Source organism: Hoplias malabaricus, chromosome 12 (genome assembly GCF_029633855.1).
Source record: "Hoplias malabaricus isolate fHopMal1 chromosome 12, fHopMal1.hap1, whole genome shotgun sequence".
Taxonomy (NCBI): domain Eukaryota; kingdom Metazoa; phylum Chordata; class Actinopteri; order Characiformes; family Erythrinidae; genus Hoplias; species Hoplias malabaricus.
The window spans coordinates 40,339,923-40,411,418 of record NC_089811.1 but is presented as its reverse complement, the minus strand read 5'-3'; the positions used below and the strand labels follow the sequence as shown (position 1 = coordinate 40,411,418).

General features: G+C 42.6%; 3 protein-coding genes across 7 annotated transcripts; 2 read left to right on the top strand and 1 right to left on the bottom strand.

Annotated features, from left to right (window-relative positions):
* Positions 1 to 22,783: 22,783 nt before the first annotated feature.
* agr1 (anterior gradient 1) lies at positions 22,784 to 27,195 on the bottom strand. The gene is made up of 8 exons (XM_066686972.1): positions 27,126 to 27,195; positions 26,393 to 26,494; positions 25,341 to 25,404; positions 25,205 to 25,257; positions 24,759 to 24,835; positions 24,327 to 24,390; positions 24,100 to 24,183; positions 22,784 to 22,955 (listed from the first exon to the last, which is right to left on the bottom strand). The coding sequence occupies exons 2-8, from the start codon at positions 26,484 to 26,486 to the stop codon at positions 22,906 to 22,908; spliced, it is 486 nt and encodes a 161-aa protein (XP_066543069.1). The 5' UTR covers positions 26,487 to 26,494; positions 27,126 to 27,195; the 3' UTR covers positions 22,784 to 22,905.
* Positions 27,196 to 30,877: 3,682 nt separating this feature from the next.
* traf3ip1 (TNF receptor-associated factor 3 interacting protein 1) lies at positions 30,878 to 52,343 on the top strand. Of its 4 annotated transcripts, none has more exons than XM_066686221.1 (16): positions 30,878 to 31,151; positions 33,573 to 33,641; positions 36,026 to 36,187; positions 37,094 to 37,204; positions 37,801 to 38,247; positions 38,800 to 38,880; positions 41,146 to 41,169; positions 41,465 to 41,540; positions 41,770 to 41,790; positions 41,995 to 42,076; positions 42,514 to 42,600; positions 42,957 to 43,089; positions 43,193 to 43,229; positions 43,331 to 43,407; positions 49,336 to 49,559; positions 50,918 to 52,343. In XM_066686221.1, exons 1-16 carry the CDS (start codon positions 31,029 to 31,031, stop codon positions 51,081 to 51,083), a joined length of 1,920 nt encoding a protein of 639 aa, XP_066542318.1. In that variant the 5' UTR covers positions 30,878 to 31,028; the 3' UTR covers positions 51,084 to 52,343. The 4 variants fall into 4 exon arrangements, with proteins under 4 accessions (XP_066542318.1, XP_066542315.1, XP_066542317.1 ...); XM_066686218.1 differs by having other exon boundaries at positions 41,992 to 42,076; XM_066686220.1 differs by having other exon boundaries at positions 41,767 to 41,790.
* A 2,534-nt stretch (positions 52,344 to 54,877) lies between these two features.
* Positions 54,878 to 67,267, top strand: asb1 (ankyrin repeat and SOCS box containing 1). 2 transcript variants are annotated; one of them, XR_010804643.1, is made up of 8 exons: positions 54,878 to 55,121; positions 57,145 to 57,286; positions 57,968 to 58,270; positions 60,317 to 60,699; positions 61,744 to 61,885; positions 64,702 to 64,753; positions 65,872 to 65,999; positions 66,586 to 67,267. XR_010804643.1 is itself a non-coding variant. In XM_066686222.1 (7 exons), exons 1-6 carry the CDS (start codon positions 55,016 to 55,018, stop codon positions 64,736 to 64,738), a joined length of 1,113 nt encoding a protein of 370 aa, XP_066542319.1. In that variant the 5' UTR covers positions 54,878 to 55,015; the 3' UTR covers positions 64,739 to 64,753; positions 65,872 to 66,406. The 2 variants fall into 2 exon arrangements, 1 of the variants encoding a protein (XP_066542319.1); XM_066686222.1 differs by lacking the exon at positions 66,586 to 67,267 and having other exon boundaries at positions 65,872 to 66,406.
* Positions 67,268 to 71,496: the final 4,229 nt, after the last annotated feature.

Here is a 71,496-nt window from a genome sequence, read left to right as displayed (position 1 = left end):
TCTGAGCTGGGATTTCTTGCTGCAGAACTGTGAGAAGCCTGCCTCCCTTGCACTTGGAAGGACTGTTTGTATTGGGGATTCATAATTTAAAAAGCCTCACCGAGGGAGCGTAGGGTAGAAGACTGAGCTTCTAGCCACTCCAACTTATTCAGCACTAAAGAGGGAATTATTCACTTCATTCTCCAGCGCAGGCAGGGAGTCAGGCTCTGGCTGAGACAGGTTAAGGTGAAGTGTGGAAGAGATCCACTCTCCTCTCTTGCTCTGTCCTCATATCTCTCCCTCAACTCTGCGTTTGTGTTTAATGCCAGGAGTGCAGAGAATAATTACATTCACTTATCATCAGCCGGATATGATTTTAGTTGTTTTTCTGAGGGGTGAGTTCCCAGTTGCAGATTAAACCAAATCCTGGATTAAGTAGTTGTCAGGTGATTGAGTCTATTTTAGCTCGTTGTGTAATTGCTCACTGCTCTTTCAGAGGCGTGTTCAGTTCAGTGTGTGATCAGCCTGAGAGTTGGGATTTTTTTTTTTTTAGAAAAGATGTCCCGGAAAAAGAGGTTTGGAAATAAAGCAAAAAAAAAAAAAGAAAGAAAAGCGACGTGATTTGACCTGTGAAGCCCTCATGGAACTTAATGGTAACTCACATTTAGCAAGCTACACTTTGTTCATAAGTGGGCACTGTTCACAGGAAAATAGTTTGTGAATCTGATTATAAAGATGCCTGAAGATACACCAATGTGTCTTTGGAATCAGTAGCCAGTTCGTTAATGTTCAGTGTTTGATTTCACCACTTGGTTTGGTCAGTTTATGACTATATTCATTATTCATTTAGCTTCTGTTAGCGTCTGTGCAAAATAACTACTCAAAACGGTTCTGAAGGAAATGCTGCCTTTGTGGTAAAAGGAACATAAATGGGTACAAGCCATGGATGTGATTGGTTAATACACATTGGGTGGAGATGCTATGCTAACTATGTTAGCAGCTTACATAGTTTGAAAGAGGCAGTTGTGATGTGTTTCTCAAAAACGTCATTGGAACAATTAAGGTAACTATGTTGATAGCTTGCATAATCTGAATCATGGTTAATCGCCCAGGGTAGTTATATATACACAATTTGCAAATAAATACAACAATATAGTGTTTACCAAAGATATAATTTAAAAAAATGAGTGTAGTTTTAAACTTTTATATCACACGCAAAATAAAGAATATATTGTGAACCACATGTAGCTTTATATATAAATTCAATATTATTAATATTTACTTTTAATTTACATAATAATTTAATTATGACCGCTATGAAATACACTGTGAGCTTAGAGATCATCGTAAAACTCATAAAAACTAAACTATCATAAGTTTTAATAAAAGGAACAGGAGAGCAATATTTAAGGATGAGCAGCTCACACTGGTATTGTTTGGTATGGTATGGTTTTCCAGCCCTTACTCATCTTCTCCCACTAGAACCAATGATGACATTCTATGTTTAAGTAAATGTTGGAGATAGAATCATTTAAATCTAGTAGTTGAAGATGGATTTAAATTAGGGGTGGGACTTGATTAAAAAATGAATCAAATTAATTAGAAGCTTTGTAATTAATTAATCGAAATTAATCACATTTTAATCACTTTTCAATAATTAGCATGAGAAATATTGATGGAAGTTTAGTTGATGAATGAATCAAGCTTAAATTCAGAATCCTGTTTATTTTCCCACCGGTCTACTCCCAGTGAATCAGTCAGTTTGTCCGACGTGGACTTTGACATTTTGTTTCTGAATGTGAACCCCGACGTGTGGTGGAGTGTTGACTGGTGACACATAGGTACTGTTAACATCACTGACCTGCGCTAGCCCCAACATGCTTTGCGTTGAGGTGGTAACGAACGAACGGTGGAAGTGCTCCTGTGATAAACAAACTGCTTCCTGCATAAAGTGCAAATAACAATTTTTGTTTGTACTTCCATCTGGAAGTTTCTTGTTTTTAAATTTCCCATCCACCAGTCTCTTCCTTCATCTCCGTCATGTTCATCATCGTGCGTCGTTATAATCTGTACGCCTGGACCTCATGCACTGAGAAACGTTTCACGGTGCAAAGTGCGATTAAAATGCGTTACATTTTCTATTTAGTTATTAATTAATCGAAATTAACGCGTTAAAAGTCCCACCCCTAATTTGAATATTATTTTATCTTCAGTTCACTGAAGGAATGTCAACATGTCGTTTTTTAAACAGATACAGATTTATAAATTCTTTCATCACTTAATACACCACATATCACTTTTTCCGCAGAGCCCCGTTGGACATCTACTTCCTAGTCCCCACCTCTAGGATGAGCAGAGGGGGGGCACATTTTTTTGAAGTAGGGCATGGGTAGAAGGGATGGGATACAGAAAGGATGCAGGGTCTGTAAAAGTGACTCATTACTCATTACACAACCAGTTCATTAATACAAATAAAGAGCCATAGTAATTACTCTCTGATGAGTGGGGGACATTGGGGATCTGAGGAACAATACACTGCACTGGCAGCAGACGCTTCAGAGCCAGTGGGTCTGGGTGTGAGGGCCTCTGTGGTGAGGCAGCAGGATGGCAGATGAGTTCCCAGACCGAGGGGATTCTGGGGTCCAGCTCAGGGTTTTCAAGTGTAGCCCACTGCACCACAGAGGAACACTGCTGAAACTCCTCCGCTTTCATCTTTATACACTTTTCAAATGACACACTAAAATATTTCTGTTACAAAGTATTATTTGCCTATTATTACTATTATTTATTTACATTTATTTTTAATTAAAGTAAAGTGATTCTTTTTGCTGCTGATTCTATATGATTACAATATAAATCATTTCTGTCAATAATTTTCACTTTATTTTACAAAATATGTGAGTTTTTGCAAGTTTCCCGCTGTGAAAGTACGACAGAACACGTCTGGAACCATTGCAGTTCGGACTGCGGTGATTTAAAACCACATGCTTTAAACTGTGGTACTAACTCAGATGCTGGTTAGTTTAACGATGCATCGTACCACGTTAGTTCAGTGCTACGCTCCGTCATTGTATGGACAACGCACCCCTGACTGTCAGGAATGTCTTTGGGAGAAATACATGTGCAACATATTGGACACTTGTTTCTCCAGAACCGTTCTGAGTAGTGATTTTGCACACATTCCTTCTATAACCACTTCATCCTGATCAGGGTTGCAGTGCTTCCAGAGCCTGTCTGGAATAATTGGGCACAAGGCAGGAACAACCAATTACAAAAGACTGTATTCAACAAGTTTAAGACACTGTATAACAACTCATTCCATTTATCATTTTCAAATTGCTCTAATACTGAGGACAGTTTATAGTCCTATAATGTTTCAAGTTTAGTGGAGCCCTCGTTATGTGCAGTTACAGAGTAGTCTGGAGTGTTCTGTGGAGAGTCAGTGTATAGACTCATGAAAAAAGTGCCTGTTTTGCTGTTGATGATGCTAATGAAGCTGGCCAGTCATTAGTCTGCTCCCTGCTGTAGCCTCCAGAGCTGTGGCCCTGTGCCTCCCCTCAGCGAGCAGCTTAATGGAGCTGGAGCCCTGCATTCACACTCCTCACTTCTCAGCAGATGGTATGAAAGAGGAGGAACCCTCCATCAGCTTCAAAACCCACTCAGCTTTCTCTCCCTCCCTCATTGCTGCAGCCCTGCTACAAGGAGCTATCGCTGTTACAGTGTAATACCACTGTCAGAAAATTGGGTACTAAAATATACTAAATTTTACATCATAATTATGAAAAACTTATAAAACAGTAACCCACGCAGACACAGAGAGGACACACCACACTCCTCACAGACAGTCACCCGGAGGAAACCCACGCAGACACAGAGAGAACACGCCACACTCCTCACAGACAGTCACCCAGAGGAAACCCACGCAGACACAGAGAGAACACGCCACACTCCTCACAGACAGTCACCCGGAGGAAACCCACGCAGACACAGAGAGAACACACCACACGCCTCACAGACAGTCACCCGGAGGACACCCACGCAGACACAGAGAAAACACACCACACGCCTCACAGACAGTCACCCGGAGGAAACCCACGCAGACACAGAGAGAACATACCACACTCCTCACAGACAGTCACCCGGAGGAAACCCATGGAGACACAGGGAGAACACACCACACTCCTCACAGACAGTCACCCGGAGGAAACCCACTCAGACACAGAGAGAACACACCACACTCCTCACAGACATTCACCCGGAGGAAACCCACACAGAGACAGAGAGAACACACACACTCCTCACAGTCACCCAGAGGAAACCCACTCAGACACAGGGAGAACACACCACACTCCTCACAGACAGTCACCCAGAGGAAACCCACTCAGACAGAGAGAGAACACACCACACTCCTCACAGTCACCCAGAGGAAACCCACGCAGACACAGGGAGAACACACCACACTCCTCACAGACAGTCACCCGGAGGAAACCCACGCAGACACAGGGAGAACACGCCACACTCCTCACAGACAGTCACCCGGAGGAAACCCACGCAGACACAGGGAGAACACACCACACTCCTCACAGACAGTCACCCGGAGGAAACCCACGCAGACACAGAGAGAACACGCCACACTCCTCACAGACAGTCACCCGGAGGAAACCCACGCAGACACAGAAAGAACACACCACACTCCTCACAGACAGTCACCCGGAGGAAACCCACGCAGACACAGAGAGAACACACCACACTCCTCACAGACAGTCACCCGGAGGAAACCCACGCAGACACAGAAAGAACACACCACACTCCTCACAGACAGTCACCCGGAGGAAACCCACGCAGACACAGAGAGAACACGCCACACTCCTCACAGATAGTCACCCGGAGGAAACCCACGCAGACACAGAGAGAACACACCACACTCCTCACAGACAGTCACCCGGAGGAAACCCACGCAGACACAGAGAGAACACACCACACTCCTCACAGACAGTCACCCGGAGGAAACCCACGCAGACACAGAGAGAACACACCACACTCCTCACAGACAGTCACCCGGAGGAAACCCACGCAGACACAGGGAGAACACACCACACTCCTCACAGACAGTCACCCGGAGTGGGAATCAAACCCACAACCACCAAGACCCTGGAGCTGTGTGACTGCGCATCCATGTCCCCCATTTTCTGACACTTTCAGTATCGGACATACAAGAGGTCACTGTCGCACTGTTACAAATTATTATTAATGACATTTAAGGTTTTTTCATCCTTATTATTAACATGTAATAAACAGATTTTAGCATGTATTTTTAACCATTTATAAACCTTAAAAGTGTAGTCTTATTTAAACTGGTACCATATATTAGATACAAAAGGCTGAAACCTTACACTAAAACCTGCAGAGAATGACACATTTAAGTTTGTTGAACGTATCTCTTTAGTGTTGCCACACGTCCTGGTTTTTTACTGTCTCTCCCGGAAAATTAGTCATCCTTCTCGAGACACCTATTGTCACATTCCATTCACACATTCACCTTTAAATAAACATCTATTCTACTGTTGCCTCAGTGTCCTCGCACCTACATAGGCATGGCGTACTGGTGTCTGAGTTGCTGTAGGACGGATGCTTTTATTTGATTGGTTGTTATGTAGGCTGTGTTTGAAAACGTAGTGAAAACTCACTCCCTAGACAGCTAGGGTTATTCTCCATCCTCCCTCCTAACCTCCAAATTCCCTCACTAATACTGAGAATAAATCTGTAGAACACAAGCACTTTGAGAACTCCAGTGCATGATATAAAATTAATATGAGAGTGATCACAGATCTCTTCCAAAACTCCCTAGCTAAGGCTGTGATGCTTAACTGAGACCCTAAACTAGGCTATGCTTGTACTGGTGGCCCCAAGGGAGTTCAAATCCTAAAATATTGCTACTTCCCCCTCGTATGTTCTAATACCTCGCTCTCTGACTTCTGTCCTTTGCTGTGTATGAGTGTTCAGTATTGTGAATGTCTTTTGGCTGACCTTCCCTCAGGGTGGAGCAGTAGTACGGTGGTCTTGAGTCTCTGAGCTGGGCGCTCTGTGTCCCTCCCCTCGTCCATCATGTCCAGCTCTGCTCTGTGCTGATTCAGGAGTGTTAAACGCTGCTGTGGACTGGGGACCAGACCCTGCTCCTGCCCAGGGCCTGGACAAGGAGAGAGAAAGTTGGAGGCCAGGTAAACGCTGAGTGGAGGGTCCACTGATGAGCTCCTCACTCCTGTTCCTTTGCTTCTGTTTGTGTCAGCAGACAAGTTCAGCCTCATTAGGCCCTGAGGGTAAGAGCAAAGAGGATCACTCTGTTTCTTTTGATCTTTCATTCATTCCCTGCTCTGGATTAAAGCTGCCCTTGTGTGAGGTGCTATACGCACTACAGCACAGTACAGAGGTGAGTCTCAAAAGAAAAGCACTTCACAAAGTCCATCTAGAGATTATAGAACATGACTGTTTTTAACAAGGCAGTCTTTATCAGTTTCTCTGAGACAATTCAGAATGCTCAATTCAGGGTTGTGTTTTCACCTTTTGATGCCTCACATTTTAAGTTACAATTCAGTAGTAGTAGTAGAGTCAGAGTCTTCAAGAATAAAACGAGCTTAGTGCCAAACTAAGAGTCCAAAAGTAAACTCAAGGCAACTTTACAAAGGATTTAGATCTTTCATCTGTAGCATTTTAAAATAAGTCTATATTATTTTACAACAGACCTACTTAAGGCAATAATAAGTCTTACAAAATGGTTTGGGGGCGGCACGGTGGAGCAGCAGGTGTTGTCGCAGTCACACAGCTCCAGGGGCCAGGAGGTTGTGGGTTCGATTCCCGCTCAGGGTGACTGTCTGTGAGGAGTGTGGTGTGTTTTCCCTGTGTCTGTGTGGGTTTCCTCCGGTTGACTGTCTGTGAGGAGTGTGGTGTGTTCTCCCTGTGTCTGCGTGGGTTTCCTCCGGGTGACTGTCTGTGATGAGTGTGGTGTGTTCTCCCTGTGTCTGCGTGGGTTTCCTCCGGGTGACTGTCTGTGAGGAGTGTGCTGTGTTCTCCCTGTGTCTGCGTGGGTTTCCTCTGGGTGCTCCGGTTTCCTCCCACAGTCCAAAAAGACACGTTGGTAGGTGAATTGGCGAATCAAAGTGTCCGTAGGTGTGAATGTGTGAGTGAATGTGTGTGTGCGTGTGTGTCTGTGTTGCCCTGTGAAGGACTGGCGCCCCCTCCAGGGTGTATTCCCACCTTGCGCCTAGGCTCTGGACCCACCGCGACCCTGAACTGGATAAGGATTACAGACAATGAATGAATGAATGAAAATGGTTTGGTAATTTCACAATTAATCATTAAGTAATAAGAAGAAACAAACATGAACTTGCGTTTTTAAAGATTTTATAAAATCCAGAAATAAAGCTAGATAATGTTTGGTGATCATTACTTAAAAACCGAGACTTTACTCCATCATTTAGTAATTATTACTTATTACTGTATTATTACTTAATAATGTCTTTAACATGACTTAATATACTCCTTATTTTAAAGTGATACCCTTTAATCATCTAATGTACTGTGTACTGTGAAAAGATTCAGGAAGCCCATAGGAATCTCAGTCAGTGTAGAACAAGGCCAGAAACCACTGTTGAATTGTTGTGACCTTCGAGACCTCAGATGGAACTGCAAGAGAATTACAAACACTGTGATAAATATAGCTACAAGGGCTCAGGAGTACTTCGGAAAGCTGTTGGCATTCAACCCAGTCTGTGCTGCATCAGGAAATGCAACATAAATCTCTATAAATCCAGTCTATTCAGAAACGCTGCTGAGAAGGTTCCAAAAGAATTCAAAAGTATAAATGAAAGAAAAATGGTGTAACACAGTGGTAAACATCACTCAACTTCTGTTGGTTAGATAATGAGATAAAAGAATGAGCATATCACAAACTCTTTATATTTTGATAATAAATAATAAAATATGTTCCATCCTTGGAATCTGTGAATTGTGTTGTACGTTATTCTTACAGCACAGTGTTTCTTGTCAAAACTTTATCACATTTTACTGTTGTTGTTGCTGCTGTCATTAAACATCACTGTAGATGAAATGAAAGTCTAGTGTCTGTTTGAATATATAACATTACCCAGAAATGGCTTTAATTTTATTGAAAATGCCCTGAAAGAAAGGATGACAGCTGACACGGGAAATGTCGAGGGTCTGGCTGGAGCAGGGGGAAGAATATTAAAAAGAGATGCATACGATGGAGTTTTCTGTTTAGGAATTTACTGCCACAAGTCTCTCTCTCCCGCTCTCTCTCTCTCTCTCTCTCCCCCCCTCCCTCTCCCCCTTCCATCACATCCCCTGCTGGTTGCATGCTTTAAGTATTGCTAGTTCTTGCTCTTTCTTGAGACTGAGTGGCAGAGATGCCAGCTGGCTCCTCGGCTCTTCGTTCTCTCTCTTTTCTGTTCTACCACTCTGTTCATAGACACATTGGAGAGGTCTTGCCATTTTTCTTGGACTTCAGCAGCTGATCTGGGATGACAACTGCATGCAGTGTCATTTTTGACAGCATTTGTGGAACAGGCTTAAGCTTTAGAGAAAGCTGAGCTTTATTGCTTTCTCCCACCACCAAAAATAAGCAGCACTTCTACTTTTGGAATGTTATTCTCTGTCATTTCCAAGTTCAGCCAATTTACTTTTTGTTTTTGCACTACTTTTCTAATTAGGGGCCAGTTTATAAAGCCGGTGGTTGCTGCTATTCTACAGCAGGGTTACAACGCTGTTACATCATTGTATTACCATTTTAAAGACTTTCAATCTTAGTAATACCTTAGTAATAGTTGGTGCCAATGCATTTTGTCAGATTTCTGCACAAATGCCAACAATGTAGTTCACTATATTTAGTAAAAAGGAAATGGTCTAGAAGCTGTTCTGACTGATCTGGAATGATCTAATCTGGTGGAAATACTGTGTGGATAAATGTCTAACTGTGGCCATTTGATTTTTGTCTTTATTATATCTTCATCCATATATTTTTTCAATTAAATTAGGAAGCTCTATTGTTTGTCAGTTAAAATGAAAGCAGTCCTAAGTGGCTATACTTCAATTAATTAAGTAATGACTGGTGTCAGAGTCAAGAGTTCAAGGAGAGACAAGGAATGAGGAAGTAATTGCTGAGATGCAGGGATTTTTATTTTTCCCACACGACCACTTGGAAATAAATAGAACTAGACAAATAATACATAACGTAAAAGCAATGACAAGAAAGAGCAAAGTGATAAGATATGAAGTATAGAGAGACCAGAAAACTAAACACAAGAGCCTAAATATGTGAGAGTACTAAACAAACTAAGGACAAAATAACATGCTGAACAGGAACGAAAGGAAGGAAAGGGACAAACCAAGACCAAAAGATTAGAAAAGATTAGAAAATGTCAATGGAGACTAGTTCACACGAGGAGAAAGGGACTCTCTGACTTGGAGAAAAGACTTAAATGAATGAAGGACAGGAACTAGATAACAATCAGACAAACTTAAGACCAAATTGCAAGACATAATTTGAACTCTAAAAGGAAACACACACCAGAGGAGGACAGGCCTTGAACACACGCAAACAAAGATAAACATAACATCACAAGGAAACATACCCTGAAGTAAAACTAAGATTAACAACATGAAGAGAGAGAGACACAACAGGACAAACACAATGAATTACAAATAAGACTAAGTGAAAAACTGCAGACAATAAGGAACACCTGGAACTGGTCACATGACAGGGATGGCCATGGCCCCAGTCACATGAAGAGCAGAGACAAAGACAAATAAGAGTAAAACAAACAGACCGCACATGGAGGAAGAAAAATGCAAGGAAACCGCAGAGAGAAACGAGGCTGAGACTCAGAGGGCGCAGGGCACTGATGTTGACATTAACTGGTGAAATGAGTTTGGCAAAAGCAACACTTACTTTCCACATATTGTTGCTGTTCAAAGAAAAACATGTCTCTTCAGTTGTAACTTTAAAGGAGAAGGAAACATCTTTCTCAACTTTCAGTCGGTGTAAAATTATTTTATTCCCAAGTAATTTTGGAGCATTTCTATTGGTCCATTCATCACGGCACTTTCACACAATGTGAGGGACATGTGCTGCGTTCAGATGATGTAGTAAACTAAAAATAGACAAAAATGGAGATACATGTTTTTCTCTGGTTGTCATGTTCTGGCCCTGTCTCGTGTTTTCCTGCTGTCTGTCTTCCTTGTTGCACATGTATTCCTGCCCCCCCTCGTTATCAGTCTCAGGTGTCCTCGTGTGTATTTAAGCTCTCCCTTGTTCAGTGTTCCTTTGTTGGACGTTTCAAGTACTTGTACTTGATTGGTCTGTCTGTATCTCTCCAGTCTGTTAGTACCTTCTCTGGATGTCTGTCTGGTTTGTTTGTACCTCTTTGTACCTGTTTGGTTTGTTTGTACCTCTCTGTTCTTGGGTCTATTTGTTCTTCTGTTTATCCGTGTTTTCCAAGTTCCTAGTAGTCTTTTGATATATCCTGTTTGTTTAGTTCAGGTTCTGTGTTTAGATCCCTTGGTCTGTGTTTTGTTTCTTAGTCCTGTGTTTAGCCCCGTTCCCTGTATTACCTCTAGTTGTTTGTCTTAGTTATTTATCCAGTCTTCACTATTTTTTTGTCATGAGGTTTTCCTTGGTTCGTTTGTTTTCTTTTGTTTCAATAAATTCTGTTTTATTGCGTTTGCGTCCGCCTCCCTCAGTCCAGCCGTCATTACACTGGTTAGTGACAGTATTTGTGGTAGGGTTTGCTAATCTTTAATACAATACCAGTGAACACCAGCTCTGAGCTGAAAACAAAAGGTCATGATTCTCTGTCGGATACATATTAATATGTCACTCTATGAATTTGGTTTTTAATGTTGTTGTAAGTTATGAACATGGTGTATTCCGATGATCTACATCTACAAATTTGATGAGATTTCGGGGTTTCTGTAATTATCTGTAATCAACAGAGTACAGGCTGAAATTGGTTAGTTCACTTTGCATCACAAATGTAATTAAGATTAATAACATAATATTTATGTGATCAACATACAGGGGTTGGTCAATGAAAGAGAAACACCTGGTTTTAGACCACAGTAATTTATTAGTGTGGTGTAGGGCCTCCTTTTGCGGCCGATACAGCGTCAGTTGGTCTTGGGAATGACATACACAAGTCCTGCACAGTGGTCAGAGGGATTTGAAGCCATTCTTCTTGCAGGATAGTGGCCAGGTCTCTACGTGATGCTGGTGGAGGAAAACGTTTCCTGACTCGCTCCTCCAAAACACCCCAAAGTGGCTCAATAATATTTAGATCTGGTGACTGTGCAGACCATGGGAGATGTTCAACTTCACTTTCATGTTCATCAAACCAGTCTTTCACCAGTCTCGCTGTGTGTATTGGTGCATTGTCGTCCTGATACACGGCACCGCCTTCAGGACACAGTGTTTGAACCATTGTGTGCACATGGTCTTACTGGTGCAGTGTGGAGTTAATGAAGATTATCCACCAGGCTGCTCCAATTTAGTCCTCCCACACTACAATGACAGGTGTTTCACTTTCACTGTCTAACCCCTGTACTTCATACCCCATATATGAATGTGTGTTGATATATGTTCATAAAACATTACACTCAATAAAAAAGTGAAATATAACTTAGATATTTGGATGCTTTTGCTGCTTTTCTTTCTTTTGATGAAACTTAAGTCACCACTTCTCTGATTGACAGTTTAATGCAAGCGATCCTGGAGTTTGGTGTAATCACAGCTATAGATGCTGTTAATGGAGGTGAATAGCCACACTGTCACTTTGCTGTCAGCTGAAACAGCAGCTGCTGATACAGGATGCTGGAAAGGTTGTTGACAGATTTAAAGCAACAGAAGAAGAGAAATAAAAGGGTCATATTACTTATAAACATCTTGCATAGACTCCACAGTAATAGTACTAACCCGCTATGGAATAAATGCACGAGAGCTTAAAGTCACCATGCATTGGTTAGAGAGGTATAGATAGAGCACCATGCATTGAACTGTGGGGCAATAGAGGTGTGTTTTCTAAAGTTACAGAACACTATACCAATTCTTTAGGGATGAGATCAAGTGGTCTTTGTGATCCAAAACTAATTACTGTGCCAAGAATACTAACACAACTCTGGTCTTTGTAAAGTGTAATTTTCTTGTTTAACGTGGGACTCTAGAATAGATTTGACTTTTTTTTCCCAGTTCATCTCTTTTCCAGACGACTGACCGAAGTGTGTCAGTAAAGAATGAATGTGCATCCATTATTTTACTCATTATTGCTATTCGTGATCATTTGTTGGAATATAGTGCTCATCACTTTTCTAATCATACACACAGTTATTGGGTTTTCTCTGTGAAGAGCAATATCTTCTCCTTTATCAGTCCTCAGTGCCCAGCGACGGTCAGCCAGTCCGACTGAAGAGTCATCACATTCTATCTGGGGATCCGGAATCACACTCCCATTCAAAGTTTCACTTGAACTCACCTGTCCGGCACAGGCATAAAATGAAGTGGCGAGTGGGCACCAGCGGCCCTAAAAGAAATCATAAATCATGAAAGTCCATGTCCCGGGGACAATGGGATCCACGCTCATTCAAGGCTCCGATTTCCATTTCAATTTTCTGCTCAGTGGAGTTGATGTATGTGGTGAATGGTGCGGCAGCCCCTCTCTCTCCATGCTATTTATTAGTGTGGAATCCCGATGACCTTGCCTCTGCGTCCCGATGCCACACCTGCTGGAGCTCTCGCAAAGAGGATCAGCACAAATTCACACAGGCCACGGAGCCAGCCGTGTTACATCTGCCTGAAAACATCACCTTCAGCTCGTTCAGCACTCTGCAAAGATGTGTTAAGCAGCCAACCATTCATTAAACAACACCCTGACTATAGCAGACTGCATTCGCGCTACAAGAAACACGTTTAGAAAGTGGAAGTAAAGATGTTTATATGTACACACAAGTTTATCTGAGTGACTCTACCTATGGTTGATTGGTATGAGCAGAATATCATTGCTGTGGGGTGAACAACATGCATCTCCAGTGTAGTACAGTCCTTTACATGAGAAGCAAAACCCTTCTTCACTTTCAGTGGAAGTCAATGTTAAAATATTTTATTCCGAGAAATTCTGGTGCAGGGCAACTCCAGGTGACTGTCTGTGAGGAGTGTGGTGTGTTCTCCATGTGTCTCCGTGGGTTTCCTCCAGGTGCTCCAGTTTCCTCCCACAGTCCAAAAACACACGTTGGTAGGTGGATTGGCGACTCAAAAGTGTCCGAGTGTGTGTGAGTGAATGTGTGTGTGTCTGTGTTGCCCTGTGAAGGACTGGCGCCCCCTCCAGGGTGTATTCCCGCCTTGCGCCCAGTGATTCCAGGTAGGCTCTGGACCCACCGCGACCCTGAACTGGATAAGCGGTTACAGATAATGAATGAATGAATTCTGGTGCATTTCTCTTGGTCCATTCGTCATGAAATGTTCACATTGTGAAAAAAAAAACACTGTAAAAACAGGACCCAAAACTTCAAGTGACCAGGTGCTTTATTATAATACGAGTTTTGCCACGTGACTTGCTCTAGTCACACTTTCTCACGCACTCTCTCTATCTCATCTAACAGCTACTCCACATCCTAGGAGAAGGCAAACACATCCCCCCCCTCCTTTACACAGCTAACCAGCTCCTATCAGTGAAGCCCCGCCCCGCGGCTAAACCAATACCTCCAAACAGGGTTGACGTCCCATGATGATATTCACATTCAGTTACATAAACATACACATTTGCACATACACACTGTTAAATTACCATGGCATCACTCTGAGCATTACCGGTAAGTATTCTCATTTATGTTTCTCTTATTTTCAGGTTTTACCCCCCACCCCAAGGACACTGAGAACCGGCTCCCTCCCTGTAGGTGGATCCACTCCACAGGGATAAGCCGCCCCAGTTCCGTTTACCTCCATTTTGTCCCGTTTAGACCTTCACAGCAGGACTCAAAGGTAAGTTTATAAAACCTGTGCCATACTCTTACTTAACTGTAACTGTTTAACATATTCATACTGGTGATGGACTTTGCCCAATCACACAGACAAATGATGTAGTAATTTAAAAATCAACAAGGTAGACATTAGGGTGACCAGACGTCCTCTTTTACCCGGACATGTCCTCTTTTTTAGATTTAAAAAAAAATGTCCAGGCGGAACTTCACAAATGTCCCGGATTTTGTTTTTCTAGAGCTTACATAGAACTTCGAGAAGTTTCGTTCACAAACTAGTCCCACACAAACTAGTGTGGTGTGTTCTCTCTGTGTCTGCGTGGGTTTCCTCCAGGTGAATGTCTGTGAGGAGTGTGGTGTGTTCTCCCTGTGTCTGCGTGGGTTTCCTCCAGGTGACTGTCTGTGAGGAGTGTGGTGTGTTCTCCCTGTGTCTGCGTGGGTTTCCTCCGGGTGACTGTCTGTGAGGAGTGTGGTGTGTTCTCCCTGTGTCTGCGTGGGTTTCCTCCGGGTGACTGTCTGTGAGGAGTGTGGTGTGTTCTCCCTGTGTCTGCGTGGGTTTCCTCCGGGTGACTGTCTGTTAGGAATGTGGTGTGTTCTGGTGGACTGGTGACACAAAAGTGTCCATAGATGTGAGTAAATGTGTGATTGTGTGTTGCCCTGTGAAGAACTGTCATCCCCTCCAGGGTGTGTTCCTGCCTTGGACCCACCGCGACCCTGAATTGGATAAGAGTTACAGACAGTGAATGAATGAATGTTGGAGTTTTAGTGCCATGTCATGTCTCATGATCCTCAACATAATTCCTTAAATTCAGAACTTTTCAAGATCAGTGACTTTCTTCAGGAACCGGACCTGTCCAGCACCAGTGCTGAGCACGCTGCTCTGCTGTAAAGAGTCCACAGGAAAGAAGGGAAGGTGACAGGTGGAAAGAGAGACATCGTCACACAAATGAATAACATTTATCTTGGAGCTCAGGCTTTCCTGGGTGCCAAATAGTGTTGACAGGGATTTCTTTGAAGATGACAGAATAATTAAAAAGCAAAGACCCGGTCTCTATTCACTAGACAGGGACAGAGGAGGAGGTGTGAGGGATGAAGGAGAGTAAATTTGCATTTTGACCTTCAATGTTTCAATGGCACATCTGCCCTTCTTCTTTCAGGCCACAGAGTGGAGTCAGAGGAAAAGACAACAGTGCAGGCTGGTGACGGTGTGCTAAGAAAAGACTGGAGAGAGAGAGAGAGAGAGAGAGAGATTAATAACATATTACCAATTCAGCTCTTCATTGCAAACAGTTTCCGCCAAGCGGGGGGATATTTGAATATCTAAATTGTCTGCGCGGGTGCTGGAATGGCAGCTAATGGGCCTGTGTCCTTGTCAAAGATCTCTCAGAGCAAAAGAGAAACTCTGACTCTTAAATGAGCGGCTGACACCAGCGCCTTGGGCATTTTATTCCCCTCCTCCTCCTTTCTATCTACAGGTGAGAAATGCCACATTTGGTGCACTCAGATACATTAGCTTGCCATTTTGACATTCTAGCTGCCTTTATAAACAGGAGCTGCTTTCAGATGCTGGTGATGGCAGGGTCTGGCAGTTGACTCCGAGTTGAACATAATCACAGGGAATTTGTCAGTCAAGGGAGCAGCGTTTTCAGAAAAAGAAGAAAAGTGCAAAGCTCGTCCCTGTACAGACGCTATAGTGTTCAAACTTTTCCCAAATGTTACTGACATTTCACACCATGATTAATGACTGTTTTGACTAAATCCAGTCTTTTAAATAAATTAACAAAAACGTTTTAAACGTATCTGTTGCTCACATTTCAGTTTTGGATTGTAGTGTGTATAGGGTCAGGGTGGGTCCAGAGCCTACACTGGGCTTAAGGCAGAAACACACACTGGACAGGGCTCCAGTTCATCACAGGTCACTTCACACTAATGCGTTGTTGAATTACCAACGTGTGTTTTTGGACCGTGGAAGAAACACCGAACACCAGGAGGAAACCTGTTCAGACACAGGGAGAGCGCACCACACTCCTCACAGACAGTCACCCGAGGCTATATTCATCATAACTGGGTGAAAAGATTTAGATTTAAATCACCTCACACGGCTGTGTTTTAGTGTGTGTTTAAGTGTGCAGTGCAGTTCATGTAAAATGTGTGAAGAAGAGGTAGATGTGTATTTCATAATAATAATAATAATAATAATAATATAAACAGAACCCCAGATCTCTTTCTTCCACCTCCTACACCCAGGCTCAGACGTGAACTATAAAAGCCTTGGTGAAATCCAGAGTGTGCAGTGGTGCTGTGATCTACTCGTGTCCTCCAGCCTCGCTCTCTTGCTGGTCAGGGTCAGCGCGTAATGGAGCAGAGCGGCTCGGTCAATCCTCCGCTGCCCTGCAGAATTAATGCTACATGCCTGGTTACGGCTCTGACTGACACCCGCCCCCAAGAACAGTCCCATTAGTCTTTCATAAGAGTCTCCTCTCTCCTCATAGTGCAGCTGCCTGGGGTCATATACTACATTTCTTTATATTTTTACCCCTTTCTAGTAGAGAAGCCATACTTTGAGTTGCAGCTTCCCGTAACTATATTCACATGGTTTAACTACAATGTGTTAAGGTAAATATTCTGTATTTATATTTCATTTATCACAGTAATGTGTGTGTGTGTGTGTGTGTGTGTGTGTGTGTGTGTGTGAGAGAGAGAGAGAGAGAGAGAGAGAGAGAGAGAGAGAGAGAGAGAGACTATGTGTGTAGTCTTGGACACAGGGAGTTATAGTAAACTGAGCTGGTGTCGTCCACTGCTTCACGCGATCACTCAGGTTTGTCAACGATGGAGCGGAGGGAGTGTTTCAGGAAGCTCTCACGTCTGTGTGTCCTTCTGGTTCCTCTCCTTTTAGTTAAAGCTGTCACAGTCAGATCTGCTGGAGTCATTAGCCACACTCTGGAAATGTTCACATCTTCTGCTTTATATTCACCCAAACAGATCACAACTAACTCCATCCCTCTACCTTTTTCTGAGCAAACGACTGCCCACCTATCCGTCTGGACACTGATGGATGACTGTCGAGATCTTCATCCACACTTCAGACCAGCTGTCCACGCTCCAGCCACTACTAACTGCCTTGGAGCTGCCCCTACACTGAAGTTTCCACAGACTCCTAACTGTTACCAGTAGATTGACCAGAGGAGGGTAGGTCTCCCGCGGTGTGAGCCTGGGTTCCTCCCAAGGTTTCTTCCTCAGCTCAGACAGAGTCTCCATCCCACTGTTGCCCCTGGCCTCGCTCACGAGGGGGATGTTTACAGTCTTCAGATTTTTATATTTCATGTCAAAACTTTGTCTTTACTGGAATTCTGTGAAGCTGCTGTGTGACGTTAGTTTTACAGCACTGTACAAATATATTTGATTTGATTTGATTTGATTTAGTCTTTTAAAGGCACAACAGGAAGGAGTGTGTAACTCTGCCTTAAGCTTGTTTCTGAATAAACTGGGATCTGCTCAGGTTACAAAGACTGTTACAAATGAACATTTTAATAATAATGATTGTTTTGTTATATTTTCCTATTATTCAGCCACGGTTTACACTGAAGAACCTACTCTTTTTTGGTTCCATCTGGGAACTAATTTTTCTGGTTCCCGAACCAGTTTATGGCTGAACCTACAGTTCTTACTCGCGCATGCACCTTTAAACATCAGGAGTCAGTCAGTAAGAGACAATGTCTCTTCTAGGTCAGCCCCACAGGCGGTCCAGAAAAAAAAAGAGTGCTGGCTAACCTTTTTTTGTTGTTGTTGTATAGTTCCATCCATCCATTATCTGTAAGCGCTTATCCAGTTCAGGGTCGCAGTGGGTCCGGAGCCTACACGGAATCACTGGGCGCAGGGCAGGAATACACCCTGGAGGGGGCATCAGTCCATCACAGGGCAACACACACACACAATCACTCACACACAAAGACAACTTTGAGTCACCAATCCACCTACCAACATGTGTTTTTGGAATGTGGGAGGAAACCGGAGCACCCAGAGGAAACCCACGCAGACACAGAGAGAACACACCACACTCCTCACAGACAGTCACCTGGAGGAAACCCACACAGACACAGGGAGAACACACCACACTCCTGGACAGTCACCCGGAGGAAACCCACGCAGACACAGAGAGAACACACCACACTCCTCACAGACAGTCACCCGGAGGAAACCCACGCAGACACAGGGAGAACACACCACACTCCTCACAGACAGTCACCCAGAGGAAACCCACGCAGACACAGAGAGAACACACCACACTCCTCACAGACAGTCACCCGGAGGAAACCCACGCAGACACAGGGAGAACACACCACACTCCTCACAGACAGTCACCCGGAGGAAACCCACGCAGACACAGAGAGAACACACCACACTCCTCACAGACAGTCACCCGGAGGAAACCCACGCAGACACAGGGAGAACACACCACACTCCTCACAGACAGTCACCTGGAGGAAACCCACGCAGACACAGAGAGAACACACCACACTCCTCACAGACAGTCACCCGGAGGAAACCCACGCAGACACAGAGAGAACACACCACACTCCTCACAGACAGTCACCCGGAGGAAACCCACGCAGACACAGAGAGAACACACCACACTCCTCACAGACAGTCACCCGGAGGAAACCCACGCAGACACAGGGAGAACACACCACACTCCTCACAGAAAGTCACCCGGAGGAAACCCACGCAGACACAGAGAGAACACACCACACTCCTCACAGACAGTCACCCGGAGGAAACCCAGGCAGACACAGGGAGAACACACCACACTCCTCACAGACAGTCACCTGGAGGAAACCCACGCAGACACAGAGAGAACACACCACAATCCTCACAGACAGTCACCCGGAGGAAACCCACGCAGACACAGAGAGAACACACCACACTCCTCACAGACAGTCACCCGGAGGAAACCCACGCAGACACAGAGAGAACACACCACACTCCTCACAGACAGTCACACGGAGGAAACCCACGCAGACACAGAAAGAACACAGCACACTCCTCACAGACAGTCACCCGGAGGAAACCCACACAGACACAGAGAGAACACACCACACTCCTCACAGACAGTCACCCGGAGGAAACCCACGCAGACACAGAGAGAATACACCACACTCCTCACAGACAGTCACCCGGAGGAAACCCACGCAGACACAGAGAACACAGCACACTCCTCACAGACAGTCACCCGGAGGAAACCCACGCAGACACAGAGAACACAGCACACTCCTCACAGACAGTCACCCGGAGGAAACCCACGCAGACACAGAGAGAATACAGCACACTCCTCACAGACAGTCACCCGGAGGAATGCAAATAATGCATTGAAATGGCATTAAATAAGTTCAAATATTTCCATGAAATTGTGCATGAACAGAAAGTACAATGAATGTAAGTGGGCGTGAGGGTAGAGACAGGACTGGTCTTTTCTCTCTGGAGCGAACAGTGTGCGCTGAAAACACAAATCATGTTGATCAGGAAATGGTCCCAGTGGAATGTGTTTTGCAGTATTCATTTCAAATTCAATTTGAACAGGAAGGCAAGAACATTAAATTGTCAGAGAAAATCTGTGAAGAAAAGATGTCCAGTCTGAGTTTTTCCTTAATGTACCTTTTCAGAGCAACATGATCAGCATGTGATGGAGTGAAGCCCTGCTTTCCACCCTACTCCTGCTTTTCAACCGAGCACTTCAGGGTTTCTTGAGGCATGGTGTTACCTGTACGCTTTTATACAGACAAAACACTTTCACACGGAGGACAGCAGAGAGAGAGAGAGAGAGAGAGAGAGAGAGAGACATAGAGAGAAGGAAGAGGCCTCCAGCTAACTTGCACTTGTCAAAAACATTCTCGGCTCGAAGGAGAACCAAGGCAAGACCCATGTTTTCATATTCACCAGAACCTCAATCCATTTTACAGACAGACACACAGTCACTGACGCACAAGCAGTGTGTTCAATCCCAGCCAAAAGCCAGGGACATTTTCATGTGCCAGTGACATGAGCATTCTTTCTCCTGAAGGGCACATCACACTGTGTTTAGAGTGCATTAAACACTAGTCATTTTTCTGGTTTTACCGAGCAATTTTGTGTCCCTCCAATCAATCTTTCTTTCTTTTCTTTTTTTTTGTTCTCTGTCATGGCATCAGTTCTGAAGGACAGCGTGAGGGTTACAGGGTGTTTCATATAATTGGGTAAAATACTTTCAGAGCTCTACTGTTACACAAGGCTGGTTTTATGCAAAGCACTGCATATTAATCATGACATAAAATAGCAGTGACATACCAGGAAGAATGTGGACTATATGGTCTACAGTGTATATAGTTAGTTTCCTTGACTGACAAATACTACGGTAACTATGGTAACTATGGACAAGTACTATGTAAAAGCAAAGCATTATCATAAATGAAGAATTCTTAGATTTGTTCAGAACGATGAAATGTAAAAATTAGTGTAAATTAGTGCCTTGTGGCTGTAAAGTGATCAAATCTCAAGCAGATATCTGTCAGTAAACGACGGTCAGTAGTTAATTACGGTGTTAAAGCTGTGAATGCACTTGTTGCAGTGTTTCCCCAAACGGTTGCTAAAGTTTGACTTGGGGGTGGCTATGTATCCCAGGTGGTTGCTAAGATATTGCTAAATTCTTGGATATTTAGAATAATGTTTTACAGCTGGAGGATGTCATTTCACTGAATTGTTAAATATTTGTGAATTCACTGCTATTGCATTTTTTAAAAATATTTTTTGCACATATTTAACTGCATATTTATTTAACTTTGTATACCATCTTTATAGAGCATCATTTACATTGCTTTGTGAAGTTTCAAACAATGTACCAGTGTGGTGTAGCTATCTTATGCTATGTTATACTCATAGAATATGTTTTATACTGCTACCCCTTTTAGAAAAGCATGAGTTTTAGCATTTAAGAAAATAAGTAAATAAGATTCTGAGAATAAAGTCAGAATTCTGAGAATAATGTCAGAGTAATTCTAAGAATAATGTCTGAATAATTCTGAGAATAAAAGGCAGTGTAAATCAGAGAATAAAGTCAGAATAATTAGAGAAACAGTGTTGTGGGTTATTATTTATTATAATATGTAGACAGACAGACTCAGTCTGTGTGCAATAGAGTGAATCGTGAAAGAAGCAGTCAGTGAAGTGAACAGAATTATTTATTAAATGCATCCACGCGCCATGACGACTAACCCCCATCAGAGCAGCCCCTGACTTTGACGCATAAAGCTTTGTATTTATATTTATTTATTTTTTAGGTGTTATATATATATGATATACTTAATATGTACATGTGATCTTCTGAATACAGTGCAGAGTATGATTAAAATGGGTTTTTTTTATATAAAAAAACAGGATTTTAAATTGACGTAAATAAGATGCGATAATTACCTAAACTTAACTTAGTAAACAATTGTGAGGACGTCACAGGATAAAGACGTCTCCAAAACTTCCAAAATCAACCATATTTCAACCGTCAGTTGACGTCAGGGAAAGACGTCGTCTCAACGTCTTTTCTACTGACCTCTGCAAACTCATCTTATACACTGCTGCCCTCTAGAGGCGGAGCTGCGCTCTCTCATGTACTTGTCCTTATACTCCTAAAGGGTTTATATATTCTGAAATGTATATTAAAACCACTACATGTTATATGTAGTTTTACTGTTTTAATTTGTCACCTTTGGCTGGAATGACGTCATCATCAATAATTGATTATCAATAATGAATGTAAATATAAACATTTTACTTAAATGGGAAAATATCCTGCTCTAGAATGTGTTATTGATTTGTTTCAAGTTTCTGTTCGTTTTTCTTCCAGAATAAACATATTTAAATGTGCTCGCTGTTTTAAAAGTCCACCCACTTACAGCGCTCTGGTTGCTGTTGTGGAGTTTGCAGCGCCATCTACCGTTGAGACGTGATTATTACACTGCGGCTCTGAACCTGCGGAGGACAGATAATTACAGCGTAGTTCTGAGTAAACAGTACTTTTCAGAGGTGGGTAGGATTTTATTAAAATTATTTAAATACATTCATCTGAGTAAAATCTGGAAGAATGTGTATCTTCTTGAGTATATTTCAATTCTAAAACATGTGTCGGTTTAATGATGAAAGATATTTACTATTTATTAAATTACATTTTAGTCATTTCTATTGATTTAATTAGTTTAGATTTTTTATTAAAAATGTGTAATGCCTGCCATTAATTAAATTAATGTTTAATTAATTGAGACTTGTTTATTGTAGAACAAATGGTGTCAATAAAAGGAGAATAGAGCCTTTATTTTTTAGTTTATTGTTTGTTTGGGGTTTTTTTACTTGTGTGTGGATGTGGGCTATTCACAGTTTTTACAGTGAAATTAGTTTTACAGTGATTCTAAATCAGTGTGTGTGTGTGAGTGTGTGTGTGAGTGTGTGTGTGAGTGTGTGTGTGAGTGTGTGTGTGAGTGTGTGTGTGTGAGTGTGTGTGAGTGTGAGTGTGTGTGTGTGTGTGAGTGTGTGTGTGAGTGTGTGTGTGAGTGTGTGTGTGTGAGTGTGTGTGAGTGTGAGTGTGTGTGAGTGTGAGTGTGTGTGTGTGTGTGAGTGTGTGTGTGTGTGTGTGTGTGTGTTTATATGCCATAGATGGGTTAAATGCTGTGGTCAAATTTCATTGTTATTAAAAAACATGTTACTGTCACAAAAATTCACAAATGTTTCAAACTTATTTTTATTTGATTTATTTTATTTCTTTAAACAATCTGTTCTCCAGTTGTTTCAGCCATTGTTCGTTTCGTTCAGGACCTGGAACCCTTCTGGAGTGTGATGGGCCCGTGTGTGACTGCGAGGTTGGTTCTGATGTCGTTACAGCTCCGAGTGAAGGAGGACCAAGGCTTTCATCATGTTCTCCGCCACTGCAAAAACAAACACAGAGGTCAGGGCATGAATATTCATCAGATATAAACAGCCATGAATTTGCACTTTATACAGATACAGCCCCATTCAGGAGTGAAAACTGACCTGGTGAGCAGCTGGAAATGGACTAATTCAAACGGTGCATCAGCGGAAGGTTAATATTAATTTGATCTGAAACCTGTGTATAAAGCATTTTAGAACCTAACTAGGATTGATCCTTTTATATAAACACAGTTATATACATGAGTTATATTTTTTAGATATATTTTATGCTTTATAATATACGTTGATCTGTAGAGGGAGCTTTATTTCTGTTTGGTAATTTACGTTTATTGGGTTAAAAATTAAAAAGTTCCCCCTGAGAGCAAGGAGACCACTGGTGACCCACTGAGGGGAGAGTTGGAGGTCCACTAGTGTTTTACACAGTGTTTTCTGGGCGGACCGCTGCTGATTAAACAGAACTTTAGACAAAATGCCTAACATTTTAACACTTTTCCATTCACAGTCCAATTTACAGTTTTCTCCTTCATTAGGTTCTTTTTGTTATTCTTTATAAATAAGATCAGTAAATCATTTAAATCAGCACAGTGTCAACATTTTTATCATTTAAACATTTTATATCAATCTTATACTCATTATTATATCTCTCAGAGTTGCTTGTAATATCTGTATTAGTGTGTTTTCCAGAATAAAAGTCTCTGTGAATGTAAACTCTGTTTGAGGAGATTCTAAATGAGTTCTATCCGGTACAGGACAGTAATCTGAGCGGTCCGATGGTGGGATGGTGGGACCGTATATCACAACATATAACAAATACTAGAACCTCTACACAGGTGAAATTTTAGGTTTATTTTTCTCCACATTAAATCCAACAAATAAACCATGAGTGGGCATTAAAATGTGCAGAGTGTTCTCTGCAGACGACGTCTAAACCTTGGCATCGCCTCAGCAGATGAACTGAGGCTTCATTGTTATAACTGTGGCTAAGAGACACATTAGGAAAATCTGTGTTTGCATATTATTAGCTGAGTTAAGCTACACCAGCTGCCCATGGGAGCTCTAAGAGAGATTGTGTAAGTGGAGCTCTTAAGGTGCTAGGCAGCAACTTAAGTGGTGTCTCAAAAGGCCTCATTAGATACTCACAGAAGTCCACATCATCGGGCTCATAGGTGTACTTGCGGTTGTAGTACTTGCCAATGATGTCAGTACGCACAGTCATGGAAGGATCTAGGAAGAGGGAAAAGACAAAGAGACGTGTTAAAGGGATAAAGTTTGATTTCCGAATAAATACAATTACATATAATCTACAAGTTATATATAATCTAAGTATTAGCCGTTTGCTATTTTAATGATTTGGAAGTAATACTCACCGACAAACATAATTCTAGGGACATAATAACCGTCAGGAGCCAGATTAGGATCTGTGGTGTCATGCTGCAAATAATATTTAGTTAGAAAATCCATCAAATGACCAGTTTGTATTAATTAATAACCAGTGATTGATCATTAATCGTACAGTCCAATAATGAACAATAATTATATCACCACACACTGTAAAAAATGTATTGTAAATTTTACAGTAAAATACTGTCAGCAGAGTTCCCAGCCATTTACCGTATTTTTACAGGAACACTACTGTATTTCAGATTTACAGCATATTACTGTAATTAAATAATACAGTAATTTACTGTAAATACTGTGATTTACACTAAAATACTGTAGCAGACTCGCTGTAAATTTACAGCAATTTTTTACAGTGTACACACACACACTGTTAGTTGTAAAATCAGGTAAAATGTTACCATTAAATTGAGCATGATGAAATCAGACTGGGCCATCTTTTGAATTTCTTTGTTCTCAGCAAAAACCTTTTTGAGCGCTTGGTGTGAAAGTGAGAATTGTGTGTTAGAAAAGCAACAAACTGTTAACATGTAAAATTATGAAACAAAAAGCACACAAAACACAGTTATATCGCTGTCACTGTTGTGCTGAGAATGTCTGGTCAGTAGTCGGCCTGTGGTCAGAAGCTGACCAGTAAAGTAACTGTCAAATTGTTTATTACAGACACATCATTTACACCACACTGCTAACGGATTGTGAATAAAGTGACTATAGGAGACTGTTGAACTGTAGACTGTAGGTAACTATATGATCAGACGGTGTCTGAAGTCAGCCTGTTAGCACCTGATGTGATCGTATCTGACAAAATTATGCAGCGACATGGACAAAGTATATAAGAGTTACAAACCTTGACAGTGTGGGCACTCTTCTAAGTGATGAATGACCATCAGTGGCTTATTACTGCAATAAAAAATAACAATAAGCCTACACCTTCATTACTGCTGTTTGATTTCAAAGTGAGGTTTCCACGCTCTGTGTGATACCTTGTCTTCATTTTGGATAAACCCTCTTCATATGTCTGAACCCAGGTGATGTCATCTCCCCAGCCTGAAAAATATATTTATTATATTTAATATTCCTTTTACTTTCATCCATTTTAAACCACAGTATTTTAGAAATTTATATTCCTCTCCCGCGCTAGATTACCTTCTGTATTTCATACCAGGAGGGTGGGATCTAATCTGGATAGTTCAGTACACTTGGAGTAAATTGCAGTCTCTCACTATGGGGCCTAACATTTTTATCATAAATTGTCTGTTGGGTTCAGTCACATGTTTAACCCTTTTAGGTTTCACATCAAATAACACTGCATTAGATCAACAAATATAAACTAAAAAGCTTAAATAATTATTTATTGTGTGTTTTCTAAATAAACAAGTATTATTTCATCATATTTTTAAAATATAATAATAATAATAATTGTAAATATTATCAGCATCTGAGAAAACTGCCAAAGTACCAAAATATTTTTTATTTGTTGGGATATTGTCCATATTTGCCCTGAACTAAATTCCTGAAAGTCTGGGGCTGCTGTGACTGTCAGAACTTTATCAGTCATACATCCCAGAGCTTAGAATATCAAGAAAAATATGTCCGTCTGATGCTACAAATTTATTTTATCACAGTAATATGACATGTAATAAATTAGCATCAAAAATGCTTATGTTTTCAACTAAAATACACCTCACACTAACAATCTGTGTTAAGATATCCACTGTGGGAATATTATTTCAAGGCTGTACATTGAGAAATATGAAAAAAAAAAAAGCAGACGCTAGGTAAAATTTTTGGTCAAAACATGACAAATTCGTAGAAAAATTGATTTATCGGTCAGCATGAAAACCTCAAGTGATTACATATTTGAGTAGCTAAGGTTCTTTAGAAAATAAAACAACATAGCCATATTCAATATGTCACATAATTACTGTTTAAATGACCGACATTAGACATCACGTCTGTTTACATCAGTCTAAATTTAAGCGAAATAACAACTCAACCCCATGTGGTCTTTTTTTATGTTGTGAAATGATCTTGCCTCGAGAGAGAGTCTGGACAGTTTTCTTTTTTCTTTGCAGGGAGACATCACAGGAGAGCAAGATGACTAAGACACACAGACACCAGTGGGCCATGATGAGTACTGTGGGAATCAGACACACGGTGAGTTACATGTTCATTTCTCTGTAGCAAATACGATCAACAAAACTGGGTTTGAGGATTAGGACCATGGTCTCTTCACATACGAGCCTGAGGTCAATAAATTACATGCTCCAAGTATTTCTTAAAAATTGCGAAGGCGTCTGGGTGTGGAGCCTGTGCGACAGGACGAACCTGTTCCTCCAAAACCAGCCGCACTCTGCAAAGCAGTAGCTTCTTAGATCAATGACTGTTTTAAATCAGTTTTTGTTTGAATACAGTATCGAGAACTCTATACTAACAGACATTCATAACAGGTAATACACTGTTAATCTTCTCAGATTAGAGTTCCTTTACTGAGTTCCCCTGTGTATGGAACAGTGACAGTAATTGCTTTATATTGTTTTATTTGTACATCGTTTGATAAAGTGTATTATCACTCTGAGCACTGAAGAAGAGTTCAAATTAACATTGTCTATAAAACAACAAGTTACAAATGGTCCTTTCTTAAACTTATCTAATCATTAGGCAGCTGGAGTGTACGCCTCCACACAATGATATCATTTACACTGATACCTGCAGTTAGTCAACTGAATAAACAGAGAAAATGGCTTTTTGAAGCCGAAATGTCTTACCAGTGTTGAAACAGCTGAACCAGGTTCCTCGTCCTACTCTCAAATCTGACAGGATTCACTGCCATGCAGTTGTACTTATAGCTGAGGAACCTACCAAACAGGTCTGATGATTTTAAAACCTCATGGCTGCACAGCTTCCCTGCCCCCTATTCATTTACCTGTAGTCTCTTATTAATATGATATTGTTACTAACATTATTAATATTTCCTCAATTTGTTTTCTCCCACAATCTACAAACACACATTGGTAGTGTGAAGGACTGGCGCCCCCTCCAGGGTGTGTTCCCGCCTTGCGCCCAATGATTCCAGGTAGGCTCTGGACCCACCGCGACCCTGAACTGGATAAGGGTCACAGATAATGAATGAATGAATGTCTACTTGTGTGACTTTGAGAGTGTGTGATGCTGGTACCTTCTCCAGGAGGTGCTCCTGTTAGCATCCATGGATTCCACGTAGGCTCCAAACCTATTACAGCCCTGATCAGGATTAAATAATTAAAGAATGCAAATGAATGAATGAATTAATTCATATCCATATTTCATCACCCTTTCCAGTCAATGTGACGTTTATAAAATTAATTAAATATATTCCCACAGGCTCAGTTACTAAATAACAAACCGTTCATTATTTAGTGATTACACTTTAGAGCCTTTAGAGCGTCTTGTTCTTTCTCTTTGAGAGATGCCATCTGTACGATTGTCAGAGAAATGTGCAGGGACATTTTCCTACACCTCTAAAAGTTCTGTCTTAGATGTCAGCTGCATTTCTTATTCTCATGATCCAGTGCTGACATGTGGACATTCTATTGTTCTGAGGATATCAGGCACTTTTTGAGTGGCAGTTTGCGTGGTCTACAGTCTTGTTTTTAAACTCCAGGAATTATTTGTAATGGACAGTGCAAATTGAATAAGCGTAAGGTGGTCTTTTGCTCAGAACACTATGTACACATTGTCTGACAGAAATGTAAATATGGTACCATTTGTTTGTTGTAGAATTTTTGGCAAATATTTCTCTGCATGTTTGCAATGAACAGAATTAGTCTGAAACAGGTTTGAGAAGCTTGTCGGACTGAATGGGATTTAAAAAGTTGTTAATGGGACAGGCAGAATGTCTGAGGTGTGTCTGTGAGTGAACAAACCTGATTTCAGCAGTGGGAGTGATGACATGGCATTACTTGTAATGAATTCTTAATATGACCACGTACACAGTGTTGTCAGGAACTGAGCCTGATTGGCCTGTAAGGTACTGTGTGTTAGCTGTAATGAATTAAGCTTCATTTTGAAGAAAGTCATTTTATTCTTCTTGAGCAAATGAAGCTAATTTGGCTTTAGACAAACGGAGAGGAACTAAAGGAGCAGAGCGGCTTGTTTATATATTTCGGGTTTTTTTTTTTTTTTTGCCTTTGTTTGTTTTAGTTAGTAAAAAGTGTACAGCAACTTAGTTTTCATGGCACTGTTTCTCTTATTTACGCATGCACAATGATTTTAATTAATTGATTTGTGTGTTCTCCCTGTGTCTGCATGGGTTTCCTCCGGGTGACTGTCTGTGAGGAGTGTGGTGTGTTCTCCCTGTGTCTGCGTGGGTTTCCTCAGGGTGACTGTCTGTGAGGAGTGTGGTGTGTTCTCCCTGTGTCTGAGTGGGTTTCCTCCGGGTGACTGTCTGTGAGGAGTGTGGTGTGTTCTCCCTGTGTCTGCGTGGGTTTCCTCCGGGTGACTGTCTGTGAGGAGTGTGATGTGTTCTCCCTGTGTCTGCGTGGGTTTCCTCCGGGTGACTGTCTGTGAGGAGTGTGGTGTGTTCTCTCTGTGTCTGCGTGGGTTTCCTCCGGGTGACTGTCTGTGAGGAGTGTGGTGTGTTCTCCCTGTGTCTGCGTGGGTTTCCTCCGGGTGACTGTCTGTGAGGAGTGTGATGTGTTCTCCCTGTGTCTGCGTGGGTTTCCTCTGGGTGACTGTCTGTGAGGAGTGTGGTGTGTTCTCCCTGTGTCTGCGTGGGTTTCCTCTGGGTGACTGTCTGTGAGGAGTGTGGTGTGTTCTCTCTGTGTCTGCGTGGGTTTCCTCCGGGTTACTGTCTGTGAGATGTGTCGTGTGTTCTCCCTGTGTCTGTGTGGGTTTCCTCCGGGTGACTGTCTGTGAGAAGTGTGGTGTGTTCTCCTTGTGTCTGCGTGGGTTTCCTCCCACACTGCAAAATACACGTGGTAGGTGGATTGGTGACTCAAAAGTGTCCTTGGGTGGAGAGCCAGCTGTAGCTGGGATGTAACTGTGCTGTCCCCTTTTGTCCCGTCACACTAATGCCGGAAGTATGTCACAGTGGCTACTGTGTCAGTGTTACACCGAATTCTGTGACCGTCGTGTTTTGTGACCCTAGAGGGCGCTACTTCATGTCCAGCATAAGGGTCACAATTTGTGACAGCTGCTGTCAGAATATGTGACCCCACTGAATATTAACTTAATATTAAGTTACTTAAGTAAACTTAAACATGAATGTTTATAAATTTTATGTGGAAATTCAGTGTGGGTCACATATTCTGACAGCAGCTGTTAGAAATTGTGACCCCATATACCAAGGATATGAAGTAGCTCCCTCTAGGGTCACAGAACTCGACGGTCACAGAATCTGGTGTAAGACCAGCTAGAGGTGGTCGATACGGGGAATTTTGGTATCGATCTGATACCAAGTAAATACAGGGCCAGTATCACTAATATCAATACAGATATCGCTATTCTTCAGGGGTGTGAATCTGCGTGCGCAGCAGCTGGAGAGAAAAAAAGCTTGAGTATCGATCTTTTTACACAAGTATTGTTAAATACCAATACCAGCATTGGTATCGATATTATTGATATTTGGATCAATCCGCCCACCTCTAACACTGTCACAGTAGCCACTGTGACATTCTTCCGGTATTAGTGTGACAGGACAAAAGGAGAAAGGTGTCGCCCTGTGAAGGACTGGTGCACCCTCTAGGGCAGGGGTGTCAAACAAAATCCACGGAGGGCCGTGTGGGTGCAGGTTTTCTTTTCAACCACGCAAAAGCCCCACACTACTGAAAGTCAAGATCTATTGATTAGATCCAATGATTAAAAACAGGTGGAATGAGGTGTGGCTTCTGCGTGGTTGGAAAGAAAACCTGCACCCACACGGCCCTCCGTGGATCTAGTTTGACACCCCTGCTCTAGGGTGTGTTCCCACCTTGAGCCCAGTGATTCCGGGTCGGCTCCCTGAAATGGATAAACGGTTTCAGAAAATGAATGAATGAATTAATGAAAGCCTTCTGCAACATTGGCCAGTAGGATGGCCATTGAGTGGGTAGAGTTTAAAAACTCCAGTAGCACTGCTTTATCTGATCCACTTGTACTAATACAACACAAACTAACCACACTATCGCCATGTCAGTGTAACTGCAGCGCTGAGAATGATTCACCAAGGTAATCACTGTGGTGAATTTTTTGGGATGATTCCCATTAAAGAAGAGGATTAAAGGGAGCTAAAAGATAAGGACTGCAGCCTGTAGCTGATAAAATAAACAGTGTGTGGAAACAAGGAGGTAATTACTACAAAGTATCACACATGTATAGTATAACAGCCATACAGTCTCTGGTGTGTGTGTGTGTGTGTGTGTGTGTGTGTGTACTAAAACCTGCTCCTAACACTGAACTGAAATAAAAACCATGGACAGTTGTTAGCCGTTGCCATGGATATTTACTGCCCTTGACAACCACGCACCTTCTGCGCAGGCGCACAACAATGAAGCAAAGCATTGTGGGATTGAACGCTATTGACACAGCAACAAGAAGCGCAGCTGAGAGGGAACCCGCCGCTTCCGGAGCGTTCCCTCTGTAAACCGCTCTTATTTCTCCAAGAAGTGGGGAAGAGGGTTCGGGTCGAAGAGCGGACACAAAGCTTTGTCGCCATGAATAGCTCGGTGGCCAAAAAGACGCAGGAGAGCCTGGGGAAAGTGATAAAGAAGCCTCCGTTGACTGAGAAGCTGTTGAGCAAGCCGCCGTTCCGGTACCTGCACGATATCCTCAGCGAGGTGAGGAGATATTCGCCCCCAAAAGCGTCTGTGGGCAGGTTTAAAAGTCAGCGGAGAGGCGAAGCTGTTCTTATTCGCCAGCTTCTCGTTCGAATTTTCCGTTCCACCTTAAATGGTGCAGCTGTTCTGTCCTGAATTTAAGGTGGAATGCAAAATTCGAATAAGAGACTGGCGAGTTACAGCCGCTGTGCCTTAGCCAAGGTAGTTAGCATTTAACTGGTGAGTATACCACATTCTCCAGGTAATATAAACCTTAAATAAGTCCGGTCCAGTGAGAAAAGGGCAGAGGGACCTTCCTGTTGGACGACCCTCAACTTTGGACTTAAGTTGTCTGGTAAACTCCTGTTTTGTGCGATACCCCGGTGGTAAAACTGACGGGTAGCAAACCTACTTATCTTTCCTGAGCTCTCACTGGCAGATTTGGATTAACGGTAGTCGACTGAGGCAAGGTGAGGTAACGTAGCTAACTAAATAAGCGCTGGCTGCTGTAACGAGTGTTTGAAGGATGTTTTGAAAGTGTACGTTAGTTAGCTATCTAACATGTCTTGTGAGCTGTTGTAAGCTGGAGTAGACGTTGAGGTCTGTTAATGCCTCTCTGTTGCCAGGCACCTCGCTGAGTTTTGCTTTGGCAAACAAACCAACAGACCCTGTGTGCGCTTAAATCATATGAGCCGCCTTTCCTCTCACCCAGGGGGTGTTCCACGACCTAAATTAGCAAGATAACTTAAGCCCAATGTCGGTATTATCCATTAGGAAAATAGCTTAGAGCCATTTCTCGTTAACAGTCCCTAACGCTTGGTTTAAATTGTCTAGCTAACTCTTAAATCCTGCTTTGTGGGACAGCCTCTTAGTAGAGTAGCAGAGGACCAAGCTGTGTTTATCCACTGTAAATGGAATAATAAACTCTATGTAAAGGTCTGCAAAGGTTTACTGTGGTGGGTGTACAGTCCAAATAGGTTTGGAAGTGTACATACACACACACATATATCCAAAAGTATGTAGACACCACCTCACCTACCATTTCTTCTGAAATCCAGGGTACATTTGCTGCAGAGATATTTTGCACAATTGTGGCAACCTAGTTGTTGGAGCATTGCTATGAGACTTTCAGCTAAAAGAGCAATAGTGAGGGAGGTGATAATGTTGTATTATTAGTTAATGTATATCAGGTTGTTTCATCTTTCAGCGATCACAGTTCCACTACTTCATACTACAGTGCTGGCCACTTTATACCCTTCTAGCCAACACGTAGGCATGGCGAGCTTATGCCAGTCGTCTCGTAAGTAAGCAGCTGATTTGTAGCTGTGATTTGGTGGCAGCAAGCAACATAGTGACAGTGCAACAAGTGAGCAATTAAATTATCCAAGTACAAATCTACCAGTCAAAAACTCACACCTTCTGTGGTCCCCAGCCTTGACTCCTTGAAATTTTAGCTCCTGCCTGTGCTTCGTTTGTGTTTTCAAGACTATGGCACGTGTATAATATAATAAAAGAAAGTCCCATAACAGCTGTTTCATTTTTTTTTCATGTTCTGTATAATGTCTTTTTCAAATGTACAAAGCCTGTTCAAAAATAAAGAAGCGTGGAAGCTGCGCATTGACTGTACCTCCTCACAATCATCAGCTCACGTAGTCATGATCACGCCCACAAGAAGCAAACATGGGGCGTCATGAGTGATTTGTCACCGCGAGTGTGAACTAAGCCGCTAGGGTCAGTCTGGCTGCTCCAGTGTGTCCCATTCTATTAATAAAGCTTTTCTGTGCATATTATACAAGCTACTTCTGTGTGCAGCTTAAAGCCTGTGTCACGAAAGGGTGCAACCTAATTTTAAATATTTCAACACATGTCAATACACATTTGGACGTGTAGCTTATGTTTACGTCTTAAGAATGCATCAATCAGAAGGAAAGAAAAGTAACACAAAGTTGGAAGACTTTGAAAGCGTAGTTAAAATGTTTGGTGGCTCTTTCCACTTGAATCCATGCGAGAAGCTCAGCCAAGGTTAATCATGTTGACACAAAGTGTGTGGGATGAAGGAAAAGCAAAAACTGCATCACTTACTTTAGTTAAGACATTCTTAGCAAGGGATATCTTTCCCCCAAGGCTCTGCAACGTGAGCATCATATTTACATGAGAAAGTTTGGCAATTTCACTCTGCACCGGGACATTAGATACCTCTATGGTTATTGTGTGCTGGAGTTATTTTTTTGAGCTGTTTGCTTTCTGTCACTCTGCTTAAGCTCAGCTTTCAGTCCAGGTTATATGCATTATTGATGCAGGCCTTCACTGTCATGCTAAACTCCACTGGGCTGACGGTTATGTGTATGTGATGTCAGGTTCAGTTTGATTAGTTCAAAGGACTAAACTCATTGAAAGACATCGGGTCACAAACCCCAGTCATTTTGTTTATGTTCTGTTCAGGTGATCCGCACCACGGGGTTCATGAAAGGCCTTTATGGAGAAGCAGAGATGAAGTCAGACAATGTAAAGGTAAGTTGCATAACGTAAACATTTCACAAATATTCGTGCCTAATTTAGCTTAATATCTACATATTCTTTGAAACATAAGCTGTGCTGTGGTTTCTATTGATTTATTGACATGTGACTTCAAATATAAACATGTCTGTAGTTAAAATTATATGAAACACTTAGTTGACCAAGCCATCGGTTGAAGAATGCTAACCAGGATTAGCCTCAGTGTGAATTTAGCCTTGGTGTGACACAGATCTCGGTGTGATATTAGATCAGATATTTGATTTTTTTTTTTTTTTTTCCTTGAAGCATTCAAAATTCGTCTTATTTATTTTAGGATGTGCGTGTGTGGGTAACGCTAGTTTGCAGATACCACATCCCAAAAATCTGTATGCAACAGATTAACATTATAATAATATGACCTCGTTGTTTATGTTAGCTCCACTTACCATATAAAGTTTGTAGTTCAGTGGTAGACCACGGCCCTTCTGTTGCGTGGCATAAATTGTTTGCCCACAGTCACCTTGTTCTTCAATTGTCAGGATGCCAAAGGGCAGATTTTACTGACATTGTGGAGTTTACCTGTGTTGTGCTGGTAAAACTGGGTCAGACACAGCAATGCCACTGGAGTTTTTAAACACCTCACTGTCAGAGCTGGAATAACAATAGTCCACCAGCCAAAGATATCCAGCCAACAGCATTTTGTGACCACTTACAAAGATCTACAGGATGACACACACAAACGGTATCTCACTTTATGTCTCCACGTTGGACCAGCAAGGTAGGTGGGTCCAATAAGATCGCAAGTAAGTGGGCATTGTTTTTAAGCATCGTTGCTGTAATCCAATTATATATGTGCAGAACACATTAAGAAAACACCACCAAGTCAGTGTCACTGCAGTGCTGAGAATTCCTGCTCTGTGGTGACCCCGTGGGAGTCTCAACCATTGAAGAAAACGGTGAAATCAAGCTAATGACACATGAAGAGCAACAGCTGGACTGCAATCTTTAATTGTGTAGCAACATTGCGTGACTATGTGGTAAATGTAGCTGAGAAAATATGTAATTAGTATACATTATTAGTATACAAGTTCATTTTAATGTTATGGCAAATTACTTTATATATTCTATCTATCTATTGATACACTTATATAGCGCCTTTCTAGACACCCAAGGACGCTTTACAATCCACACTACTCAGAACACTCAATCCAAAAATCACACACACACACACACACACACACACACTCGTGAGAAGTGGCAGCCAAACGTGCACAGCATACTCTTGACCAGAAACGACCGTCCACCTGGAGGACTGCATCGGGCACTAGGGTTTCACCCAGGACAGAGTGCCAATCCATATCTGGGCACACACTCATTCACTCACACAGCAGGACAGTTATTAGACAGAAGCCAATTCATCTACCCTCCATGTGTTTGAACTGTGGGAAACTCACGCAGACACAGGGAGAACATGGAAACTCCACCCAGATGGGACTTGAACCCAAGATCCCAGCGCTGAGAGGCGAACTTGCTCACCACTAAGCCACCGTGCTGCCCACATTATCACTCATAATATGACATTTAACTGTATTGTTTTGCTTTACACAAAAAGCAAGGGAGTTTGGGGGTATACTTGACAGAATCTTTGACAGTCCAGATGCATGTTTCCCTCTTATTTTTACTGAGAGTGAATTCAGACTGGCGCTTCTGTGTGAAGTCACTGTCCATATTCGCAAGCCGAAATCCACTGACAAGCTGAACACAGATCACTATCACTATGACCCTGTAAGATAAACACACAGGTAGCTCTATGTAGCTCTCTATGAGAGGGTAACTGGAAAATGGAGAGCTAACGAGAGATAAAGCCCTGGTGACACAGGCTAAAGCGTTCACACCTGATCCTTTTTCAGACAACGGTGGAGTGTTGAAATAGCAGAGTCCTTTGATGCTACCACATACATAATAGATGCTCTCACTCTCTCACTCCCACGTGAGACTGAAGAGCTTTTCCCTGCGTGGAAAACTGGCCAGGTCTCAGTTCAAGGGTGTCTTGATGGAGATTTGCAGATTTTAATAGATATAGAATTCCACTTCACTTTAGTTACTAATCTATGACTGAAAGTCAAACCAGACCAAGCAACAGTGAACTATGGGTCCTGCTTGTGTGTAAAAAGTAATAAATGATTAATAATGTCTACACCTGGCTGAAAACCAAATATATCATAAAGGGAGCAAGAACAATGAAACTGCATCATATTTTCCCAGCTTTTGTAGGAATAATACATATGCTGTTATAACTTATATACTGGTAATGGCAATCTTTCAACATTAAGTCTTCTTCAATCTTTAAACTCAGTGGTAAGTCATGTGTCGTATGTTTTGTTTTCCTTGTGCTACAGGATAAAGACTCAAAGATAGCGTTCCTCCAGAAGGCTATCGATGTAGTGATGCTGGTGAGCGGAGAGCCCCTAGCTGCTAAGCCTGCACGAATAGTGGCAGGCCACGAACCAGAGAAGACCAACGAGCTGCTCCAGGCCATTGCCAAATGCTGCCTCAACAAGGTCAGTCACTGGAAGTAAAGTGAGTAAGACCAAGCAGTAACACTAGAACTGTAACCATGACATCTTTGCTGGGTTGTCTCGCTATAATTGGCCTCTTGAGAATCTGTGAGGACAAGGAAAATGGGCTGAGGGCTTTATCAAGGGAGCCTAGTGATGCCGTTCTCATTCAAGACCGAAATATTTTGTGTTAGTCTTACAGGCCCAGAAATGAGCGTGGACACGTAGATTTATTGAAGTGAGAAACAAAACGTAAAAATACAAGACCAAGCCAGCGTCTCAAATGAGGAGTGATTGTTAATGTTGTCAAGATTGTCAACATAAAATTATTAATTATTGTGGGTTCTCCCTGTGTCTATGTGGGTTTCCTCCGGGTTCAAAAACACGTTGGTAGGTGGATTGTTGACCCAAAAAAAGGGTCCATAGGTGTGAATGTTTGTGTGAGTGTGTGTCGCCCTGTGAAGGACTGGCGCCCCCTCCAGGGTGCGACAAGTGATTAGGTTTAGGCTCCTGACCCAATGAATATTCATTATTGTCACGTCTATACTTTGAGTATATGTTTCATTAACAATTATATAAATACAGATTAAGAAATAAATATGCTTTAAATACAGATGCATGTTGATGATGCTGAACATATGGCTGTTGATTGGCTGAGCCCTATTTTATAAAAACACTATTTAAATATAATAGAGATTTAGGAAATCTAATATACGTATAGATATATAATTGGAAATTGACACGTGAAATTGTACCATGTCAGTGTGCACCTCTGTGTCTACACGGGGGGGGGGCACAAAATATACTGGAAATACTGTGTATTATTTTTTTAAACCCTAATGTGATACAAAATGAGCATGATCTAATGTTAAAGAGTAATATGTGTTGGTAAATCTGTCCCTGATGCAGCTGTCCAGTGATGAGGCTGTGAGACGTGTCTTGGCGGGAGACAAACTGGATCTGAAAGGGAAGGCCGGCACCTCCAGATCGCAGGGAAAGGAGAACAGAGAGGGCAGAGAGGTCAGACATGCTTCCAGACAAACTAATGAGTGCATATAGGGGAAATGTTACAGAATCACTGCATTTGGTTGTATCCTTATTTCTTTGTAGTAGAGAAACATACAGCAAACAGAGATATTTATAACAATAAATTGAACATAAAATGGTTCATTCTTCAGGTGTGCCTGAATGCTTTAGTTTAATTAGTTTATTGGAGGAAGCCCAGGAGAAATCCATGTAAGATAAAGCAGTTATAACGTTGTTGAGATGAATGTCAGCATGTTATCACCGTCCAGTTAAAAGCACGTATCCCCCAAAATGTAACCTTACAGGAGAAGAATAAACCTTCTTAAATTTCAATGGAAGTCAGTGTAAAATGAATGTATTCCAAGTCATTTCTATTGCTTCATTCATCATGAAATAACTGGAGAGCAACGATGTGTTAATCTGAGGCCTGAGGCGAGACTATTCATTCGTAGCCTTAAATTCGAACAACTATGGAATTTGCCTGTTTTAACGTTTGTAACCGAGACACATTTATTGATTGTATTACGTAAGAAATGTAGCATTTATTTATTTGTCAATGCATTGTTTTTTCACGTGTTATTATTCTGCAGGAGAAGAGAGAGATTAAAGAGAGCAGCTCGAGCAGAGAGCGGAAAGATCCAGACCGTTCCAAGGACCCAGAAGGCATTAGAAGTGAGAAAGACCGGCACAGAGATGGAGAGAGATTGGAGAAGGGCCATGAGAGAGACAGGACAAAGGACAGAGACCGGGATAAAGACAAGAGCCGTGATCGGGATAGAGACAAGACCAGAGATAGGGACAGAGACAAAGAAAAGGACCGGGACAGGGAGCGGGATCGAGACAAAGGCAGGGACAGATACAAGGAGAGAGAACGAGATAAAGAGAGAGAGAAAAATAAAGAGAGGGAGAAAAACAAAGAACGAGATGTGCACAAAGAGAGAGAGCAGGACAAGAGGAGGGACCATGATAAAGATCGAGAAAGGGAGAGGGAGCAAGAAAGACAAAAGGAGAAGCCAAAGGACAGACCAGAGAAAAAGGTTGGTGGTCTCTAGAACCTCACACTATTCATTTTAAAGCACCGTTTAGGTTATTGATTAAACCCCTAAAACCCAGCTCTGTTAATCAGAAATATGTCCATGACTCTGTGCCTTCATTTTCATTCACTACATGTGGCAATATTAATATGCACATAGTCCCTGCCACAATCTCTATTAGATATTTTTACCCAACTTACCAACTGTCCCGCAGCTTTAATGTCAAGAACCAGCTACAGACAGAAACGGCTCATGCTCAAATAAATAAACAAACATTAAGGCTGTTCATTAAAAAGGTCCAGTCAGGACCAACAATGAGTCAATCATTGCACATTTCTTTTATTTGCATAAATTTAAAATCAATCCATAATATAAAAGCAGCCATTTTTACATTCATATGATGCTCAAATCTAAAAACTGCGCAAATGTTTAAACAATTGTTATCTTCAATATTTTCAATCAAGTGATTATGTAATTACTTTGACATGGATATTATATTTACACTGTCCTGTTTACTCTCTGAATGTCAATTTGACTTTTGTTGTGTTTCTACAGGCCAGAGCAGCAGAAGAGCTTAGCAGACGAAGACCTCAAGAAGAAGAGCCCAGTAAAAATCAAAAGACTGAGCCAGTGGAGGTGAGGATTTTTTGTTTTTTTCGCTTTCATGATGCGGTCAGATGAAATACCCAAATTAAAATTTCAATAAAACATGCTGTAAGTACACCCCTGCTATAGCCTATCTATCCTTGTGATTTTATGAAAGTGAAACACCTGGTTTTAGACCACAGTAATGTATTAGTGTGGTGTAGGGCCTCCTTTTGCGGCCGATACAGCGTCAGTTGGTCTTGGGAATGACATACACAAGTCCTGCACAGTGGTCAGAGGGATTTGAAGCCATTCTTCTTGCAGGATAGTGGCCAGGTCTCTACGTGATGCTGGTGGAGGAAAACGTTTCCTGACTCGCTCCTCCAAAACACCCCAAAGTGTCTCAATAATATTTAGATCTGGTGACTGTGCAGGCCATGGGAGATGTTCACCTTCACTTTCATGTTCATCAAACCAGTCTTTCACCAGTCTCGCTGTGTGTATTGGTGCATTGTCGTCCTGATACACGGCACCGCCTTCAGGACACAATGTTTGAACCATTGGATGCACATGGTCTTACTGGTGCAATGTGCAGTTAATGAAGATTGTCCACCAGGCTGCTCCAATTTAGCCCTGAAACCTCCCACACTACAATGACAGGTGTTTCACTTTCACTGTCTAACCCCCGTAGATAAGCCCAAGATTATTTAAATAAATGCCAGGCTTTGACTTTTGAAATGACAAATACAGTACAATTTTGTGCAAAAATAGTTTACTTTTCCTTTGCATGTTTTTTCATTTTGAGAAAATGCTTTTATCCCATTCCAAATAGACCTGGTGATTTCTGAAATGCTCTAGAGCCTTCTGATCTATTGTAAATAGCAGATAGAATAGTAGAAAAGTCAGCTACAAGGAAATTGCGAGTCATGGCTAAAATCAGGGGGCTTAGTGGGGACATCTAGTTGCACATTGTGACTGCGCAAAAATGGGGAAAGGCTATAAAGCCTTATTCTAGGGGTTTTCAAATGCCTGTGGCCACAGTGCAAAGCATGATCAAAAAGTACAAGGAGTTCCATGCAGAAAAATCTCAATGGTCATGATGGGAAGCCAGAAATGGCCCTTTTCTCTGGCAAGTGTCGTAGTGCGAGAGCCCAAGAAGAATCCAGGGATCATGGTCAAGTCCGTCTTGATGTGTCTGAGGAGTTTTGGGACCAATATTTTAGACAGAACAGATTTTCAGCGTCAGCTCTGCGGTCAGAAGAGATCAAAATAAATGTATCAGGACACAGGAATGTGGATTATGTTTGGCAAAAGAAAGGAGAATAATTTAACCCCAGGAACACCATCTCCGTGTCATGCTTGAGGGATGTTTTTCAGCCAGTGGGCAACCTTGTCAAGTAAACAGAGTCATGAGTAAAACGGACTACACTGAGGTTCTGGTAAGCGTCTTAGAATTTAAGGAGGCAGCTGATGACCACAGTATTGACAAAGAAGCCTTGCAGCCTCTAAGTCCATGTCTGTTATGTTATGTCTGAGAAAAGGTATGAATAATATTGTACTTGGCATTTTTTAAGTTATTGATTGATTGAATGAAATGTAACAAGACACACCTCTCTCTCTCTCTCATCTCTCTGTATTTGAGTCACTAAAGAACTGCTTCTATTATCGAGGTTTGATGTTGTTATAGTGGTCTGACTGAACTGGAATGTCTGATTCGTCTACAGTCATGTTTTTGTCTCTTTAATTCTCGAGACTGAACGTGACGAGCTAGAAGAGGTACATTAGTATTCGCTCATATCTTTCATTAATTAAACAATCATTCGTTTGTTGTAGTGGGTAGGTTTCAGGAGTGAGTGGAAAGGTTTGGTGGTGTATGACAATGTGGAGGGCTATAGTTTTTTTTCTTTACCTCTGAACCGAATGCTTAAAAAGAAGAGTAAATAATTATACTTTATTAAACTATTCTTTTATACACGCTGTTTACTGAGTAAATACTATTTTGTATAAAATGAGTGGAGATTCCGGGGTTGAAGAAAAGGGGCAAGTAGGAAATTTGTTTAACTCTGCGTGCCGTTATATTACTTGACACATTCGCTAAGGTACTTCCATTGCTTTGTGCGTTACAGGCTTGTAGCAGAGTTACAGAATTGTTCTCTGTACGTAGTGAACTGCTTAGTCACTGTGTTTACGAACTGTGGTGTAGTTATTTTTAGAAATTAAAGAATAGATGACTGTTTTTCATAAATACATGATTCCTGTTTATAGTAGACATTTAGTAACATGAACTCCTCTGACCTTTTTTTTTTTTTTCCCCAGATGACAGAGGCTTCACAAAACCAGGTAGTTATTGCAGGTTCTCTGCATTTGTTTGGCAAAATGTAATACATATGAATGTCTGCAAAAAAACAGGTCAACAATCTACAAAAGCCATGTAAAGACAAATCACTGCACTCTTTGATTCAGTCACGGAGTCATACTGTGTGGTTTGAAGCATGATGAGTAGGACTTCATAGATCATTGAGTATGAAGTGGTTTTGACTTGATTGTGTGTGTGTGTGTGTGTGTGTGTGTGTGTGTGTGTGTGTGTGTGTGTGTGTGTGTGTGTGTGTGTGTGTGTGTGTGTGTGTTCTCTCAGCCTGAGAGTTCTACCAGGATACCCAGGCCTTCATCTGCCAAGGGGCAGCGACGCTGGCCCAAAGCAGGAGCCCCAGGTAACCTTACACAACCTAGACCATACCACAGTCTGTTTAGTGTGATTACATAACATGATAATGAGGGAGATGTTCATAATAATGGAATTAATATTAGAATGATTGTTGGATATTTTTTTAATAGTTGTGATTGATAGTTTATCAAGGATGCAGTCACATTGTTAACCAGTATTTCCATATTTTTTCCTCTTTTTCTCTCTCTCTCTCTCTCTCTCTCTCTCTCTAGCAGATGAATCAGACAGTGATGGAGGTACGTAGGCATTATTCCCAAAACAAAGAGACTCTCCTTATTTGATTTTCATTTCAATCTTCGTCCTAAAGTTGAACCTCTAGATGTTATATTTTATTTTATTATATATTTTTTTAAATAAGTTAAGACCTTCTTTACTAAACTGGGGCAACCTCCACCCCCTTTTGAGACTTCCATTTAAAGCTTCTGTTTACGTTGCAGTAGGTGACAGTCCCTCAGTGGATAAGCAAAGCCATCTTGAAAATGGAGATGAATCCCACATTGTGTCGTCCCAAACATCCAACAGGTTAACTTTGTCCTTTTTAATTCTTTGTTTTCTTTCTTTCATTCTTGACCTGATCATGAACTTGTGTGTGTTTTTCAAATTCAAATGATTGGTTTAAGAGAGAGAGAGAGAGATGTTTTTGCCATTTTCAGATTACTTACTTAGTCTACTTAGACTGCATGGCCATGTAACTCATTGATGCAAATCCTTTTGCTTTCATGGCAAAGTGCTGCCAGACTGCACTTCAAAGCGGCATGTTGGCCTACCTTTCCTTTCACAGCCGATAGACTTCTCTCTGCACACACGAAAATTACCATTGGGCTCCTGACACTTATTTATCTCCGTTTGTATGTGAGCAGCTTTACCACAACAGACTTAGACATAGATATAAAACCGTATTATGGGTTGGAGTCTTGAAAGAATGTGTAATAATGGTATGCTTTCTGAAACAACAATAGGAGAATACCACGGCCTAGCAGCGCAAGGCCAGCTCCTCCTCGAGTGAAAATGCAGGAGAGCTACACTGATGGAGCCACAGTGGAGAGGTGAATACTCTTTATTTAAGAACTTTCATGTGCCATATTCTCGTACTAACTAATATTCTGTAGTCAGAAATACCAAACGAGGCTTGGAAAGTTTGAATCCAAGAACCAGCATCACAGTGCACAGAGAACATTGATGCAATACATGTTAAAGTTATTTAGTGTGGCAAAATACATATTTAATATTAGAGCCATGTTGTTGGTGATGAAATAAAAACAAGCTTTGTACTTCTCTGAAGAGAGTAGATTTACCATTCTAATTAGCCACCGTCAGCTTAGTATTAATCTATCTTCACCTTCTGGTTAAACTTGTTTCTTGATGCTTATAAAGAGTGTGAAACTAACTGGTTGGTCCTCAGGTTGGGCAGTGCCAAGCCCCCGTCTGCGGTGATTATGGAAGGTAAAAGACTCTCAGAGGATGAGGAGGATGAAGATGGGCAGTTCGTAGTGGAAGAAGCAGTTGGACCTCTGCCAGACATGCCCGAGCTGGAGGTGATGGGTGCTTTCCTCCCTTCAGAAGAATACAGAGAATATGATTGAGTTATACTCGTCCTAAAACAGTAGCTGATGTGTGTGTGTGTGTCTCTCTGTATAGGAACGCTCAGTTGAACTACAGGGTGATGAGAAGCATGGTGAGTTGACAGAATCACGGTCAAGCTATTGACACCGATTTGAATGAGTAGATATTTTTATCCTAGATTAAATAATTTGGGTTAATTTTCTCTCATTAAAGGTGGGCTGGTGAAAAAAATCCTAGAAACCAAGAAGGACTTTGAATCCTCACCTTCGTCTCTGCAATCAAAAGAGCAGGTACTGCGTCTTTAACTTAGAGTTAAGGCTTATGTCTCTACTACCATCCACTAGAGGGCAGTGCTGTTTCAGTTCTAATACCTCAACCATTTTTTTATCATAATAGCATTCCACTAATGTGAGTAAGTGCATTTCGAAATCTACTCATTGAGACAATCAGTGTTGGTTTCACTAAATACGATACCTTAGGGACATGATTTTTGCTGTTTTTCATTTGAAAGCCTTAGCCAGCTAGTCACCCATTTATTAAAGAAAGCAGCTTTGCAAATGGACTGGAGCAGGGTAATTGTGGTTTCAGACCCACTGAAGTATTTTTCAGTGGAACTTAAGCAACGACCAAAACAGTGTGACTCCACAGATGACAGCTTTGAGATATTTAACTCCTTTGTTTGAGACGATTGTGAGCTGTTTATTAAGATAAACCACTTTATCTGAGGATCTCAGTGTGGAATGTGTGGAGAAAAGCACGTCTTGAAAAGTAGTTGGCGAAATTGTTTGGTATTAGGGCGGATTTATTGCCTGTTTTCCCCAGCTTTTAAATCTGCTACATCCTCTTTCTCTTGTGGCCCTGTGACATTGTGAATATCTCTCAGTAGAAAGTAGATTAAGTTTATTAATGAGAAAAGATTGTGGTTTTCAAATCAATACAAAAATATTCCACAAAGATCAACTCTTTCAAGGCCCAGGGTTCTAGTCTTCCACTGAAGCGCAGACAGGCAGTAAATGTAGTAATTTTTTTCCCACCCTTCCATTGTAGCAACAATAACTTGCTCTTTCCATATTTTATAGCAGATATATTGTTCAGAACCACTGGAGGATGATGTCCATTCAGATGTGGTGCCTTGTCGAGTGCTCTCCAGTCACTGTACTGGCTCTCTGTGAGCCAGGGAGTGCTCCCATAGTCAATATTTAGACAGTGATTCAGTTTTGAGGTGCTCTTGTCTGTACCCTGCTCACAGTGGCCTGTGCTGTACTGGGTGGTCTACCTTCCTGGATCATACTCTGCTCCCATCTGTTGGAGTCTGGCTGCTGTTCTGATGGATGCAGTATTTGGTGGTGCAGCTCATGCAGAAAGCCCCTGACATCCAGCCCCAGCCTGACCTTAGCCACGTGCTCTGAAACACAGGAACACTTGCTGTGGTTCTAGTCTGCTGCTCTGTGTTTAATGTCCAGTTCTTTCTACCGGGCTGAAAACCAGTGCCTCACACCATATCATTTGATTAAATGTAAGATATTAACTACTAATCCGTTTTGCTTGTGTAAATATTTGCTGCAGTATAAGTGAATGCCAAACTGAGCATATGTTATACCCTTATTGTAATGTTATTAACCACATTTGAGTGTACAAATGTGTGTTGGAGAATAACACAGCTGGTCAGATTTGGTATTCGTACCAAGATGGGCATTTTAGTAAACACATCAAGGTCAGTTTTGTCATTTAATTGCAAAGCAACATCAATAAAATCCATCTATCCATCCATTATCTGTAACCCTTATCCAGTTCAGGGTCGCGGTGGGTCCAGAGCCTACCTGAAATCATTGGGCGCAAGGCAGGAATACACCCTGGAGGGGGCGCTAGACCTTCACAGGGCTACACACACACTCACACATTCACTCACACATACAGACACTTTTGAGTCACCAGTCCACCTACCAACGTGTGTTTTTGGAGCGTGGGAGGAAACCGGAGCACCCGGAGGAAACCCACACAGACACAGGGAGAACACACCACACTCCTCACAGACAGTCACCCGGAGGAAACCCACGCAGACACAGAGAGAACACACCACACTCCTCACAGACAGTCACCCGGAGGAAACCCACGCAGACACAGAGAGAACACACCACACTCCTCACAGACAGTCACCCGTAGGAAACCCACGCAGACACAGAGAGAACACACCACACTCCTCACAGACAGTCACCCGGAGGAAACCCACGCAGAGACAGAGAGAACACACCACACTCCTCACAGACAGTCACCCGGAGGAAACCCACGCAGACACAGGGAGAACACACCACACTCCTCACAGACAGTCACCCGGAGGAAACCCACGCAGACACAGGGAGAACACACCACACTCCTCACAGACAGTCACCCGGAGGAAACCCACGCAGACACAGGGAGAACACACCACACTCCTCACAGACAGTCACCCGGAGGAAACCCACGCAGACACAGGGAGAACACACCACACTCCTCACAGACAGTCACCCGGAGGAAACCCACGCAGACACAGGGAGAACACACCACACTCCTCACAGACAGTCACCCGGAGGAAACCCACGCAGACACAGGGAGAACACACCACACTCCTCACAGACAGTCACCCGGAGGAAACCCACGCAGACACAGAGAGAACACACCACACTCCACACAGACAGTCACCCTGAGCGGGACTTCAATAAAATCCTCTTTTATTTAATTTTTTTTTTGCACAAATTCACGCAGCGAGGTTTGTGCAATTGTTGCTAAGAGGACTCGCACACTACAGACCCGCAGCTCATTTCCCTGCACCCCCTTCCTTTCTCTGTGTTCGTTTCAGAATAATCACTCTGGATTTCCCTCCATTCCCAAATAATCAAATTAGATTTCCCCCCATCAGATGTGGACCGGCTCTGGAGTGGAATCCGAGCAGCACGCAGAGCACTCAACTAATTCACTTAATGCTGCCTCATCAGTTCTCTGACTTCCCCGCCATTAACGTTGGCCATGAGCTGGGTGCGGGCTTTCAGGCCACTGAGCACTCTAAACAGGGCTGCAGGTTAACTAGTGCACCGCGCTTCCAATGCCTAGTCAGCTGGATGGAAAAACAAGCTGCAATGACTTCCTTCCTGACTTGAAAGGGGTGAGGGTTCAGCCTAATAAAGCCAGCGGTCTCCTGTAATCTTAGTGTAACGTCGAGGTTTAAAAATGTAAATATTGAGCTTCCTTATTCCCCCTGACAGGTCTAGGGTTACGCTGCTAATAATTCATTCTATAAGTATGTCCTTTTTTCTCGTTGGCCAATCTCAGCCGGATTACATATCACTTCATAACATTCAGAGAGTGGCGGTTAGACCATTTCCCTATCACTTTTTAAATTTCAAAAGCTTCCTCATTTATTAAAAAAACTAAAAACAAGGTGTATATACAAATCAGAAGAGGTGTGTACACACTACAGAGATACAACCAAGACGGTAAAGTACATTTAAAAGTGACTTTCATGGTCTCTCACGAGTGTAAAGTAGTCAGTAATATCTGATCTCAGTTCAGGTATGCTGTCTCTTCGCACAGGCAGTGTGAGTGAAGAATGTACTGTGTATTTTAGGACTGACCTCTTCTGTGACCCCCCGGAACGCATGTATATTATTATAAAATACTTTACGTAGGCCGTCTTTTTATTTAGACAGAATTGGCCCCTCACAGCAGCTGCGTTTTCATAAGCATTTTTTCTCCCTTTTTTACACCATCAAATTAGCCCTGATGAAGGTTCCTAACGTATAAATAAACCCTGTGGCACACAAATGGATGGCTGTTGAGTGAGCGCTGCACGGCAGAAGGGCCAGCGTATTCTCTGTAGGACAGGCAGGAAAATAAATAGTCATCTCTTCAGGCCTGTGTCTTCATAAACACCTACCATTTTTGTGCAGTTGTATAGGAAATGACTCTCTCGCGTTCCTGGAAGTGTGCTGCCCTTCTAGAGAGAGACTGCCTCTGCGTTTGAACAACCTATTACCTGATAAAACGAGTGTTAACTGGTGATTCTGGAGCTTGATTTTCTCTGTGGCTGGTTTCTAAGGATTTTATGGCGCACACTAGCTTTGTGTGCTATCCCCCTGTGGCAGTCCCTCTGGACCTTAGCTGGGTCAGGGCAACGACCCCCATGAGGACACACTGACCCCACTGCATCCTGTGCTCAGGACTCCCCGTCCTGTCCTCTTCTCACTCCACTGCAATGCTGCTATTTTTATGATGTATCTGGATGGGGCCTGTGTTTCCCTTGTGGAGGAAACCTCTGGGCAGTGCTCAATTAATCTTTTTTCCTTCAGAAGCCCCCAGACCCACCATGGAGCCTTACACCAGCTAGAGAAACATAAACAACAGAAGCATAGCCCAGTTCAATGGACTCGACTAGTTGCGCCGCCTCTATGAAGGGTCCCGTGCGGTTCAGTACAGGACGGGTGGCTGTGACCGTGTCAGTATGTTCTGGTACTGTGCTGCTTGTGTGAAAGGAAAGGTAAATTTATAGCAGGTATTTTGTCTCTGATCAACAAGTCAGGACAAATTATACATGACTTTGTAATCTGTTCGTGTTCGGTTATCCAGGCTCATTCATCACCGTATAACTCGCCTACATTTTAGATGATGTAATGCTTTTGGACTCGATGTGATATTTTATCCACAAAGATGGATGCTTCCTCCGTTTATTACCCCGGAGAACTTTGTAAGCCTTTGAGAGTTTTCATGCAATGGAGGTATTTTTCCTCTCAGAGTGCTCTTTGAAGAGTCCTGTACCCCATTCTTTCCTTCATTCCTCATCAGCGCTTCATAAATCATGCATTTTATGTGCATTTCCTCATTAAGCAAATTAGCTCTCAAGCTTTATCCAGCTCCGTGGCCTGGCATTCAGCACCGCCGGCCTCCAGCAGCCACCTGATGTAGGCCCACTACGCCAGCACCGTCGACCTTCTTCTGTCACTGTCTAAGCTAAAAAACCTGCCTTACACGGCCCTGCACGAAAATATTTGTCTTGGCTTAGCAGGAGGAATGGGGAGAAAGAGCACACCGGTCCTGTCGAGCCACACAGGACCCCCATAAACAACCGATTTGTGCCCAGAGAGACAGAAAGTAGATGTTCGACTTATGCAGCTTTTTTTTTTTAAATGCGAAAAGGGTGAGGCACAAGAGGATGACAAACAGACCGAATCCTGCTGGCCTCCGTGCTCCACCAGCAGTGGGCTGAACGTGCTAGCCAGTGTTTATCTAGCACTGGTGTTTAGGGGCTAACAGAGCCACCCACCTTGCTGACAGCCAGCAGACATTTTAGTAAAACGTATTAAGAACTTCCTTAAGCATCTGTGTATAATTAACACATTTTTTAAAAGCGATAACCATAAACCTTATTTCATAACCACCTGATAAGTCTGTCAATGGTAGCTCTTCAAGGAGGAATTCGCAAACACGCTTTTATTTGAGAGGGAGATGCTGGTTAGTTTGTGTTGTTTTTAGCGTGAAACAACATGAAAATAGCTGTAAACGTCTGTGGCCACAGTGACAGATATTAGCTCAGGGGTTCACCTTAAAAGAGCCAAAATGAAGCAGTTGTGACCAAATACTGTTGTAAAATAACTTCCCTGCCATACACAGTTACTTAAATAAACCAAGACTAAAGACATGCCTTATAGAACATTGTGTGTGAGTGTGTGGGGGCAGGCTGTGAGAGTGAGGTTTGTTTGGCTTAGTGCCACACACAGGCTGTGACTCCAGCTGAGTAAACATATATATGTGGCTGGTGTGTGTGCCAGGCAGAGAGGTGACTGGGGCAGAGCAAGACCCCCCAACCACACACCGTACAGCGGAGGCCCTCACTAACCGCTCATATTATGGATCCCATGGCCTTTCGGGTTTGATCTTTATATACATTGCTGGGTTTGTATAATTCCTGCCTTGAAATTCTAAACATTCGTAGCCTTGAAATCCTAAACCACTAAATGCAGACTTCTGCCTTGTTCTCTTTGTTGCCGGTGGATATCGAATATTTCTAACCTCATTTGTGTAATTCCCTTCAAGTGCTCACTTCAGTGAGGTGTGTGTGTCGGAAAATAATGTGTGAAGCTCTGTTGCCAGTCGGTCAGTATAGATCTACTTTAACCGGCCCTGTGCTGACCTCGTGTGTATTTATACTTCTTCTTCTTCTTCTTCACCCTTGTGATGATGCGTTGCAGGATCGGACGCCTGTGTTGGAGGCAACTCGTAAGAAGGAGCGGGAGCTGGTGGCAAGGGAGATCGAGCGACTGCGCTCCTCCATTCAAACCGTGTGCCGCAGTGCCCTGCCTCTGGGCAAGATCATGGACTACATTCAGGAGGATATGGACTCGATGCAGAACGAGCTGCAGACCTGGAAACGGGAGAACAAAGAGCACGCACAGGCCCTGCTACAGGAGCAGAGGTAATGTGCGCACACACAATAACACACACAATATATTTATAGTTTGGGTGTGTGTGCCAAGCATAAAAATGGACTGCTGTCCCGAAAAAGATGAAACATACTTAAAAATAACCCTGGTGTCCTGATATGTTTAAAATCCCCAACTTCCCTCTTACAGAGGTGCCAGGGTAATCTCTAGAGAAAAGGCTAGAGAAAATATCTTGATGAATCTTAAAGGTGGGGGGGACTTTTCCTGGCTGCCCTTGAATGCCAGTTTCACCTGCAGTTCCATTGTAGTAGCCTTGAACAGCAACTGCCACAGCTACTAAAGTTTAACCTGCTGCATCCAGCTTTAACTTACATTTTTATACATACACAGTACAACTTTAAGAAATCTATTTAAATGGGTTCTCTCTCTCTCTCTCTCTCCTTCTCTCTCTCTTTGTCTCACTCTCTCTCTTTCTCCCTCTCGCTCTTTCTCTCTCCCTCTCTCTCTCTGTCACACTATCTCTCTTTCTCTCTCTCTCGCTCTCTTTCTCTCTCCCTCTCTTTGTCACACTCTCTCCTTCTCTCTTTGTCACAGTCTCTCTCTCCCTCTCTCTTACTTTCTCTCTTTCTCTCTCTTTGTCACTATATCTCTCCTTCTCTCTCTTTGTCACAATATCTCTCCTTCTCTCTCTTTGTCACAATATCTCTCCTTCTCTCTCTCCTTCTCTCTCTCTCTCTGCCTCCCTACTGTTTATTCAATGTACTGTGAGGTCAATCTCAGCTCGGGTGGAACATGATGGAGATGTTTCTAATTCAATAAGAGATTTAGTTTGAAACTAAGTTTTGGCAGTGGTTAAGGATGAGCTTTACCCCCCAGATTACTATCAAACTTCCTAACGTTTGTGCTGTGATTCTGATTATCACACCTCTGTAAGTTAGAGCTCAGGATTTCTTAAATATAGAGGAGGGGTTCCGATCTGCACCGGCTATTCTGGGATTTCTTTAATTGCACTAATTGAAAGGGTAAATAATTCTGTTAAAACAGTGCTGTGGAGGGATGCAGTGCTGCGCTGCAGAAAACTAAATGACATGACAAATAATATTACGTGCTGGTTTAAATACCAGTTTAAATGTTCCTGACCTACCGTTATCTGTTAGCTTTCTCTGCGATGCAGTTTCTGTTGTAGTCCATGTGTTAAGACACAAAAAGGTGTTGACAGTGGTATATGATGTGATTATAACTAGGAAACTTGCTAGAATGTGTTTACACAGGTAAATGGGCATGTTAAACTAGTATGACATAGAAAGACATTACATAAACCCTAATTCCCAGATTCTTGGTGGTGGGGAATACTGTGGTATAAGTGTGTTTGTATTTTGGTGTCTTTTAGAATCACTGACAGTGCTGTGGAGCCACTGAAGGCGGAGCTAGCCGAACTGGAGCAGCTCATCAAAGACCAGCAGGACAAGATTTGTGCCATCAAGTCCAACATCCTCAGGAACGAGGAAAAGATCCACAAGATGGTGTCCGGCATCAGCTTCTCCTCACAAACATGAGAACGAGGCAAAAAAACCAACAAAAAACATTAGCACTGTCTGCACAGGAGCGCTGTCTCACTCAGTCTCACAGTAGCTCTCTGGTGATGGTTGTCTGATTTGCACTTTTTAGTGGGTGTCGGATGAAACTGAGGATAGTGAGACAGCAAAGTCACCCTCTTCACATTCCCCTTTTGGTTTAAGGTGCCTTCTGTTCGGGTTCGGTGGAATTTTCAAAAATGACATGCGTGCACCGAGCTGTTCCTCTTCCACAGTAGATTTGCACACTTTGAGAGATGGATGTGTTCAGATACGAATGTGTATCCCGTTTAGTAACAAGACTGTCCAGTGTCCTCCGTGTTCTCAGCGTTCAGCCGCACTGTTTGTTTCAGAAAGGGAACGTCTTGGCAATATGTCCGATGAATTTTTATTGCTTTTCAGGTGCACCACGTCTCAGTGGCTCTCCAAAGCTTGTCTTAAGCAATAGGCGCCTGCTTTTTTTTTTTTTTGGACAGTAGTTATGTCCAAGTTCAGCCCGTCAGTGAGGGTTCTCCATCAAACCTTTAGCTCTTAATCCGTCTGGAAAACCAGCCCAAGATGTTAGTTTCAAATTGACGCATGCCAAAAGCTGGAGATGCACTAGTAAAGCACCGCTGCACTTTGATCAGTGACACTGACTGAACACGCCTGTACTGATGTGGAGCAAAGTACATTTCAGTGCATGAGAAGACCCCGGTTAGGTCTGTTTGGTTGTAGCACAGTGATTTTATTAGGTTAGATGTATGTGACGTTGGATTTGAGAGGAAAGAGAACACTGCTTTCTTATACTTTATATTACTGTTTATCAACACAGTCCAGCTGTAAATTAAATACAGAAGACACATTAGCTCACATTTAGACGAATAAACGAGGGTGAGAATGGATTTGGACGTTTTACATCCCACTCCAATAAAACAAACACTCGGCAGAGACGTAAACTCCTACAAAACTGATATCTCTAACTTTTTTTTTTAAATACGTTCAAGATAAATGTTATTACATATCTATAAATCATTTTATATCAGTATTATCTGCTATGTTATAGCACGGACTACAACAAGTACAGTCAGATACTGAGCGACAACAAATGAAACCTCCGTTTAGTTCTATTTAGACATCGAGTTGACCATTTACACTGTAAGCTATTTTTACCAACGCCCACATTGTCTTTGCTGTACATTCTGTATATTTCTTTGTATCATAGCTCACAAATGACTATAAATTTTGTAGTGGAGTGAAATAAATGGCTACGTTTAAGTAAAATACTTGCACATGCCGTGTTTTTATAAACGCAGGGGAAATAACTGATGTTGTGAAAGTTTGCTGTGAGGTAAACATTAGTGTGGCATTTTAATGATTATTTTGGACTGTGCTACGGGGACGTGATGAATGTGTGTAGTTTGTGTTTTTGACGAGTTCATGTGAAGTCCTGGTGGTGTCTGGCACAGCGCAGTCACACGCTTGGCTACACCCAGCCTTTGAAGGCCAGTCCAATCTGACATAACAAAAACTCTTTAATACTCTGAGAGCTTATATCTGAGGCTAACATGAGGCCTGATTTTTGTTTTCTGGCAGCGCTTGAGACAGCTGCACAAGACACACACATACACACATCTCGCTCTGTAGCATGTGCAAAGACTGGGGACCCTTCAGCCTTAAATGAGAATGGGCTGACCTGGTCATTTCAGATAAGTCTGCTTCTTTGAGGCTCTTGAAGGCCTGGACACCTGCCTGAGAGGCTGCTGTGCGAGCGCTGAGCCGACGTTGGGATTAAGATGTAATGGCTGGTTTTGCTCACACTCCTGAGGGCTTTTGTCTGCTCTTTCCTTGTGTCCATGGGCAGACCCCACAGATTTGGCATAACTGGAGAGGAAATGACTCTGCCTTCTCATGCGTTTACTCCGTTCATCTCGGGTTCAGTGGGAGAAAGAAGTAAGTTTATTGGAGGAATCATTGTCGATCTTCTTAATGAAGCAACTACATCTATTTCTATGTGGAAGTCCCATTCACGTCACACAGTTTATATTGTTAATTGATAGTGGGAGTAAAAATCCTGTGTAAATTAGTTGTGAAACCTTAACAACGTTATGAATGAGCCCAGAGAGAGACAAAGGAGCCTTAAACTCGGAAAAGAAACTGACCAATTCTTTTCCACAGCAGAGTAGCCTGTGTTTGGAAAGCTGGGTGTTCTAGCTCCCCATGCTCCAGTCCATTCTGAGTGACACATGGGGCCGTCCGACTCTGTTTATTTTTAGAGCCCACAGCCCAGTATCCACGGTTCAACTGTCGTCAGGCAGCAATAAGGCATGCCTCTGTGGCTCTCTGAAATAAACTTCCAACAATGACAGACTCAAGTCACCTACCACAGATAAACAGAGAGTGGAGCACTGCCTCTGACCACTAGACTCAGTGAAACAGACACTGACCCCAACTCTAGTAATGCTTCCTCTTATCCGCGGCCCTGTAGAAAACAAGCAGAAAATCTGTAATGTCTCAAGTACATCCTTCTAAAGCTAAAATATTGAATTCACTATTTTTGTGATGTCTAAAGAACTCACACACAACAGTTTAACTCCACCACATTCACACTGACATTAGAAGCTATTATTCAGGTTTTTGCAGGAGCAGCCAATAAGGACTAACTCCTATAGAGTACATTACTGTGTTGATAGCATGAGGACAAATAGCCAGGTTCATTTTAAGGGATGAAGAGAGGTTGGAGGTGGTCATGTAGAAGTTGATTTTGACTGTGGGATAAAAGCTAAAGGAACATTAAAAGTATCAAAAAAAAAAAAACTTACTGCTTCAAAATCCGTGTGGTTTTTCTGCTGTTGCCACAACACTACAGAAACTGCACTATGTAACTTTGATTTAAGGACAGTGCTGTCCCCACCTGTAGGCGACAAAAATACCAGAACTTTCATAGTGTTCCTTAAGTGGACCACAGGAAGTACACAGAGGGAAAAGCAAGATATTGGCCTTTGTTTTGATTTTGAAATGAATAACTTTCTCTCTCTGTCTCGTTTCTTTTGTGTGTGTATTTGTGATGTATCTTGTTTCTCATTGTACATTTAATTTCGCATGGTTTCCAAAACCTGTCACGTTAACATCGTCACACGATCATATCCGTGTTATCACATGACCCAATTATCACAGCGTAACATTTCCTGCAGCTCCGCCCCCTTATTTTCGTCACTGATGGTATTAATATTCGTGTCACGTGATCATGTACAAGAGGACATTTATTTTACCAAATGCAGTGGGAATTATGAATTCTTTACCCTGCATGAATATGCTGTAGGTGTTTACATTCTCCCGCCTTTTTAACGTCACGAGTGATAGACGAATTTTCACGCTGGACATTAAATGTTTTATATTATATTCAGTTGTAAACAGTAAACAAGGAACGTCCCTGGACGTTCAAAATAGGTCTAAAAGTAGTCTGTCCGTCAAGGCCATATTTTAAACGTCAATGAACGTCCAAAATCCATCTTAAGTTAGTTAAGTGGTGACCAATCGATAACGTCAGTGGACGTCCAAAATACGTCTAATAGTCGTCTTTTCAATGTCTGTGTTTGGACGTCTTTTCAACTTTCATTTTCAACCTTAAGAGAACGTTGGCAGTCATTACGTTATTTCAACGTTGAATCAACGGCTAAATGTTCACTGGGACAGATACTGAGTGAGAACTAAACTCCTTCATTTAATGCTGTTGTCACCTTAACAACAGTCAGGAAGTGTGACTCGCGCTTAGCCAATGAGCGCGCAGCACTGGGTAAGCCCAGGCACAACATCCAGGAAGTAAACTCCACCTAAATAAAGCGCGATGAAACAGACGCCAAAGCTTTAACCTCCAGACTTTAGCTCGATTCTGACAGGCGGCGTTGTTAGAGACAGTAATAACCCTCTGAGAGATGGCTGAGGGCGGCGGCGGCGGGGAGGGAGAGGTCGACGATGAACCGCCCAACATCAGCTACCCGCTGGTCACTGTGTCCAGTTTAAACAGCAGCACTGTGGCAGGTAACGACACCAAATTAAAGACCCCCTGGTTTCTGTTTACATGTCCGTGTGGTGGTGTATACTCGCCGGAAGACGTTTCATGAGTGTAATAAGCAGTCATTTTCACAGCTGAGTGTTTTGGCTTTGAGACTGCAGTGTGTTGCAGAGAGAATCTCAAGTGGATTCCACACAGCCAGGGTTTCAAACCTTCACACACTTAAAATGTAGTGTAAATCTGTAATTTAACAGACAAAACTGACAAAAGATTTATTTTCAGTGGCGTACAATTCTATTTCTTAAATAGGAACAAATTTAGAAATTAATGTCAGCAACATATTCATGAAGAAAAGGAGGGTGGAGGGCGGGTTAGAGCTGGGACAGAGGCATGTTTACCACTGGGTCACTATTTTTAATTGTACATTTTAATCATTTGTGAATAGAGGATACTAACTGTTGCAGTTTTGCAAGTGGAATTTTTACCCATTCTTACTGTAAACAAGACTCTAGGTGCTCGACAGTCTCTGGTCGCTGTTTTCTGATGCTCCTCTTCCTGACATCTTCAATAGGAGTCAGAGCGGGACTGCAGAGAGTTCAGACGACCACACACACCACGTCTACGATGCCACACTATTGTAACTTGTTCAGAACGAGGCCTGGCATTGTCCTGCCAAAATAGTTTCTAAGACTTCAAGTGATCAATAAAAGCCACCACCTCAATGGTGCCTCCACATATCGGCAAGATGACCCTCGCTGTGGACGCTGGATGCGCCCTAATTTCATCACAGATTGCTGTTCTTTTTGCACTTGCTTGGGTGGTCTTTTTCATATTTGGCTCATGGAACCTGACATCCGTTTTTCTTAAAAACGAGCTGAAACCTGGTCTCGTCTGACCAAAGAAAACATTTCCACTGTCTTCTTGTCCATTCCACCTTCAGCAGCAGGACTTGGATGCACAGAGATTTCCTCCAACTTCCTGAATCAGCGTTACATGGTGAATGAGCTAAATCCTGTGTAGTTTTTGAGTCATTGAACTGACTGATAAGTCTCTTACTAGTGGTGAACTACAACCCATCTTTGCTTCTTTTATACTCAGCCTTGATGACCTCACTTGTTACCAGTTGTTAATTGTGGAGCCTCCCAGATCAGAGTTTTTGAGTGTGTTGTTTTCTATTGATTTTTATAAATGTGAAATACAGTTAAGTTTGTAAGTGATAGTTTGTACGTTTATCAGTTAAATAAATGTTTAAGCAGGTGGCACGATGGTGCAGCAGGTGGTGTTGTAGTCCAGGGACCTCTAGGGACCTGAAGGTTGTGGGTTCGAGTCCTGCTCCGGGTGACTGTCTGTGAGGAGTGTGGTGTGTTCTCTCTGTGTCTGCGTGGGTTTCTTCCGGGTGACTGTCTGTGAGGAGTGTGGTGTGTTCTCCCTGTGTCTGCGTGGGTTTCCTCCGGGTGACTGTCTGTGAGGAGTGTGGTGTGTTCTCCCTGTGTCTGCGTGGGTTTTCTCTGGGTGACTGTCTGTGAGGAGTGTGGTGTGTTCTCTCTGTGTCTGCGTGGGTTTCCTCCGGGTGCTCCGGTTTCCTCCCATGCTCCACATTGGTAGGTGGATTGGAGACTCCGTAAGACTCCATGTCCGTAAGTGTGTGTGTGTCTGTGTTGCCCTGTGAAGGACTGGCGCCCCCTCCAGGGTGTGTTCCCGCCGTGCTCCCAATGATTCCAGGTAGGCTCTGGACCCACTGTGATCCTGAACTGGATAAGGGTTACAGAGAAGAATAAATGAATAAATGTAAAAAGCAATTTAACAAATTATAGTTTACATTTTTTTTGCGTTTTTATGAAGTGTCCCAACGTTCCTGAAAGTTAGTTTTGTACATATCCTCAGAGAGAAAGAGAAGTGGCTGAAAGCTCACCAGCTCAAACAAGATACCTGACCATATACACAATGGCATATGCATAAATTATAACGTTCCTTCTCTTGGCTTATATCACTTTTTGTTTCTTTGCTTTTCACCATGTTTCTCTCTGTTTCTTGTTCTCTCTCTCTCAGGTCGTAATCTGAAGGAATGGTTGCAGGAGCAGTTTTGTGATAAACCTCTGGAGCAGTGTGAGGACATGCGTCTGCACAACGCAGCGTATGTGGGAGACTTGGACACCATCAAGTGTCTCCTGCAGGAAGACAGCTTCAAGCAGTGAGCCCTGGCCTCTACTCACTCGCTCTTACACCAGCTTTACTCACCCTTCATCTTAGCACTGTTGTTGTAACCCTCTTCCAAATGATGTAGACACCAACTCATCCGAGCTTTACTCCAATATCAAAGCTATCTGTATTCGGGTTTAACATTCTCTTGCTGCGTTATCGGGCTCTGCTCTTCTGGCTTGGCTTTACACTAGTTTTAAGAACATTGCTGCAAAGATTTAATTGAATTCAGCCACAAGAGTACGGATGTGGAACGATTAAAACATCAGCTCAGCCGAAAGAGTGAACCTCTCTCACCCTAGAGATCATATGTTCTGGTATTCATACCCCTCTTGCCAACACTTGGCATTGAAAAATAGAGACGTAATTAGGGGTATTTTAAACCAGTTTGAGTAAAGAATACTGACTACTAAACAACTCCTCTCCAGCTGAGGAGGGTCGCGACCCCGGACAGGAGCAGCCGAAAGAAGAAGATGACTTTGCTAAAGACTAATCTAAAGTTGCAATTTTTAAAAGTATTCCTAGGCATTAATTACATTCATTGGGACTCTTACTGATGTAGCATCATGTGGTTCTTCTCTTTACTTTATTACCCACTACTCTACATTAACCTGTGTAAGTCCATGTTGCACGATTGCTTCTTTATACTCTCTTCATCTCCCTGTCTGCACAGGCGTATCAATGAGAAATCGGTGTGGTGCTGTGGCTGGCTTCCCTGCACCCCTTTGCGCATCGCAGCCACTGCCGGACATGGGGACTGTGTAGACTTCCTCATTGGTCAAGGGGCAGAGGTGGACCTGGTGGATGTGAAAGGACAGACTGCTCTGTATGTAGCTGTGGTTAATGGCCACCTGGAATGTGTCCGGATCCTACTGGAGGCTGGTGCTGACCCCAATGGGAGTAAGCACCACCGCAGCACGCCTTTATACCACGCGGCCCGTGTGGGCAGAGTGGACATCCTGCAAGAACTGATCAGGTGAGTGTCACAATGCAGATCAGATTAGAGCTGATATCAGAGGCTCCATTCCCCTTCTCAGGAGTTGCTTGGCCATGATCACTAACGTTGTATTAACGTATATAATTATGCTCTATTTTTAGCTAAAAACTACAAGAAAAAAAGACTGTACATATTCAGTGAAGTCTGGCAAATTCAACTTTTGATTTTTTTTATTTTACTTTATTTTAAATTATTTTCTGAATATTTTTTGTCTCAGGATTCTGGGATCGATCGATTTGTTAGGAGTTTGTTGTGTTGTCCCCTTGTCTATGGGTTTCCTCTGGATGCGCCACGGTAACAGAGGACCTACTTATGTAACTGTCATGTCTTATTTAAATGTATCAATCAACGATTCATCTTTCAGCTTACGTTACACAGACTGTACCTCATATATGGATTTAATCCATCCATCCATCCATTATCTGTAACCCTTGTCCATTTCAGGGTCACGGTGGGTCCAGAACCTACCTGGAATCATTGGTCGCAAGGCGGGAATACACCCTGGAGGGGGCGCCAGTCCTTCACAGGGCAACACACACACTCACACCTACGGACACTTTTGAGTTGCCAATCCACCTACCAACCTGTGTTTTTGGACTCTGGGAGGAAACTGGAGCACCCGGAGGAAACCCACGCAGACACAGGGAAAACACAACACACTCCTCACAGACAGTCACCCGGAGGAAACCCACACAGACACAGAGAGAACACACCACACTCCTCACAGACAGTCACCCGGAGGAAACCCACGCAGACACAGAGAGAACACACCACACTCCTCACAGACAGTCACCCGGAGGAAACCCACACAGACACAGAGAGAACACACCACACTCCTCACAGACAGTCACAGGGAGGAAACCCACACAGACACAGGGAGAACACACCACACTCCTCACAGACAGTCACCCGGAGGAAACCTACGCAGACACAGAGAGAACACACCACACTCCTCACAAACAGTCACCCGGAGGAAACCCACACAGACACAGGGAGAACAAACCACACTCCTCACAGACAGTCACCCGGAGGAAACCCACACAGACACAGGGAGAACACACCACACTCCTCACAGACAGTCACCCGGAGGAAACCCACACAGACACAGGGAGAACACACCACACTCCTCACAGACAGTCACCTGTCTATATATATAATACAGAAATGAACCATAATATTATGACCAACACCTTGTTTCTACACTCCCTGTCCATGCTCTCAGCTCCAGTGACCAAACGAAAGCACTTTGTAGTTCTACAATTACACTGTAGTTCATCTGTTGCTCTGCATACTTCGTTTGCCTCATTTCACCCTGTTCTTTAATGGTCAGTACCCACATGGGCCCACCACAGAGCAGGTATGATATGGGTGGTGGATCATTCTCAGCGCTGCAGTTGTCAGACACAACGGTGCTGCTGGCATTTCCCTCTTATCACTGCTGGACCAGCACCGAACATACCCAGCCAACAGCGTCCTGGAGGCAGGCTACAGTGCAGACTGATGAAGGACTTGAGGAAGACCAGCACAAACTGTGCAGCAACAGATGAGCTGCTATCTCCGACTTTACATCTACAAGTGAACAGTGAGTGGACACAGTGTTGAAAACTCCAGCTACTCTGCTGTGTCTGATCCACTCGTACCAACACAATGCACACTAACACGTCAGTGCAGCGCAGAGAAAGGTCCATCATCCAGATCATACCTGCGCTGTGGGGGGTCCTGACCATTTGAAGAACTGGGTGAAAGGGGTGAAAGGGTAACTGTGTACAGAGAAGCAGATATAAAGACCGCAGTCTGTAAATGTAGAACTACAAAGTGCTCCTGTGTGGTCAGTGGAGCTGAGAGAATGGACTGTGAGTGCAGGAAGGATTGGTGTATATATCAATTACGAATCTTGGTACCGTCCAACAGAAAGTGTCCTCTGTACCTACTGACAAATTACATAGCGGTGCATCTTTTGTTCACAGTTAATCCAGTGCCGAAACAAGAGCAAGTTAAACCAGCACCTGCTGTGTGTCTCCCCAGGTTCAATGCTGAAGTGGATGTGGACCACCAGCTCGGGCCAAGACCTCTCTTCAGTGCCCGAACCCTGTCCACGCTGGTGGTGTGTCCACTGTACATCAGTGCCGCCTATCATCACTTGCACTGTTTCCGGCTGCTCCTGGAGGCTGGCGCCAATCCTGACTACAACTACACCGGGCCAGTGAGCCACGAGGCTCTGGCCCGAGGCCTGGCCTCCTGCCTGCTGGACGCTGTGCTCAGGCACGGCTGTGAGCCAGCTTTCGTGAGGCTGCTGCTGGATCACGGTGCCAATCCACAGCTGGTGACCTGGGAGGAGCCTGACCCTGACACCATGGGAAGGGTGAGGGTCAATGCTGAGGCCTTACGCATCTATCAGAAGGCCAGGAGTAAGTCTCGTTAACTTTCCTTTAGGGCTGTTCTCTGGGTTCCGCCTAAGAATTTAGTACAAGGATTAATTCATTCATTGACTACACATTTTTATTAGTAGTGGTGTCTGAAATTAGCTTCTTTTATTTGGAGCAACCAGCAACTAACTGTAGAAGCAGTCATTTTTACACGTGGCACTGAGAAAGAGTGCTAACCTCAGCTGTGTGTAGACGTCTGAAGTTATATAATCATTTTTTAGTTCTCCTGTCTATTTTAAGAGCTCTAAGATGTTTTTTCCTCTATGAGAAAAAATGAAAGGCATTTTTAAAACTGTTGCTACTGCACGCTTTAGTGAACTAAACTGTCTCAAAGCCAAGATGCGTTCTCCAGATATTGTTGGCTCATGTGACTGATAAAAAGCAGCCAACATAAGAAATATTGCTTCATGCACAACAACAACAGAGCCTAGACATCCTCATATACCCAAAGTACCCTACACAGAACAGCGGGATTAAGTCTAGTCCACACGTACCCAGCTGTTTTCCATTGGTAGCTAAAGTTTGAGTGCCTTGTGTTGCGTATAATTGTTAGTAGTGGACTTTGTGCTCTTCTGGTCATGGATTAAAGCCATAGAATGTGTTCTCTGCTCATCAGAACAACATGAAAAAAATCACTTAATGCCTTAACAGTGCCTTAGATGTTACTCTGCCCTTCTGCCTTCATTCAGTGCACATGGATCTATGAATATGCGATTAGTCCTTGCCCTGAAGTCATTTTAAATGCGAGTGTTTAAGCTTACGCAGGTATAGAGCAATGTTAACGTCGTGGTTGTTGAAGGACCTTGCGTTCAGAGGAACAAGGGATACTTGTTATATTTTTATATATATTCCTAATACACTTACTTTGGAGCTTTGTGAACTTCCAGGTTGTTTCCTGCATTGGTTTTGTGACGCCATATAACAAACACCTTCTCATCTATCAGCTACAGTTGGGGAAGTAAAGGAAACGTGGTCATTTTATTGTTATTGTTTGTAAGTTGTGTTGTTGTGCACTCTCTCTTTCAGGGTTTCCCAGGAGGCTGACTCATGTGTGTCGCATAATCATCCGGCAGACAATGGGCAAGCATCGTCTACGGCACATCTCCAGCCTGCCTTTGCCTGACACCATCAAGAACTTTCTGCTCCACAGAGACTTCTGTGTTCTGCAGTGAGTTGTGATGCTGCTGAGTTACGCGATGCTCTTAAAACCACTCTTTATCATAAAGGCCAAGGGTAGAGTTCAGCATTGTGTGGAAAAAGCACACACACAAACACACACACACACACATATATATATACACACTACGACTTTCACAGCATGTCACTGAGAGTCAAGCATGCTGGTGAATATCAGAGATCCAATCTTTCTTTAAACAGGTGTGTTTTCTGTGATTATATTCGACTGTAATGTAATAATCTAAAGATAATGATGGATCCATTGTGTTCCTTCCATCGTAGACTGTGACCGATCGATGTAATCTTCGGAATCGTGTTTATATTTAAAAAGAGATTTTATATTTAATTTTTGGCGATGGTCACTGGGGTCTGAAAGTTTACAGCGGTTTTCATCACGGCTTATTGTTATTATTTTACGCTCTGTATCTCTATTATGCTTCGACATTTTTTAAACCTTAACCTTGCCTTAATTTAAACTACGATGCCTATAAATAAACTGTGTTACCCTCTCATTCTCTGTGTTCTCGTGTGAGGGAACTGACAATGGAGAGATTTTCCCTGAGGTTCAGGATGCCTTTGCGCATCTTCATCCTCTATGACCCAGAGTGCTCTTGAGGCGCTCTCAGATTTTAAATTACAGCTGTGGTTTTCAGCCATGTGATGAATCATGTTTTGGATTTAAACTTAATTACCATTTACAGCAGGAAATGCAGAAAGAGCCAAACTTCCACTAGGACCTATTCACCGCTCACAGACTATTGCCCACAGCCCTGCCTCAGGGGTCTCAGTAGATATAATGTTGAGATCTCGCTGACATAAATAGTCCTTTGATATGATATAAGATTCCTCAGAGGTTTCCAGCCTTGCCGTGTACTAAATTTCCCAGCGGCTTTGCTTAGGATCACTCTGAGGGTATCTGGGTACGAGTTCAGTTTTTTTTCCTCAACTATAACTTAAGCTTGCTTCATTTAGTGCTGTGACAGTGAAACCACATCTTGTCAAAAACCACAAAACTGTGGAAAAAGTGCAGCCTGGGAAATGTCGGGATGTTCCAGCAGATCGCCAGAAGACCCCGTTGCACAGAGTGCAGCAGACCGAGGCTTGCATTTCTACCAAATGAGAGAAAGGTGGAACTGCACGCTAACAGATGCACTCTTCCCCCAAATCTCAAGACTACTTCATAATCATCCTCCTCCTCTCCTCCCTGTCTGTTTCCGCTGTAATACGGCTATCAGGCTCTTCAGCTGGGAAAGGATCAAAGCAAGTCCTGCAGAGGCAGCAGCTCCACTGTCAGCTCGTCCTCAGAACGGCTTGAATAATCTCCCTCTTTTTCCAAAGACTCCTAAGTTGCGGAGCTGGAGAGGTTCCAGAGAAAAACCCGAAACCCCATGGGTGTGCTCTGGGAGTGACGTTTCCCACTGCAGTCCCCTCTCTCTTTTTAGAGAGTTCTTTTAGAGCCAAGTGGCTCCAATTCAGGCCAGCTTTTTTTTTTCTTTCTTTCTTTCTTTTCTTTCCTTGTCTGATTATGTTTCTCAACCTACTCACAAAGTCCTAACTGTTGGGTTACAGTTTCACTACGGATCCAGCTGCTTCTCTGCTGCGTTATTTCACCGCAGGTGTGGCAGGCCAGCAAGTGTTTATCTGCTTTTAGTTTTCTGCTCATGGCCTGTCAGTGGATTTCATGGGTCAGGGTCAGGAATGCTGGTGTAGTCTACCATGCTCTAATGCATTCACATGCTGTTGTCTGTGTGTGGCTCGGTGCTGTCCAAAAGATGGCACTCTTCTCATGTCAAGGATTCTTTCCTTCTCTCTCTCTCTCTCTCTCTCTGACTTTTTCATTTCATCTGTTTGTCCCCCCCCCAAAGGCTCACTTTCAATCATAAAAGCAGATGATGTGAGCTGTCCGACTTTGTGATTACCACTTTTGAGTTTCGTAATTGAGATTCCAGGCGTGCAAATGACCGTCATATGAAAAGTAATTACATAACGTCTAGCGGTAGACACTTGCTTTGAAGACACTTGCGTGAAGAGTCTCACACTGTGACGAAACTGATGTAACACAAACACTGTAATTTATTGTTTAGTGTTTCACTCGTACTATTGAAAAGAACAAGATCATAATCTCAGAAGTGTGCAGTCATCCTCAAACCCTAAATGTGCAAAAACTACCTTCAGTTTAAACTTGCGTAACTCTCTGGTCGAAATAAATGTCACTAGATTTGCCATTGTTTCCAAATACCATCAACATCATTAAGCATGATGCAAATTGCCAAAAAACCTATTTAAACATGTGCAGTCATGTCCAGAGTTAATTTAATGTGCACCCACTGCTGACGGAGATGATTGATGCATTGCTTTTTTGAGTCAAACAAAGTCTTTGTGTTTTCTTTTCTACTGTTTTCAAATGGAATAAAACACTGGCTCCACTTTAAGTTCTGTGCAGGTCTCGACAAATGAGGCAATAGAAATGCCACACAATTGTAACTTTAAGATTTATTAATTATTATTATTATTTTATATGTTGTGTTAAATTTATCTTGAATAAAACGTTCAGTCAGATACCACCAGGTGAGTTATAACAGTGAAGTGGCTGATCTGTCTGGTCTTAATCTATTTACTTCAAATGCATATTAAACAAAATGTGAAATACCTAACTTCACCGGTACATTTTTGGTTGTCTGTTGCTAGTCAAGTCTAATCCCAACTTAAATCCCAAATTAACACAGAGGAAGCGAAGCTAATGAGCTACTTAACCTTTACTGAAGTTTGTCCTTTGTTAGTGAATCCACTTTGTTTCCATCTGCGCAGTGCTGTGTGTAAAACTAAACCCAAGAAGAGGGTCTGATTGTTCTGCAGGAAGGTAAGCCACAGGGGGAAATACATACTGTACACTTCTTTGCAGACTTTGGCAAGTTTGCGTCTAGCATGCTTTTGCAGATTTTTGAGTTCATGATCCCATCAATGAACACGAGCTCACAGATAAACAGCCCCAGACTTTGAAGCTTCCACTTCTGTGCTTCACAGTACCCTTTGTGTAGTCTGGTTACAGCTGTTCTCCTGCTGAAGGTGTTTTTGTCTTTCCGTAACCAACACGTCTGGTTTAGGGGCTCATCAGTTGATTAAACTTCCTATGAACGTGCCAATAGATCTCAAACCTGAACCAGTCTGATGTACTCTACACTTGCCCCAAAATTGTTAGCTTTGATAAAGTTAGTTGGTTATCTTTTATTTAAATAAATGAAATTATATTTTATTTCAGAGCAGAACACACACAGTGAAAGGCTGAAGAATCCTACCCATAGGGCACTAAGAGGCAGAAATGTTAATCTGAGCTTGTGTTTATTACAGAGATCATTATCTCAGAAGTGTGCAGTCATCTGCAAAAAAAAAAAAATAATAAAATAAAAAAAAAAAAATTTCCTCAAACCCTAAATGTGCAATAACCTGTTTTTTTTTTTTTTTCCAACTACCTTCAGTTTAAACTTGCGTAATTCTCTGGTCGAAATTAATGTCACTAGATTTGCCATTGTTTCCAAATACCATCAACATCTTTAAGCATGATGCAAATTGCCAAAAAAACTATTTAAACATGTCCAGAGTTAATTTAATGTGCACCCACTGCTGACGGAGGTGTTCAGTAATGATTCAACATGAGGTTTTTCCTTCTACCATTTACACTTCTGGTGATTTAATGTTTAGAGGTGACAGCGATAATCAGGATGTTATCGAGTGGAGATTGGGTGGTAAATGAATGCTGATTTATTATAATATTTTATTTTTATTTATTTTTATTTTAAAAATAATATCCAGTTTTCTTTTATGTGACTTTTGAAATGTAAGAATTGAAAGTACTGGAATAAGAGTTCTGGAGGGTTATAAATACTAACCCTGCTTACACATGAGTCCTTGATGTCCTTCGTTTGAGATGTTTGTCATGTACAGTGTATTACTTAAACTGTATTTGTTCCTTGTGTCTAGTTTTTGACGTAATGATGGCATTTGGAGATGTTCCAAGAACTTTAAAGGGGACATCTACGTTTGTGGGGAAACACTGTTCTCTCTGGTTTGTTTACGTTCAGAAGCTCAACACCTTTTAAGGTGGAAAGGTATGTTTGATGGGGAGAAAAGCAACTGTTAGTTTTGAATTATCACAGACATTGATTTGTAACTTGAGTTTTTTAGTACTTTCACTAATGCAGATAGCCATCTCCTGAATTTGGAGACATTCCATCTTAAGTGATCCAAATAAGTCAGTATTACCCACCTATTGATCAGGAATAGAGCAATATCCTCATCCTGGTTCGTTCTTTTCAACGTTTGGAGTTCTCTCCGTTGTCTGGAAAACTTCGGATGCCTTTGTCCTACCCACAGACAGCCTGGAGAGCAGCAAATGTTGAGGAAACATCTTTTGAATTTTATAAAAAGTGGTTTTTGGTTATAATCGTAAATGTCAACAAGGACTGGTCCACAGCATTGCGTCACTCCTGGAGCAGAACCTCATATCTCCATATATGACAACACCACAGGAGAGGGAAAAACAGTATAAACCTTTGATGGAAGGCAGTGCTGGAGCATTTCTACTGGCTTTTTCATTATGACATTTTACACAATGTAAAGAACAGCTGGAATTTTCAAATTATGCCATAATTAAAAAAAAATGTTGATAAGTTTTTTTTTTTTTTTGTCCGACAGTGATGAAATATTAATGGAGACACCGGCACCAGTGTTGTCAGCTCTCTGTACTTGTCCTCCAAGTCAAAGGGTGAAGTTGCTATGGCTCACGTCCGAGTCACAAGGGCTGGGTTGGAGTCCAAGTCTGATTCACAGTGGAGCGAGTCAGAGTCATGAAGTTTAAAACTATGAAAAATAATTCCAGTTCCAGTGAGTCTTGACAGGAATACGACATAATCCAGATATCACGCAGGACCTTTCTGTAAATCATTGTATCACTTTATTTTTAATCAAATATTGCATTCCTGAACTCTTACAGAAAAAATAGTGTCTTGTAATGTGATGACTCATGACATCTCCTGGAATAACACCTTATCACATTCTCCACATCAAATCTGAGCTGTAACTGTGCTATTAGTGCTTCGAGTGATCATATGGGATCATAGGTGTTAACCTGTTAGTTGCGTAGGAATGTGATTAAACCACATGAATATTCAATTGATTTTCCTGTGTGGGAAAAATAAAATGATAGAGTTTAGGAAAACAAACCTAAGCTGTAAAAGGATTGCTCAACATACCACCACCACCACTCCTTGGTGGGCAGGATTACCAAATAGCATGACAACGCTCTGCTAAATTTCTTCTCAAAAACAGCTTGTGTGGCCATCGGTTATGGTGCTGCAACCAATTTTGGCTTGTTGATGTTGTGAGATTTATGGTAGATTAAAAGGAGTTTTAAAAAATGTAGCCTAGACATGTCTCAGTTCCTGTTCTGCATCCCAGCAGCGTGTGGGGAGGTCTTGGAATTGTGTTTTTGTCTTTAAATGAGGAAAACGGAGTTATTGTTCTTACTGTGACAGCGCTAATTGATTTACATACAAACTGTAGAATCAGTACTTTAACATTATTCAGAAAACATGTCTCTGCCTTTTGAAGCAAAGCCATGTATCTCCCAAATAACAGCTTTACAGGGGGATGAACCAATTTAGTGTTTAATGTACGTGGAGCGTCAGTGTCAGAAAAGAATAAGCGGTGGTGTGTCATCTCTTCAGTAATTTGTGTGAATGTATTCCTATGCTACAACCTGCAGTATTGCATGGATATTGCAGTCAACCAAACACAAACCTACGGAAGGGATCGGTGTTGTTGACCAAAGCTTGATTTCCTTTTGCCCGCTTTTAATCTTAGCTCTTACTGATGCTCCACTAAAGCAGCTCTACTTTAAAATGCACCTGACTTTGTGTGTACCCTATACATAAGACTGGCTTTGCAGGTCCTTCCACAGAGTCACAAGAATGAGCTCTAGGTTGCAGTAAATTCCACTGTAGCATTTAAAAATAGTGTTGAGCTGCTGCAACAGGGCTTTCAGGTGGAATGTCTGCAGAACCTTGGGCTATTAAGTTGATACGGTTTAAATAGGAAATGCAACAGACAACATCAGAAGAATTTACTTGAGCACATATAAATCTGTGTGTGTGTGTGTGTGTGTGTCTCATATAAAATGACTTATTTTGCTTTTATTGAAATTGAGCACCAGCTGCATGTTGTTTAAAGTTCATTTATATCTCTTTCCTTCTTTCTGAGTAATTCGCACTTGCGCTAGAATTTCACTGCCTTAATTACAACACATTTTTCTTGGGGTGATCTCATTTATTTTTCTTTTGAACTTCGTCTGTTGCATTAAATATTTCTTGGTTTTGGTGCGGAGCAAAACATTTCTCTCTTATTTGTGGAGGATGTGTGATTTGGAGTTTTTCAGCTGTGTCTCCTTTTAGCAGAGTGCCGTCAAGAGCGAGAACACGTTTAAAACGTGTCCAAGTAAAACAGTGCTTTGCTCTTATTTCTGTGTCAGGGCAGCAGTCGAATGATTAGGGAAGGTTTGTCCAGTTCGTGATTAAGAAAGCGCTGATCATTTTTCACTGTTAGGTCGTGCACATACAGAATGAATTACTGCGTAGTGAAGTAAGGTGTGGTACGCCTCGCCTGTAACGTTTAAGGGAAGGCGACAGTGGAATCATTAGCAGGATTTAAGTCTGGAAATATGGAATGGAGGAAGTTTACCTATAAATTCGTTGCTTGGTTTTAATAGGAAAACCAAAATTGCTTAATGGCACTTAATGTGACTTTTTTTTCTTTTTTCCACAGGCACCGGTAGTCGTGAATTGCGGCAAATGCAGGAAGGCAGGGTCACAAATTAGTGTCCCAGAATCTCAGTACTTGCCACTGTAGATTAAAACCAGTGGCATGAAACAGTTTAACAGCTTTAGTGCTTTTAAAAGTGCACAATCGCTGCATAACAATATAAACGCAGCACAAAAATTTGAAAAAGGGCTGAGCCATAAACTAACATCTGTAAATGGGAAGTAGCCAGAGGTCTGGCAGCTGGGGTAGAAACTTCAGGCTAATTTGTTCATGTGTATAAATGTCAGTCAGCTGAGCTAGTGGTTTAGTGTATTTTCTTAAAATTGTCTTTTATTTCTCCACATTAATGTCTTAAAGAACTAAAAATATTCACTGATATGGCCCTGCCACAGTGTTGTAAAGTTTGTGTCCCCCCCCTTTTCCCTTTGAAATACCACAGTCCCTGAATCTTTCCAGCTCTGTAAGTACAGAGGATCTGTAATTGATAGTATTCATTAAGCCAAATTACCCATAGTTAATTGCTTCAGTGAAGCCTAGGCTCTGGGGAGCTGCTCCGCAGCTGAGAGGAATGCCGTGCCGTTGGCCGAGGAACAAAGCCATCAGCAAGACGTGTCCGAGGGCACATGGGCTTCCTTGTGAAATTAAGCAGGAATTGTCACTCTGCTGACGAACCGCCGTTTGACAACAACATCGGCAGCAGACACGGGGAGAACCGGAGGAAAAGAACTGCACGACCACTGTGGGAATGCAGGAAGATGTGTTTTCCTGAATCCCAGCATCCCACACTTAAACCTAGAGGCATGGAAATTAGCGGAGAAGAGGGTTGGCGTCCCACGAGGCCGTGCATCCCCAGAAGACTTGTGAATCCTGCAGGCACCATGATTCACAGTGATGCTGGATGAAGTCACCACACATGCATCATTTCCACCCTCCTGACACCAGTACAACATGGTCTCCCTCTCACTGCGGTATTCTATTTGTGTTTCTGTATTGTACTGTTATGTAATGTAGACCACGTTAGCAGAGGCTGAACGGTGTGTTGGTGTCACTTTCCGTGACTCGGATCGAGTGTTTTTTGAACGCAGTAAAGATTTGTGATGTCCCGTTTGGACCAAAGCCCACCGCAGCTCCCTCCTCCTAGCATGACCCCTCTGACAGAGGGTGGGAACAGCTCCAAGTCCACAGCCCAATGCCACATCAAATCAACCATTTCCTCCCCTGATAAGAAGGCCCAGACGAGCTTCACAGATCTCCCGTAAAGAGGGAAGAGAGGAAAGAGACGTTTAGAAGTCTCCTGATCCTGGCAGAGGCCCTAGCTTTGCCCTTCAACCCTCTCAAATGCGTCTCGCATTTCTCCTTCTGCGTCGAGGGATGGCGGAGCTCCAGTCTCACGCTGTGCAGAATAAGCTTGGCTGTCCCTTCCAGCTTCTTTCAGTGTGTGCTGCCCCCAAGACATGCACGCATGTAAGTTTTGGGCTATGAATGCTTTACCGCATCTCATGAAATCTGTTTTGTTATGGCTTCAAGCCTTAAATTCCAAAGCCACCTGCATAACAGTCAATAAACGTCCCTTCTGAATGGGGTATTTAGGAGGAAGGAAGTTGAAGCAAGGCAGTCTCTCTAGACTCCTGAGGAGCGGTGGGGGGGGAGGGGGAGTCAGGGTCCCAGTTTGGACAGAGAGCCGTGACGGAGGGCTCTAAATATGAGGAGTCAGCACATGAAAAGGAAGGCACACACGGCCTGGCCCATGTGGCAGAACATGATACTCCCCGAGAGCAGAGGAACTGAGAGGAGACCCAAATCAGGCATGCTCTCTGAGAGCAACCCTCTTCAGCCACGCTTGTTTAGCAGACCCTGATTTCTAAAGCTTTCTGACTGCTCTCCCCCTTTCAGCTTCCCTTCAAGATCACAAATTTCCTGCCTGCTCCTTCTCCCCCCGACCCCCCCTTCTGCTGACCTTAACAGCAGCAGGCAGGTGTGCACACAATACTCCCCTCACTGCACTTGATATCCCAATATTATTACAAGGATTACAGGAGTGCATTTATCAGTGTTTTATGTCAGTTAACTTCAGGAAAGCACAGGTTAGAATTGTTTGTGACTGTTACGATAATTGAGGAAAAATGACTCATATATGGGTAGTTTTTTGGCATTATTTTCTATATTTATATTCACTATTTTGCCAAAAGTATTCGCTCGGCTGCCTTTGCACAGATATGTATTTGAGTGACATCCCATTCCTAATCCATTGGGTTTAATATGATGTCAGCCCATCCTTTGCAGCTACAAACAGCTTTAACTCTTCTGGGATGGTTTTCCACAAGGTGTAGGAGTGTGTTTATGGGATTTTTTGACCATTTTTGAGGTCATACTGATGTTGGACAAAAAGGCCTGGCTCAAATTCACCCCAAAGGTTGACTTCTGTTGGGTTGACGTCCGGACGTCAGGGTTCTTCCCCATCAAAAGCACTCCTCTAGGTTTTTACAGACCTTGCTTTGTGCACAGGTGCACAGTCATTTTGAAACTGGTAGGGGCCGCCCCCAAACTGTTCCCACAATGTTGGGAGCATGAAATTGTCCAAAATCTCTTGCTATGATGAAGCATTTGGAGTTCCTTTCTCAGGAACTAAGGGGCAGAACCAAACTCCTGAAAAACAACCCCTCATCATAATACCCTCTCCATCAAATCATCCATCGGACTGCCAGACAAAAAAGCACTAATCCATCATTCCAGAGAACACGCCTCCAATGCTCTAGGGTCCAGCGGTGACTTACTTTACACCGCTACATC

Bases quoted from the DNA above. Each gene is read 5' to 3' on its own strand.
- traf3ip1 (XM_066686217.1), top strand. From the start codon at position 31,029: ATGAATAGCTCGGTGGCCAAAAAGACGCAGGAGAGCCTGGGGAAAGTG. The intron at 31,152-33,572 runs GTGAGGAGATAT...TGTTCTGTTCAG, and splicing joins TGCACGATATCCTCAGCGAG to GTGATCCGCACCACGGGGTT. The intron at 33,642-36,025 runs GTAAGTTGCATA...CTTGTGCTACAG, and splicing joins TGAAGTCAGACAATGTAAAG to GATAAAGACTCAAAGATAGC.
- agr1 (XM_066686972.1), bottom strand. From the start codon at position 26,486: ATGGCCCACTGGTGTCTGTGTGTCTTAGTCATCTTGCTCTCCTGTGAT. The intron at 24,836-25,204 runs GTTTGTAACTCT...TTTCACACCAAG, and splicing joins AGAGTGCCCACACTGTCAAG to CGCTCAAAAAGGTTTTTGCT. The intron at 22,956-24,099 runs GTGAGTATCTAA...TTGTTTTTGCAG, and splicing joins GCCCGATGATGTGGACTTCT to TGGCGGAGAACATGATGAAA.
- asb1 (XM_066686222.1), top strand. From the start codon at position 55,016: ATGGCTGAGGGCGGCGGCGGCGGGGAGGGAGAGGTCGACGATGAACCG. The intron at 55,122-57,144 runs GTAACGACACCA...TCTCTCTCTCAG, and splicing joins AAACAGCAGCACTGTGGCAG to GTCGTAATCTGAAGGAATGG. The intron at 60,700-61,743 runs GTAAGTCTCGTT...TCTCTCTTTCAG, and splicing joins CATCTATCAGAAGGCCAGGA to GGTTTCCCAGGAGGCTGACT.